The 72,089-nt window shown below is 34.0% G+C and overlaps 2 protein-coding genes across 2 annotated transcripts in view; one reads left to right on the top strand and one right to left on the bottom strand.

Annotated features, from left to right (window-relative positions):
• LOC145256214 (WD repeat-containing protein 81-like) overlaps positions 1-10,569 on the bottom strand; it is a 131,103-nt gene extending 120,534 nt beyond the window's left edge. The window contains exon 1 of the mRNA XM_080114830.1: positions 10,290-10,569. Coding sequence (XP_079970956.1) covers positions 10,290-10,382 — 93 coding nt within the window. The 5' untranslated portion in view covers positions 10,383-10,569. The remainder of the gene's footprint in view (positions 1-10,289) is intronic.
• Positions 10,570-23,965: 13,396 nt separating this feature from the next.
• Positions 23,966-59,846, top strand: LOC145256213 (eukaryotic translation initiation factor 3 subunit K-like). The gene is made up of 8 exons (XM_080114829.1): positions 23,966-24,117; positions 39,599-39,697; positions 46,950-47,070; positions 49,975-50,049; positions 56,695-56,761; positions 58,443-58,520; positions 58,812-58,937; positions 59,727-59,846. Exons 1-8 carry the CDS (start codon positions 24,065-24,067, stop codon positions 59,789-59,791), a joined length of 684 nt encoding a protein of 227 aa, XP_079970955.1. The 5' UTR covers positions 23,966-24,064; the 3' UTR covers positions 59,792-59,846.
• Positions 59,847-72,089: the final 12,243 nt, after the last annotated feature.

The following is a 72,089-nucleotide window of genomic DNA, read 5'->3' as shown; positions in this document are numbered from 1 at the left end:
ATTATTATTATTTTTTTTTTTTTTGTGTTTACAAAGAAAGAATACGCAGATATATAAGAGCATCACATCGGCAAAAAAAACGAATTTAAAGCCCAAATAAAAGTGGTTTGAATTTTTCTAGTTTTGCTCGGGTTGGGGGTTTGGTCATGATGTCTGCGAGCATGTCTGTTGTGGGGCAATATATAATTTTTATGTTGCCGTTGTTCAAAGCGTCCCTGATGAAATGGTATTTTATGTCTATGTGTTTGCATCTTTGTCGATGCACTGGGTCTCTAGAAAGTGCTATAGCGCTTTGACTGTCCTCGAATATTTTGATAGGTGTGTATTCCTTATACCAGTCCATTTCTTTTAATAATTGTGTGAGGTACATACTTTCTTGGGTTGTTTTTGCTAATGCCACAAATTCGGCTTCGCATGTGGATAACGCTATCGTGGGTTGTCTTTTTGACTTCCAGGAAATGAGTGGACCGCCTTTTGTTAGGCTGAAACAGTATCCAGATATACTGTGTCTGTCGTATTGGTTTGATGCCCAATCGGCATCGCTGTATGCGAATAACTGGAGCTGATTGTTTGATCTTGTATAGCATAGTTGGTGTTGCATAGTACCTTTTATGTACCTAAGTACATGTTTGGCTGCCGTCCAGTGCTGCTCATGCGGTTTTGATAAGTGTTGGGACAACTTGCCAACGATATAGCTTATATCTGGTCTGGTACAGATCATCAGATAGATTAGGCTGCCGACGACTTCACGGTACTTTCTGGGGTCGATGAGGTCAGAGTCATTTTCGGTTAGATCACACTTTAGTTCACATGGAGTTGTCCTGGGTTTGCAATTGGTCATACTAAATCTTTCCAGTATTTTTGTGACGTACCGTTCCTGGCTCATCAGTATACGACTTTGAGTTATGTCGAAGTCTATCCCTAAGAAGTGCCGGAGTTTTCCAAGGTCCTTCATCTGAAATTCGGACATCAACATCTGCTTGGTGGTGTTGAGCGAATCATTATTATTGGCTGCGATAATTAAATCGTCGACCCATGAGATGATGGTGATTCGTTTCTCACTGTTGTGTCGCATGTAGACACAATGATCCACTCTATTCTGAATGAAACCATTTTTGGTGAGGTGGTCGTGCAGGGTTTGATTCCAATTTCTGCCCGATTGTTTCAGTCCATATAGAGATTTGTTTAACATGCAGACTGGTTTCTCGCCCGTTTTCCATCTCACTTCAAATCCCTCTGGTTGCTCCATGTAAATCTCATGGTCAATTGGGGCATGGAGGTACGCCGTTTTGACGTCCATTTGGTGTACGATGAGATCGTATTGGATAGCTACTTGCATTAGTGTGCGGATTGATGTGATGTCAGCTGTTGGGGAGAAAGTCTCTGTATAATCTACCCCCTTGGTTTGGTTGTAACCCTTTGCAACAAATCTTGCTTTGTATTTCGGGGATCCGTCAGGGTTTTCTTTAATTTTGTATACCCATCTACCGCTAATTGTTGTTTTGCCTTTGGGTAGAAGTGTCAGCTTGTACACGTCATTTTCTTTCAAGGAATTGATTTCCTCCTGCATTGCTTTGATCCAATGGTGTGCTACTGGGGAGGTTGTAGCTGCTTTATATGTGTGTGGTACACCATGTGCGACTTTGTAGCAGTAGTCGAGATTGACAAGTGTGTGACCACTCTCGTCTTGAACTGTCGTTACATAGTCCTCTAAGTAGCTGGGCATCTTGTGTTCCCGCTCTGGGTATCTGCGTGTATAACTGCTTTCTTCTATGATATTGAGTGGTTCATTAACACTAGGCTGTTCTCTGTCTTCTTTCGGTTTTAGATTTTTTGTCAAATCTCTTTGGAGGAAGTCCTCATCATTATTGCTTAGTGGAGAAGTTTGGTTTTGTTGTACGTCAGAATTGTTGATGAATTTTACTTGTCTGTGTTTGTACACTTTCTCACTTTCGGGGGGGGGGGGGTAGATTAGGTATGCTGGGCTGTTTCTGTCGTATCCGATAAATATCCCTCTCTGGCATTTTGGGTCCAGTTTCCCTCTTGTGTTGGAGTAGGTGTAGCACACCGAACCGAAGATGTGCATTTTCGAGAGGTCGGGTTTCCTCCTGGTTATTTCGTAATATGGAGTCTGTTTCAGGCGGTTGTTGAAACACCTGTTTCGTATAACTGCGGATGTCATGACAGCATAGGTCCACAGGGTTTTGGGTAATCCACTCTCTATGATCATGCATCTCGCCATTTCGAACAGTGTCCGCCAATTTCTTTCGGCTGTTCCATTCTGGTGAGGTGAGTACGGTGCTGAGGTCTCATGTTTAATTTTGTTTTTGCGGACTAATTTCTGGAAATCGTTCGACTTAAATTCTGAGCCGTTATCTGTCCTCAGTATTTTTATTTCGCCGTAGGGTGAGATATCCGCAATGAATTTTTCGGCGGCAAGTGTGGTGTCACTTTTATTTTTAATAAAATATACAAATACAGCACCGGAGAAATCATCGGTGAACGAGACAGCGTATCGGTTTCCGTTTAGGCCTGCCGGGTTTATAGGGCCGGCTAAGTCCGAGTGAACTAGATGTAGTATGCTGGTTGCTCGTTCATCCGGGTGTTTGTTTCTGCTTTGAGGGAATTTTCCTTGAATGCAAATATTGCAATTTCTATTGTTTGCGTTTTTTGGTTTTATTTGCATTCCACGAACTACAGCGGGTAGTTTCGTTACGTCATCGTAGTTACAGTGGCCGAGTATTTTATGCCACGTGTCGACGTCATAGCATTGATGGCAGCTGTCTTCGGTGCTTTCATTCTGTGTGGTCGTTAAATAGTACAGTCTTTTATGTACATATATTTTGAACCTTTTGCCGTTTTTATGTATGAGTTCATTTTTATTTTCTTTAAAAATGACTGTTGCTCCGTTTTTAGTAGCAGTTTTTACGGAGAAAATGTCTTGTGGGTAGGAAGGTATCAATAACGCCATTTTTAAAGTAACTGTGACGCGGTTTCCATTTTCGTCTACTTAGTGTATTTCTGCGTCTCCTCTTTTTAATGCGACGCCGCTGGTTTTTGTTCCGTCCGCTAACTCCATGTAGTGGTTTTCTGGCTGGAATGTTTGGTCGAAATTTTTGAATTTCTTCTCTGCCTTTTTCATTGTGTCCCTACGTTTGTAGCGGCAAGACTCTCTTTTATGAATGGTGGCTTTGCAATAGTTGCACCACATTTTTCGTTTGTTGTTGGCACAGTCTGTAGATATATGCCCTTTTCCGCCGCACATGTAGCATGTAGTGTCTCGCTCGTCGCGGTCGTTGTTGCTTATAGCAGTTCTCGAAAAGGAGGAAGTTAGTTTCATCATGTCGTCGCTGCTAGACTCGTTTTTGTGCTTCAGAGTTTCTTCAAAGCTGTGAAGCTTGGTTTTAAATACCGGGAACGTTAGTTCTTTGTTGCTGTGAGTCACATATATAGAGAATGGGTCGAACTGGCTAGGTAATCCCTTTAATATCATCGCGATGATTAAAGCATCGTCCACTGTCTGTCCGGCATTTCTGAGGGCTGTTAGAACGGTTTCCGTTCTTATAACGTAGTCCGTGACACTTTCATCGCTATTCTTTTTGAGAGACGTTAGTTGGGTGTATAAAGAAATGACTCTAGGCTTCCCTTTTCCTGCGTAATGTTCGCGTAATATTTTTAGAGCTTTTCTTCCGTTGTCTGCAGCTTCTCTCATTATCAGGGATAAGCTTTTATCATCTAGAAACTGTACCAGTTCGGCATACGCTTCCTCATTTCTTTCATCGTCGTGTTCATTTGATGAGTTTACGCCTAAGATGGCGTCTTTTAGACCGAGCGTACGTAAATGGCCTAAGAATTTTACTTCCCAAATTTCGTATTTGGCTTCATCTCCGTCGAAAGATAATCTGCTCCATCTGTTTCCATTATCTTCTGGGCCCATAACCTGTTGAGTGGTGCATTTTAAGTGAAACAGAGACAAAAATGGACAGGAATTCAAAGGAGGAAAATAGATACACGTGTTGACTGATGAGGAGAACTCTTTATTGTAAAAAGGGGAAGAACAAAAGGGATTATGGGATATGTACAGGGAAAAGGGAGGTAATAGGGATACAAGAGTTATCGGACCTTCAACAATATATATATATATATATATATATATATATATGAGCAAACAGTTAATAAAACATGTTAAAAAAACACTTTGAAATGAGTTAAAAACATATTTAATCTGAAAAGGAAACACTAGATAAGTGGATAGTCCTTAATCTGCGGAGTTTCGAAGAAATACTTTCCTTCTCATCAGAGGGTAGGAATTAGCAAAATGCGGGATCGGATTTTGCATACAAAGTATTTGATGAAACAACAAGTAAGTCAAAGATCTTACTTGATAACAAAATAAGTGAAGCAGAGAGAATATGGTGAAGAAAAAGGTGATTACACATGAATCGATAGTCTGGTAGAAAATAAATAATCCAGTGACGGTAAAATCCAAATATATAACTTCAAGAAAGTTAATTGAATTTCCATTTGCACAAGTAAAATCCAAGGAAATCCCGTAATTGGAAGAAGATGGTCCATAATAATCCAAAGGCAGAAATCAATGGAATAATTCACAAAAATGTGTACAAGGAAAAAAGGAAAAAATTCCAATGATATTAATAAAAGAAAAATAAGATATGCTTTTCACTCTACTGCGGAGACATAAATATATATATATAAGAAAGATCAGGGAAGAAAAAAATATATATATATATATCCTTTTCTCCCATAAATTTTTTCTATCTTATTTATTTTTTTAAATGTGTTGAGGTCAATCATCAGTTTATAAAAAAAAAAGAAAAAAATGTGTTCATGTTACTCAAGTGTGTATATTCCAAAATTCATAATGATCAGTTCATTAATTTAGCAGATTACCCTCTGCACATTACACTATATATTTTTTTTTAAAAATGATCCTTTTTGTGTAAAAAAAAAAAAAATAGTGTGAGGGCATAATTAAGTAGAAAAATTTTGTTTGTTCAACAGTCTTTGCTTAAATGAAAGAATGTTGCTTATATACACACACACCTTTGGTCTACAGACTTGAAACTTGATATATAGGAGATTTGAACTTGTGGAACTTGTCTTTTTAGAGAGTAGAGATAACTTGAAAAGAAATATGACAACACTATTTTTTTTTAAGCACGTAAAGTCTTAGTTGGTGTAAATGCATTATATATTATTTCATGTATCCATATAAAATTTTTATAAGAGGATATATTTTATGTTACGACTAGCAGGGGTGGGGGGCTTTGCCCAGGCGTAAAATACGCTGAAATATGATATTTTAATTTGTCCAGATTTCATATATATTATCATAGCATTGTGATTTCAAAAGTAAAAAAAAAGTATTTAGATGCTATCAGCTACAATCGAAATCGAAACTAGCATTTAAAACTGGTGAAAAAAAAAAAAAGCTGCTATGGGGTAAAGTTACAAAATTGGAACTCGGCAGGCATAAATCAGTTTACGTAAGATCTTTACATTTATATGTTTAACTATGTTAATTTTTAAAGTTTTGACATGCATGTGCCCTTAGGTCATATGGTAGCGAATAGTGCTGGAGAGGTAAATGTTTTAGTTTCGATTCTAGCTGATGGCACCCAAATCATATTTTTTAAACCTTTGAAATCACTATCATATATTGGATACAATATAATAATCAGTAGAGAATTGGCTCTATAATAATAAAAACGAAATTTGCATAGATTAAAATATCAAATTTAAGCTTATTTTATGACTGGGCCATGCTGGGGGGGGACTGCTAGTATGTAAGTATGTATATATATTTCCTCTCCTTTTTTCTCCACATTTTTTTTTCTCCCTTCTTTTTTCAGATTTCACATGAATGGATAGTCCGGTGAAGTATATATATTATTCCTTAATTGGAATTCATTTTTGAGATGAGCACTATATATATTAATTTATTTTTATTTCGGACTATTAGTCTCATCTTTATTAGTTGTTGTTTTTCATCTTTTATTGGATTGTTTATTCACAACGTTTCGGCCAACTAATTCCTCTGGCCTTCGTCAGGTGGTAACCGCGACGGATAAGAACTTCGAATCTCCTAACTGCATTCTCAGCCATCACTGCCATCCGTAGTTGAATCTCTACGGTTCCAGATGAACATTGTCTGAAGATAGCGGTTTCAATCCCACCCAAAGCGTGCCAGAGGTTAACTGGCCAAAAATGTGGTGAGACGACAACTACGAATGGCAGTGATGGCTGAGAATGCAGTTAGGAGATTCAAAGTTCCTATCCGTCGCGGTTACCACCTGACGAAGGCCAGAGGAATTAGTTGGCCGAAACGTTGTGAATAAACAATCCAATAAAAGATGAAAAACAACAACTAATAAAGATGAGACTAATAGTCCGAAATAAAAATAAATTAATATAGTCCGGTGAAGGGTAAAAAATCCAAGAATGGTAAAATCCAAACACGGTCGAATTAAAAACTTTCCATTCATGTGAAATCTTTTTATCATTTTTTCTTTTACCTCCTATTCACCTTACCTCACCCTTTTTTAACCAAGTAAGATCTGTGACTTACTTGTGGTTTCATTAAATACTTTTACATGCAAAATCCGATCCCGCATTTTGCTAATTCCTGCCCTCTGATGAGAAGGAGAGTATTTCTTCAAAATCCGCGGATTAAGGACTATCCACTTATCTTGTGCTTCCTTTTTAAAATTAAATATGTTTTTAACTCTTTTTCAAAATGTTTTTTAACGTTTTATTAATCATTTGTTCATATTATAAGCTCTATTTCCTTTTCGGTTTTATTGAGCTTTTACATCTGGTTGAGATTACTTTACTTGTAAATATTAACTCTTTAATATTTATAATATATTTTAAGTTTACCATTTTGATTACCTTGGTAAACTTATTGTAACTTTTATTTTTATTTTTTATATATATATATATATATATATATATATATATATAAAAGAGAGAGAGGGATTAAAACAAGATTAAGACTTACAAATCAATAAAAACTAAAGTCAGAATTTAAAATAATAGGATTAACCAGAAAAAAAAAATGTTTCTAAACCGGCAATATTTACCTGGCATTGTCTGGGTGGACAGCTATTAGAAAAATAATTAAAAATTTAGTCATGTTTACATTTTTTTAATAGGATTTTTTTTAAATTTTAATTTGTTTGTTTACACAATTGCATTTTTGATTTCATAAATATTAAATAGTCAATAGAAACTAATTATTGAATGTGTATCAAAGTTACGTATTGGTGAAAAAAAATAGACACAATATCTTCTCTGGTATCGTTATTAATAGAGTAATACAGAGACTAGTTGTATTTACCTACTTGGAGTTATTCAGGAATCCTTATTTATTTGCCTCCTCACAAGGTCGGTTTTTAATGTGGAGAAACTCCAGCTTGCTCAAAAAGGGCATGCAGCATTAGGACAAAAAAAATTGCCTCTGTCTAGAAGGATTTCTACTCACTGACCAAGGACAGAAAAGATGAGATATAATAACTTTGCTCTTAACCAAACTTTTTTTTGTCAAATTATTATTTTAATAAGATTTTAAGTCAGATTGATAGAGACCCATATAAGCCTGCATGTTTCCAATTGTAATTTACAGAAACGACAGGAAATAGTCTAGCCATCATCCAACAATTAGATTTTTTTATTTGACAGTTTAAATGCTTTTAAATTCCTTTCAAATTTCAAAGAGTCACATAAAGTTTTTTTTTATTATTCCTTCAAGTATTAACAAAGAGATCATTTTGCAGTATACAGAACAAATAACGTTTATGTGACAGTGATATTTATTGGATCAGTTTTTGTTTTGAATTTAGAGCGATTATTGAGACTCCTCAGATGACGGTCCCATGTTAGCCATTTTTTCTTGTTCAAACTTAAGATCCGACACTACTTGTGTTTTAAAGTAAATAAACGATTTAAAATAAGTTAAAACGCTAAAAACTTATCCAGGTAACTGCGGCACTAATCCCAATGTGGGTTTAACAGGTTTCCTCCAAAGTAGGAAGTTACATGGGAGTATGAAATTCACAAGTGATCCCCAGTCGCATGTTTATCCCCATTAAGAGAGATGACTATGTTAAGTAAAACTCTTGCAAGTAGGTGTTGACGTCCTACATACAGCGCCTGGTATTCTCACATTGGTCACTCATCTGGTACTGACCAGGCTCACTCAATGTTGCTTAACTTTGATGTATCAACATGATTATGCCATATAATCTAGGTAGGTAGAAAGAATACCTTACCTTGCCTTTGGTAACATTTATTTGGTTTTTGACTTTTTTCGTTCTGTTGTTTATAATGCAAAATGCCTGAGCATTGTTTACTATAAACAACAAACCGAAAAATGTTAATATATAACAAACAAATGTCACCAAAGGCAAGATAAGTTACTACTCTGTCTACCTGGATAAGTTTTTGGTGTTTAACTTATTTTAAAATATTTTTTAAAGTTTTAAACTCATGTAGTGTCGAGTTGCTATATTAGAACAACAAGATGGCTGAGAGGAGACGGGTTTCTTTGGAGTTAACTTATCTTGTCTTTGGTATCATTTATTTGTTATATATTTGTTTTGTTTTTTTTTGTTTTTTCACATTTTCGGTTTGTTGCTTTTGGCTTTTTGGCCAAGATCAAAGTGTAATATCTGTTCTTCAGATGTGGCACTTCAATTTCTCGTTCTCTTTCAGTGGAGGAGAAATCCTTCACGACTGAGACAATTTTTATTTTTGTACCTTTTCTCCACGTTAAAAAACGACCCTGATGTCTAACTCTGTCCCTTGGGGAGGCATTGTGAATAGGTACGATAATAAATAACCAAATTCCCCAATTTTTGATTAATAGGATTCATAAAAAGTTAGTTTTCGTGCATATTTTTAATTTCAATAGATAATCGATTACATAAATACATTGAGTAAAGTCACGTAAAGACAAGAAACACACATGCACACACATAATGTCATCACACAATTTAATTGATATAACAAAAAGATAAAATAATGATTGACTAGGTTTTGGGGTAAAAGTATATTGAAGCGGTTAGCTTCTCAAATAGTTGCCAAATTTATTAGTTTATTTTGTTTGATTTTGCAAGCAGGAGCTATATTTATCCATTTCAGACATTTTTTTCTTTCGAATTAGTCCACCCTGCAAATTATCTGTCGTATAAAACATATTTTTTTGGCAATATTCTATATTGGATTAGATAGTGGATTGGGTTATTATGATGCTTAATTTGTAATATATTTCAATTTCATTTGCAATAAACACTGTTTGATGTTTTTTATTATTTGTTTCTTACAAAACAAACTCGCATAGCACTACCACTAAACCTAAGTCCGAGTGGCAACGCCCTCGCCCAATTAAATTTAAAAAGAAAATAAAAATAAAGAGTGCTTCTACGGAATTTGAATCGAACCGACTTTTACCGAACTAAACCTAAAACTTAGGTTAGGCCTATGTTTTGTTTGTTTTGTTTGTTTTGTTTTTTTGTTTTTTTAAGAAACAGCTACGTTCAAATTCGGTAGAAGTACCAAAACATTCGAACTGAATTGAGAAAAATGGCAGTTGCCACCCGGATTTAGGGTTAGTGGTCCAGTTAAGAAAGTTTTTTATATATATTTATTATTATTTATTTATGTATATTTTTTGCGTTTTTACACTACTCTCTCAATATAGTTCGGAATATTTACAAAATAAAAATGTCAAATCGACAAAAAAAAAAATCCGCAAAAATCAGAAAACAATTATTCGCAAAATAATCAGCAAAAATACAATTCAATGCTAAAAAGAAAAATAATAAATTAATATTTGCACAAAATAAATTTGAAAAATAACAAAAATCCGCAAAAATCTGACAATAAATTAATACGGTGGATTAATGAGTTCTTTCATCGCTTGCAAAATCAAACAAAACTAATCGATAAAATCCGACAGTAATTTGGCGAGCTAACTACTTTAATACAACCTCCTTTTTATCGTTATTATTAAAAATTTACAAAAATAATTTTTAAAAAGGAGGAAAAATGATTTAAAAATATTACAGCTGAAAAATTGAAATTTAATTTTAAATAACAATGAATTTCTAAAATGGCTCGATGAAATCGACATGATGCCGGTAAAATAATATAATGGGAAATTATACCTCAAGTATATATAAATAAAATGGTTAAAGAAAAGGAAAGTAGGTGTGTATCTACATTTGTATATAAATAAATAAAATGTTTGTTTTTATTTTTTTACTTACTAAGCAGACGGCACAATGGCCGGGAATGCCGAGCCATCGGACATGTTGAGGAGCCACACGAAGTTGGTCACAAATGATGGCCTTCGCCTCCATCGCTGGACAATTAAAAAATTAAAAAGACAAACTATTGGTACACACCAACCATCTTGGAATGGTTGGTTGGTACGGTCAGGGATTTAAGGTTAAATTTGTTTTGTTTTTTGTCTGTAGGGGAAACTCTAGGTTTCCTCTTTTTCAGACGAAAAATTTCATTGAGGAGATTCGTGAAAGAGTTCTAAACAAGGGGAGATAATTTGATAACGGGAGATAATTCGGCAATAATTTTTCTCATCATTATCTCAAAGTTTGTCAAATTGGCTTTTTTAAGGCCAAACTTTGTGAATTTAGCCTTTTCTGAAGCCACCTGGCCTTCAAAATTTCCTTTTTAAAAACAAATTTTTTTTATTAGTTTACAAAAATATTTTTTGCAGTAATTATTAAAGAAAACGTTCTAGCTCATTTTTTTTAAGCAGTTTTGATCTTCAAATATTACGCCGGTCTTTTTTATTTTTTGGCTTTTTCTTTACTATTCTAGAAATATATTTATTTGAAAGCAATTATTTAGCAAAAACATTACAAATAATTATTCTTGAAGCAGGTTGAGCTTCAAAAATTTTAATACCATTTAAAATCTTTGGGTTTTTTTTTGTTTTTTTCAACGATTTTACATAAAATTTTATTTGGTAGTGACTATTAAAGAAGACGTTATAATTAAGTATTTTTAAACTGTTGAGAGCGACAGTACAGTAAATGTTGTATTTGCGCAACAACTCTTCATTGATTATTATTTGAATTCTTTGAATTATTAGTCTCATTTTGAGTGTCATTTTCATGATGTTTCGGTCGATGTAATCTCTGGCCTTCTTCACGTGTGTCTTGTCCATCCAGATTTCCAAGTTTGACAGAAAGATTCCCGACTTTGACAAGATACACCTGAAGAAGGTTGGAGATTACATTGACCGGAACGTTATGAAAATGACACTGAAAATAAAAACAATAATACTGAAGAATCCAAATAATAGAAATAGCCAATCCTCATTAATTTATTTATTGCGGACTATTATCCTCACCTTTCAGTTGTTGGTTGTTTCACAACGTTTCAGTCAACTATTCCTCTGACCTTCGTCCGGTGGTAACCGCAATGCGATAGGAACTCCGAATCTCTTAACTGCATCCTCAGCAATTACTGCTTTCCAGAGTTGTTGTCGTCTCACCACGCTTTGGCCAAGTAAGCCTCTGGCCGGCTTTGGGTAGGATTGAAACAGCTATCTTCAGACAATGCTCACCTAGAACTGTAGAGATTCAACGTCTCTATTCATTGTGCCATGGGCCCTGAATCTCTATGGTTCCAGGTTTTTATTTTCTATATTCTTACTAATAAAGATAACCAATAAAGTTGCTTTTAAATGTTAGATTGAGACTTCTTTTCTGCGTCTTTATTCTATATTTTGGTGACCTCGGAATATGCAGCGTTTCGCAACGTTGTTTGGTTATCTTCATTTTTCTTAGCCACTTCAAAAAAAAATACTTTCAGTACTGCTAATCCTTCATGTTGCCATAGGATTTTTCCTTTCAAAATTTTTGTTTAACCACATGCTCATCACAAAAAAAAGGAATGTTTACACAAACAAACACACTTTTCACAGAAAAGCAAAAAAATTCTATTGAGCACTTGTCACAAAAAAAAGGATCATGTTTCAAAGAAAAAAAATGTACACATTTTCACTGAAAAGCGAAAACATCTTCAAACGTCACTTACTCATCACTGAGAAGTCTCTAGAATATTGTTCTACCACCGGATATTTTTTTCACCGAAAAGAAAAATAAAACACTAATACCAAACACCTTAAATTTATAGAGCTGAAACATTTTCAAATAGACACTTGTCACAAAAAAAGTCAAAAAACAGTTTAGCTGACACACATTTTCACTAAAAATGATAAAACCTTTCAACCAGATACGTTTCCCCAAAACAAACAAAAAAAAATCTTTTCTTTCACCAGGTGTTTTAACTAAACAACGGCTTCATAAAAAAAAACACCAGCTTAAAAAAAAGAGTGAACACTTTCTTTGTGTACAAAAATACTCTAATACCTGGCCTGGACTTTCACTATTTTCATGCTGCCTTTTTTCTCTTACAATCTCCCTGCTGTAAATGTGCACCTCAGATATTTAAACAAACAAACAAACAAAAAATGGGTTAACTTGACGCCATTATATGCACATGGTGTAAATATCTGTAACAAAAAAGCAATCTGTCTGCATAAACTTAACTCCAGAGAATATTTAATAAGTAAAATGTGTCAACTCGATGCCATTAAATATAAGTGGCATGTGTTGCGGGGCAGGATGTAATAATCCTAACTCGCTACAAAAGAAAATAATGAAATGAATGGAAAGAAGGAAACAAAACTCAATTGCTGAATAAAATAAACATGTCGTTTATTTTCTGTCGAAAATAAAGGGTTTAGGTGGAACACATGTTCATTCAGTCGTTGACGACTATGCGCGTGGAAAAAAGGAAAGAAGTAGAGGAACGAGAAATGGCTGTCCCGCATGTAGAAAAAGAAAGAGAGAGGGGTTGACCTCAATAAGGCCGTGCGTACATGGTAGTACTCGTCCACGTGGAAAAGTCTTCAAGCCAAGAGCTGTGGACTCGAACTCGTCTGGTTGATGAACCAAAGCAAAAGGGGAGAAAGAGGATGTTGAATGGTGTTGTTGACTTTTATACAGGGGTCAGTGTTCTGACTGCGCATGTCTGGATTTCCTTTCAGGGGAAGTGACGTTTCCCATATGTGTGTACATGTGTGTACGTTAGTGTGTGTGTGTATGCACATGAATGTGAGTGTATATACGTGAACGTGAATATATGTACATGTCTGTGCGTATGTGCGTGCGTACATGTGGGTGTATGTATGTGAGGAAAAAAACATGTTCAAACACATGTATATTCTCTGTGACAGGAAGCATCTCCTTTGCCAATTAACCAACAAAAAAATCTTTTCACTGAAAAGTAACAATTCTTTTTTTTTTTTCACAGAAAAAATAAATAACTGTTCACCAAACATTCGAGTCAAAGCACAAATTCGTTACTGGTGACTAGCCATTCAAAATAACTTTCAAGGACAACTCGAAACATTTATTTTTTCAAAACCTATACCAGAGGCAAATAAACATGTCAACAAAACAATTCATTACCGACAATAAGTAAAAGCAACTTAACGACTTCAAATCCCACTGAAATAGTTCAAATTTAAAGAAATTTTATACAATTCTACAAAACAAATTTGAACATGGTCACAAGCAACAAGCCTCATGTTGGCGAAAGCGGATTTTACAAGCAATTGTCACAGACAGACATATTTAAAATCCTTTCTACTTCATATTTTCTAATATACAACTTACCGTCACAGACAGACACACATAAAAGTACCTTTCTTTTATTTTTGATAAACACAGTCCAAACAAAGGGGCATTTGTAACACACAAAAATTGCAACAAGCACAGTACCAGGAGCAAATTCTTGCGGCTGGAGATTTTGAATTCACTTTATTCCTGGTTTATCCAATCAGAAACCAGCTCTCAGTCACATGACTGAGTGTGTAAAATGTGAAACTAGTAACAGACTCTCTCGCTCTCTTTCTTCCTGGTTCTGGCTGAGAACACACTCCTCTGTTGGAGTACGACCTCACCAAGGCCTTAGGCCCCGGGCTAGCATGAGTACATACAAACTAACATGGCTATCTCCAACATACGTACACACTAAACACTTTTCTTTTTCTTTCTTATTAAACTAGCCTGTCTAATCTACGTCTCCACATCAGAAACTACTATAGATACAAGCACGCATGAACACTGTTCTCCTTCAACACGCATGTCTAATATTTAATCTATGTTTCCACACAAGAACACTTTCAGCTACTAACCCGTTTCTCTTCTATATTCTTACTAATGGTTGGTTGGTTGTTTTTGTTTTACAGCATATCAACCCTTTTCGGGTTATTTAATGCCGATCTTACTAATGGATAACCAATAAAGTTGCTTTTAAATATTAGAATGAGACTTCTTTTCTTGTCTTCATTCCATAACTAAAAGAACATGGCTTTCTAACATATGTTGAGTCAGGGAAAACATACCGAATTCTGTCAGGAAATGCTAGTTTTTACACACAGAGCATAGATATACATGTGGCTAAATTTGAATACATTAACTAATAATAAGAATAATTAATAAATGATAACAAACCTAGTTATAATAATACTGGATAAGATTTTAATAGTTGCAAGTAAGTTTATGTCTTGGTAAAAGATTTTTTAATAAAAGCATTTACAGTATAACAAGGAAAAAATGGGCAGGTCAGAAACTCATTGTATCAATGCTGGCGTCCTTCAAGGTTCCATCGTGGGCTCAACTCTCTTTTGGTTAATTTCATTCAGTGCTTGTGTGGATTAATGATCTCTTAAACTATCACATTTCAGGTGAAAACATTATTATATACTTATGTGCCATATCGAAATTAGTATAACTCAATCTTATGCAATCAGGCCCACTTGCCTCCGAAATTTCCATATAAGACCGAAAATAATCTAAGTGACATCCATATATCTGTTCATAATGTTGCCACACTCAGCAAAGCAACTGATCTTGACAATATTCCAGTCATAGTATTCAAAAAGCTGCGCCCGGAACTAGCACCCATTCTTGCAAAGCTGTTCAATTGATGCCTACAGGAGAAATGATTCTAAACACCTTGAAAAATGTTATTGTTCTGCTCAGTATTTAAAAATATTGGAGATCAGTCTTCTGCATCTCAGTACAGATCAATTAGCGCCTGTATGTAATGAGTAAGTTCCTTGAATGCATGTTAAATAGAAAAATTGTCCATCACTTCAACAAGAACAACCTACTTAGTGACAAGCAATATGGTTTCCATCCTGTGAGATCTATAACTGACTGTAATTTCACATCAGATGAGTGTGTAGTGAAAACAGGACAAGAGATTCCATCTAGTAATCTTTTATTCAATTAAGAATCTTACTACTCGTCTACTTGACAAGCGGAAATGTACACCTTTTATAGTTTGGATTATCAAAGAGGAGATAATCCATATTCACAACAGAGTGAATCTATCATTAAGGGTTTCCGCTCAAGAGCAATAGCTCTTGACATATCAAAGACAGTTGATAGGGTTTGGCATAAAGGTCACAAGATTTTCAGCTATGGAATATCTGAAAATGTCTTCTTAATCATCACATCTTTTCTCTCTGATAGGTTTTTACGAGTAGTCGTCGATGGGCAGAAGTTTAAATATCAAGGTATCAATGCCAACGTGCCTCAAGGATCTTTAGGGGAATTTCCCTAATAAAATAAAATAACACAATTCTATGAACAATGACAAACAACTTCTTCAACTTAACAAGGGAAAGGTTTATTCGCAGAGCGTACTGAAGGAAGAAAGTAGAGTCGGGTCTCCACTGCCTTATGAGGTAGTTACAGCCGGCGGCTGTCGTCAATACCTTTAGTAGGAGCAGCGAAGAGAACAGGCGTCTAGCGCCAACGAAGGCTGGTAGCGTAAGAGAGAGTTTTCTTTTGGGACCGGAAGCTGTCTGGTCCCTAGGGGTTAATTTGTATTCGTGTGCAAGTCCTCAGATTGGACAGTTTAATGCCGCATCACTCACTCAGAGGAAGCGAATGCGCGAGAAGAAAAGGGGTCTATTTGTGTCTGCTACATAACCCCCTGCTTAGGCTGAAAGCCGACAGAGAGAAAGGTAGCATAACAAATAGCAGAAAGAAAAATACAATAAGTAATGTCCGTGTCTTTAGGTCATTTTCTTGCAGAAAAAAAAATGTTCTTACTTTTCTGTGAATAGTTGGAATATTTTCAGAAAACGTTCTGTTCTAAAAAGGAGAGAAGAAAAAATGTTCTTTTTCAACAGAAATACACTGTTTTGCAAAGTCTCTTCGGCCAATGTACCCGTCGACCACTACGTGTAGTGATCACATAATTGTTCTCACGTGGAACATTTACCTCAGGTGTATGATTATGCTGTGTGTATGTTGGAGGAATGTGTGGCTCAGGTGTTAATGTGTCCAGAAAGGCTCTTTTTACCCTATCTACCGATACCGTCTCTTTTTTACCACTAATGTCTAGGATAAAAGTTTTATCAGTGCGTGAAAGCACGCGATAAGGGCCAGTGTAAGGTGGAGTTAGGGGGGCTTTTACTGCGTCCTTTCTAAAGAACACGTGAGTCCATGTCGCTATGTCCTTCGGAACCAAAGATTTAATGGTCTGTTCCCTAGGGTGCATCGGCGGTAGCTTACTGAGATAAGCTCGTAGTCTGTTGACATATAGAGCTGTGTCAGTTGATATATCCTCTATCGGGGTCAGCATCTGACCTGGCAACGATAGAGGTGCTCCATAGACCAGTTCGGCTGCGGAATATCCCAGGTCCTCCTTGATTGATGCCCGACAGCCAAGAAGGATGACCGGTATGTACTCGCTCCATCGCTGTTGATCAGGGTAAGCGCGTAATGCAGCTTTCAATTGGCGATGGAAGCGTTCAATCATCCCATTCGAAGCAGGGTGATAGCTTGTTGTCCGAATGCGAGTGATCCCGAGGATCTTGGACAGTTCCCGGAATAGGTGGGATTCGAATTGTGCACCACGATCAGTGGTGATTGTAGTGGGAACTCCGTAGCGCGATATCCAGCCTGATATAAGGGCTCGCGCTACAGATTCAGCCGAAATGTCACTAAGTGGGATGGCTTCTGGCCACCGTGTGAAACGGTCTATGCAGGTCAGGAGATAAGTGAATCCCTGACTGACCGGCCATGGTCCAACCAAGTCAATGTGAACATGGCTAAACCGAGCGTCTGGGGTGCTGAATGTTCCAAGGGGTGCGCGGATATGCTCGTGCACCTTTGATTTTTGGCAGGATACACAGGAACGTGACCAAGCAATGATGTCACGCCTCATGTTAGGCCAGAAAAATCTAGCTGTAATCAGCTTTACTGTGGCTTTGCGTCCGGGGTGTGCCAGGTTGTGTAGAGTGTCGAAAACAACTCTACGGTGGGTCGTTGGAACGAATGGTCGAGGTGAATCCGTTGAGGTGTCACAGATGATCTACGTGTCAGAAGTAGGCACGGGCAGATATGCGAATTTGCAAGTCCCGAATTCAGGTGACGATGCATCCAACGTGTCCAGACTTGGCTGGTCTAAGGCCATCTGTTGCAAATCGATATCCGATGGTGAGGACAGAGAATTGATGGGCAGGCGAGACAATGCGTCTGCTGCTGCGTTCTGCTCACCCGCGATATGTCGGATATCACTAGTAAACTGCGAAACAAAGTCCAAATGACGTGTTTCGCGGGGAGAATATTTGTCCGGCTTAGCACGCAGTGCGTATGTAAGCGGACGGTGATCGGTGTAGATCACAAATTGTCGGCCCTCGAGTGAATGTTGGAAGTGTTTCACTGCGAGGTACATTGCCAGTAGTTCGCGTCCAAACGTGCTGTAACGTTGTTCGGCCGGTTTCAGCTGTCGCGAAAAGTATGCAAGAGGTTGTAACTGTTGTTGGTGCTGCTGTTGCAGCACTGCACCTACAGCTGTGCCCGATGCATCAACGACCAGTGAAAACTGGGCATCGGGTACAGGATGTGCCAGCAAAGATGTCGTCGCTAGTTTATTTTTCACTTCAGCAAATGCTCTAAGTTGGATCTCATTAAGTGAGATCTGCTCGTTTTTCTTCTTCCTGTTACGTAACAGGTCAGAAAGAGGAGCTAAGAGATCCGCACAGTGTGGGATAAAGCGTCTGTAGTAATTCAACAGACCAAGGAAATGCCTAAGTTGGCGAAATGAAGTGGGCGGTTGAAGGTCTTGTAGAGCCTTCACCTTTTCCGGCAACGGAGATATACCGTCTGGGCTGATAATGTGGCCCAGGAAAACTAGTGACGTAACACCGAAAACGCATTTACCAGGGTTAATCCTCACTTGGTATTGCTGAAACCGTTCAAAAAGTAGGCGGAGGTGAGTGACGTGTTCCTCAGGTGAGGCACTAGCCACGAGAATGTCATCTATATAGTTATAGACGAAATCTAAATCACGCACTACTTCATCCATAAAGCGCTGAAAAGTACTGGCAGCATTACGTAGGCCGAAAGGCATAGTAAGAAATTCAAACGCTCCAAATGGAGTTGTAACCGCAGTTTTGGGTATGTCGGCCGGATTCAGCGGGATCTGATGGTAAGCCTAAACCAGATCTAGCTTAGAGAAGGTCTTACAACCATGTAGAGAGGAAGCAAAGTCCTGAATATGCAGGATTGGGTAACGATCAGGTACCGTCATGGCATTGAGTCGTCTATAGTCCCCAGTCGGACGCCAATCTCCGTCTCGTTTTGGGACTATATGCAGAGGGGAAGCCCAAGGACTGGACGAGGGGCGTATAATTCCCAACTGTAGCATATGATTAAATTCTGCCTTCGCTGCTTTAAGTTTATCCACAGGGAGGCGACGAGGGCGTGAGAACACAGGAGCACCTGTGGTCTCAATGTGATGTTTTGTGGTGTGCGTGGGTTTGCTCACCACAAAATTTAAATTGGTTAACTCTGGGTAGGAGTTGTAGCACCTCGTGGTATGGGTCATTCGCAGCGGCAATGAAAAATACCAGGCTGATAGATGGGGCATTCGATAACGAGCCAGGGACGGAAAGTTCTGTGCTAGCGTCTATCAGCCGGCGTCTGCGCATGTCGACCATTAAATTAAAATTATGTAAGAAATCCGCGCCTAGTATGGGGTACGATAGATCTGCTACGGTGAAAACCCACGTAAAGTCTCTCAGTAAATTCAAGTCCAGAGAACGTGAAATTTGACCGTATGTGGGGATAGGCGAATGGTTCACTGCTTGCAGTGTTATCAATGACACTGGTGGCCTTTCTTTAAGTAGCCTAAGTGGCCATATGCTACAAGCAGTGCCAGTGTCTACCAAGCAACGTGCTTGAGATTTTACGTCAGTCACGAAATAGGCACGGTTATTTGCATTTTGTGGAAAGTTTGCCGTGCTCGTCTTTCCACAATTTAGTTTCCCTGGTTGTTAAAAGTGCAGGGCATTTTACAGTTCCGTGCTTCAGCGCCATAGCGACTATGATAAAAACATAGTCCCGGCATGTTTGCACGGCGACGGTGGTGCGGGGAAGATGAGCGGCTTTTGTAGCGGCGTCTAGGTGAGTGCGACCTGCCCATATTGAGCTTGCTCACCTCTCTAGTGAGGCGTTCGATGGCCGTTAGTATAGCCACCGATGTAGCTCCTGTCTTACATTTGCAGTGCCTGCGGGTACCTCAGCAGGCTGTTGTGGAATCGCCGCGGTGGTAGGCCCCCTCACAAAGTCCATGACCTTGTCCGCCGATGCTGCTATTACATCGACGGTGTGTTTTTCAAACATCGGCGCAAGTATGGCCTTTACCTGCGCCGGCAGCCTTGAGAAAAAGAGCTGCTTAATTAAGGCACTGTCAGGAGGGACGTCCTCTGCCAGTTCCCTCATTCTACGGAGTAGTTCCGTCAGCCTGCGGTCACCTAAGTGCTCGTCATGGACCAGCGTTTGAAAACGCTTTTCCGCCGACACGGACGTCTGTAGTAGCACCTCCCGTTTTATGCTATCGTAAGTGGAGTTTAACGGGGTGTCCGTTATTAAGTCCTTGACCGCAGGAGTCAATGACGTGGGGAAGGCACTGAATAAAATGTGCAGCTTCGTTTGCTCTGACACGTTGTTCGCCGCAAAATAAGACTCGAGTTGAGCAAACCAAACCCGAACATCACCGGTGAAGGCAGGCAACGTTTTCATCGTCACTACAGAAAGTAGATACAAAATATTTTAAAAAAATATATATAATCTATCCGAAATCTGAAAGGACACCGAATATGGACCACGTGGAGAAGAAAGGAGAAATATGGGGAAAATCTTTAAACAGAGACAATACAAAAAAAAATTTTAACAGGCTAATGAGGGAGGAGAAGAAAGAAACAAAATTACCATGAAATAAAGCTAAAAAAAAAATTATATCAGGAAGAGCCGTGAAGCAAAAAAAATGTGGACAATATGGGGTTTTTTTTTTCTTTTTTTTTTTTTTTTGTAAATGTGTGTGAACCTGAAGATAAATGAACTCTTTAAGTACTTACATTTTGGCCGAAGAGTGCTAATGCGGAAAAACTTCGTGAAAGTTCTTTTTTTTTTTTTTTTTTTTGAGTTTTTTCTTATGCGCGGTGCGCGTTAACACGGCAGAAATGTTCAAGGTAGAAAAAAGATAGTATTAGAAGTTCAAGTTTGGTATAAGAATTTTCGAACACCAAGAAAGTGTCACCTCTTTTTGTAGGTTGGCGTTTTTTTTATGTGTAGCCCGAGCCGTTGTGAAAGAAAAAGGTGTTTTTTCTTTGTTTTGTTTCAAGGAAACGTATCCGGTTGAAACGTTTTATTATTATCCGTGAAAATGTGGGATGTATTTGAAATTAAATGCGTTTCCGTTAAAATCTTTTCAGCTTTTTTTGTGTGTGACACGTGTCTTTGAAAATGTTTCGTTTACCGTGTTTGACGAGGATGATATGGGTTTTTTTTTTGTTTTTTTTTTTTGTACGCTCCTTAGTTTATAAAATATATATATATATATATATATATATATATATATATATATATATATATATATGCATATATATTTATAACGGAAAAAAAAAACCAATAAGGAAGAGAGGGAAATAACGTCTTTTTTTTTTGTTGTTGTTGTTTAAAGTTTTAAACGTGCTCTCCCGAATCCGTTGTCTGTTTATGTGGGTGGTCGGAAACCATGAGCTGGTTTTTAAAATGCGCGCCTTCCTTGCCCTGTTAAAACGCGAAAGAAGTGTCTGTTCGGAAATGTGTTATCACGACGGAGTCACCATTTTAGGGGAATTTCCCTAATAAAATAAAATAACACAATTCTATGAACAATGACAAACAACTTCTTCAACTTAACAAGGGAAAGGTTTATTCGCAGAGCGTACTGAAGGAAGAAAGTAGAGTCGGGTCTCCACTGCCTTATGAGGTAGTTACAGCCGGCGGCTGTCGTCAATACCTTTAGTAGGAGCAGCGAAGAGAACAGGCGTCTAGCGCCAACGAAGGCTGGTAGCGTAAGAGAGAGTTTTCTTTTGGGACCGGAAGCTGTCTGGTCCCTAGGGGTTAATTTGTATTCGTGTGCAAGTCCTCAGATTGGACAGTTTAATGCCGCATCACTCACTCAGAGGAAGCGAATGCACGAGAAGAAAAGGGGTCTATTTGTGTCTGCTACAGATCCATCCTGGCCCAAATTTTCTTCCTTATCTTCATCAATGATATAACAAATCACAATATAAGTTCATTCATTGACATATACACAAATAACACTACCATCTTTGACAATACTTCAAAGACCAACAATAACCAAGATCTCTTTGAATCTTTTCCTTCAACCTTGAGCATATGGTGTAATGGAACTGTGGTTAAAAAATGTTAACTCACTACGCCAAATCTCGACACTCTACTGTTAAAACTCAACTCTAGAATATGACGCACTGCTGACAGCACTTGCTACTTTGGCATCCAAATCCAAAATCAACCCTGTCTCTGAAAAATCAGGCTTTTTATATTCAACTGGAAGCATTTCATTTGCATGTTATGTGACAATATCACAAGCATACAAAAAGAAAAAGCAGCCATTTTTTTCTTTTTTCTTCATTCTTTTTGTCTACACAAAACTCTACAGACTGCACATAAACAGGTTTGTACTAAATTTTTAAGTTTCTAATTACAACTTATTTTGCCTTTGGTAGCATTTTAGACCACAAGGGCAAAAGGTGGCTGGTTAATTTTAATGTATCCAAAACCAAGCTTCTATTTTTTCACCATAAACTCTCTGACCTCCACTTGGCCTCACTTGATATTGTCTTAACAAGCTTCTGGGTCTGACCTTCATACTTCACCTAAAATGAAAGACTTACATCAAATCTGTTGCCAAGGTGACTGGAAAAATTATTGTGCCATTCTATCTCTCCAAAAGGCATCTCACTCCCAACATAATCCTCTAGAGCCAGATACATCCTAAAATGGAGTATTGTTGCCACACTTGGGTAGGAGCTGTTCAGAACACCCTATCCTGCCTTGATAGAGTTCAAAAGCATCTTCGCAACTTAGTAGGTGATGCCATTTTCTCCTCTATGTAACCTCTTTCCCACAGAAGATATGTTGCAAGCTTGTCTCTGCTCTATCGTTATTTTCATGGAAAGTGCTCGTCTAAACTTCAATCTATGGTTTCAAATCTTAAAAAAAAACACTTGTCTAGCTACAACTAATGTCAACAATTTCCCCTCACTCTCGATTTGTGCTTAAATCTAAATGCAAATTCCATAAACAAAGTTTTTTTCCAAGAACTGCTTGCTAGTGGAACTCTGTTCTGCTGGCCTGCTTTTTAACTGACAATATGGTCATCTTCAAGTCTAATGTAAACAAGTTGAACCGACTCCTTAAATGATCAAATTTGTAGAAATGGAAGACATGAAATCTCATTCTAATATTTAAAAACAACTTTATTGGTCATCTTCATGAGTAAAAATAAGGAAATGGGTTGTATAGAGAAAGGGTTAATTGTGGAGAGTGTTCTTGTGTGGAGGCATAGATTAAAGAATAGATTTGTTGAAGGAGAACACTGTTCATGTGCACTTGTGTCTATAATAGTCGTAGAAATGTGTGTCACAAAAGATTAGAGACAATACTGTAGGATGAGAAAGAAAATGTGTGTGCGTACCCGTGTGTAGAAGTAGCCATGTTGGCTTGTTTGGATTTACGTCTAAGTCGAACTCCAGGCCCAAAGGCAAAGTGAGTTCTATTGCGTCTCTAGTGAGAAGTTGGTAGGGGGGGGGGGACAGATCCGTTTCACATGGAGTTGTTGTCAGTCTAAGATCCAAAGAGAAAGAGAGAGAAAGTGTGTTACTGGTTTAACCTTTTATAAACATGGTCACGTGACTGAGATCTGGTTTCTGATTGGATAAGCCAGAAAAGAAGTGTATTTAAAATCTCCAGCTGCGAGAATTTGCTCCTGCTTGTGTTCGTTACAATTTTGTCTGCTACAAATTCTAGCCAATTTCCACCACTAATAACACTATCTCGGTGTCTCGGTGACCACTGTACACTTATTAATCCTTATCTTCGAGTAGCTTTCCGACCTTGATAAATGGTGACTCTCTTGAAAAAAAAAAAAATGGTGAAGGGAATAAATTTGAAAAACTTATAAAAACATGATCCCGGAGATATACATTTAACAAAAAAAAAAATCATCCACAATTAAAATATGAAATTTTTCGTTTAAAAACGGTGGAACACTAATTTAAGTCAATGTAAGTCAAGGGTTATCTCCCTTGCTTATCATACTGACTTGGTCGCAAAACATAAAATAAAAATCGATAATTCGATAAATTCTATTTTTGCTGACAATTATTTTTCTATTCAATCAGTTTTTCGTAATTTTTGGATTTTTTACTAATTTCGACATGACACTAAGTACGGAATAATTTTTGCACCTGATGCGTTCGTTTAAATCTTCACTAATCTCCACAAACATCTTTATTCAATTCATATAGAGAAGATTCGAATCTGCGGCTTTAAAATAACGTTGCTCTTTTCTTTTTTTTTTTTACGCTTCTGCGGCTTTCTTTGATATTTCTTCTCTTTTAGCAGGTAAAATGGCGGAGGCTATGCGATCCACCGTTGCTACACTTTTGAAAGGAATTGACAGGTAATGAATTTGGTTTATGCAATATATAATAGTTTTATTTGCTTAATAGATCACTCATTTTGCAAAGGCTGTGTACTTGAGTTGTAATATTTTTTGTATTGTCTTTAAAAACGTTAGGATTTCTCCTACCCATGGCCAGTTCCCCTCACATCACATGTGCTTTAAAAAAGAAAGCAGCCAGAATATTCGGAAATCAACCATATATAGTTTTGATTTTCTTTCCCTTTTTTTTTTTTTTATTAATTAATTACTTTATTTGTATTAATTATAAAGTTAGTATTTATGCAGAGTACGGGCCGTGCTGAAATAATAACGTTATTTAGAAACGTATTCTTAACATGGGGAGGGGGGGGCTTTTTTTCTTTTAACCAATAAACAAATGGTACCTTAAAATTGGATTTAATTTAGAAAATCCTATCTCAAAATATCATATTCTGTATCCTGCTAATTTTCGACAAGTTCATATACAAAAAAAAAAAAATCTTATTTTAATGCTTAAAAAGACCGGCTTTTTTAACATTACGCATGTTTCTTTTTGACATACGTGATAGGACGATAATTGTAAATTATTTTTTGAGCACAGATGAACTATGATACTTACTTGGCTTTTAAGTTTAACTGAAGAGAAGCCTTTCCAATTTTGATCGGGGGCCCCTCGAATCAATATGGATGGCCAGAAGTGTTATAAAGTTCTGGTTAAATGTAGAGTGGAATATCTCTCCATATGGTAATTTGCGCATTTTTGACAAAAATGCAGTAATTTTATACAATCCCTACTGTTTCATTTTGTTTATTTATATTTATGGTACTGGTCGCGATTAGAGTTCCCTGCCGAACACCCTAAAAAAACACTGACTTCTCCCTTAACACTGACTTCTCCCTTAGTTGCCATAGTAACTAAACGATCATGAATTTTTATCGACTTTGTTTTACTGTTTATGAATATTGAAATAAAAGACATTACTACACATTTATTAATAATATCTCACTTTTAATCACTTTTATCGACTTTTTTTTTTACTGTTTATGTGTCACTTTTATCGACTTTTTCTTTTCTTTTTTAAATAGCATTTTCTTTTTAAATGACTACGTTTTAACCTTACAATAATTGAATAAAAAAAACATTAAACTTTAATTAAGCTTAGAAATACGATTTAAAATATAGCGCGGATAAGTGCACTAGCACCCATTTTTTTAATTAATAAATGTTTAGTAATTATTTTTCTTTTAATATTCATAAACAGCAAAAACGTCGTCATTTAAAAAGAAAATCCTATTTAAAAAAGAAAAGAAAAAGTCGATAAAAGTGATACATAAACAGTAAGTCGATAAAAGTGATTAAAAGTGAAATATTAATAAATGTGTAGTAATGTCTTTTATTTCAATATTCATAAACAGTAAAACAAAGTCGATAAAAATTCATGAGCGTTTAGTTACTATGGCAACTAAGGGAGAAGTCAGTGTTTTTTTAGGGTGTTCGGCAGGGAACTCTAATCGCGACCAGTACGGTCCATATTTATTTTTTGTGTGTTGAAAAAAATATATACTTCATTAACCTTAAGTGGCGTAACGGATAATGGGCGACTCTACATCCGACCATACCAGTGTCGTGGAACAAATAAATAATAGTCCGATTACCAAACCGAATTTCCGTTTTTGTTGTAAAACAAACAAATTGGCACGAAAGAAAATGTCGGTGCTCATGCAGAGAGTGAAACCGTGCTGAAATAATGTTATTATTTTAAAAACCATTTTTAACATGGGGAGGGTGTTTTGTACCTATTCTGTACTTTAACCTTACAATTGAATAAAAAAACATATAAAAATTTAATTAAACGTGGAAATACGATTTTAAAAATAGCGCGGATCACTCTCTGCATTAGCACCAAAATGTAAAACTTTTGTAAACAATTTTAGTTGGTACTTTTCACGGGGATGTGGACCCTGTGTAAAGAGTTTTATTTTTTAATGACTGCCCCCTGAAATGTATGGGACAGAAGAGGCATCACCCCCCATGACAAAGATCAAAGTTTATAAAGCTGTCATACTCACCACCTTACTCTACGGATGTGAGTCGTGGACTGTCTACCAATGGCACGCGAGAAAATTAAATCACTTCCACATCACCAGACTGAAGAAACTGCTTGAAAGGATACCAGACACAGACGTCCTCGCTTGTGCTGGGCTCCCAAGCATTCCCACTATCCTGATGAAGGTTCAGCTTCGCTGGACTGGTCATGTAGCCTACATGCCAGACTATAGACTGCCTAAGAAGCTTCTGTTTACTGAGCTCCAACATGGCAAGTGCTCCCATGGCGGCCAGAGAAAATGACTTAAAGACACTCTGAAAGCATCACTGAAGTTTTAGTATTATAAAAAATATTAGAAAATAGAATACAATGTTTTGTTTTTTGACGCCCATAACAAAAAAATACAAGTAAAAACTAGTAAAATAAAATTAATTCATCAGTTTTTACTCTGTATTGAAGATGAAAGAATCAGGATTTAAATTGCATATAAACATTCCTTATTTTACACAGAATAAAATAGACGAAATTTGATTTGAACATCACAAAATGACCAAAACATTAAAAAAAAAAAAAAAAGAGAGAAATTAACATGGCATATGTAAAATTAATATGGCACATGAAAAAGACATCTATAGATATGTATATCCAGAAGAAAAAAAAATCTTATTTTAAGCAGACAACACCTAAAATAATTAACTTCCGGTTTGATATGGAACCTGTTAAGTGACAAATTTAATTTCAATATTGTAGGAAAATTATAGCTTACTTGACTAGCATAGGTGTCGTGTTCATTTGCTTAAGGAGAAAAATAAAAAGGTTAAAATGGTGACGTCATGTATTTGACGATCACATGTGAGTAACACAAACTCTATGCAAATTAGTTAATGCAAGATGCATAAAAGAAGGGGGTAAAAAGAATGACTAGCGAGTTGAAAGACAGCGTGTTATGCGAACGGACGTGTTATTGAAGTTGACACAAAAGATTGTAGGCGGGACAGAACACAACTTGACAAATCCACTGAAATCAATTTTCAAACTAGAAGCTATTTCGGCTTAATATTACCTTTCAGTGATGGAGGGCAAGATTTTTGATATCTGGTTTATTCCGGAGTTTAGTGATGCTGCAGCTGATATGCCCATTATCGAGTGGATCAAAAATGTGGAACTTGTGAGATTTGCACTAAGAAAAATGTCGAGCGTAACCTAACATTAAGATTGCAAGGTGAAGCTCTGACCATATGCAGGCAATTTAATATGGAGCAGAAAGCAGATGCAAAACAGATCAAGCAGGTCCTTTTAACCATATATGCTACCGATGTATTTAATGTATATGACCAGTTTGTCACTCAACAACTTTGCTTTGTGGTGTTTTTTTGCTGAATTGCAATGCCTGGCCCGGTTGGTTGGGGGACTGTTGCCTGAATGTTGGTTAACGTGCACATTCTTTTCTGGACTACCGCAATATGACAGACATATATTACATGCTTCATCCAAGATGGAAACGATGAGTGCAGAACAAATGTTGATCCGAACGAGAGCTGTTATGACTGACAATGAAGGCTTTGCAGAATTGGCTGTCGCCAGACGAATACCATCAGAATCAAAAGTGCGCAATGACAGTAGAAAATTTGCTTGCTACAGGTGTGGTGGTCTTGGCAAAGGACTTACAGAATCGCCAAGAGAGGCCGGACAGTTGGATGCGCAATGTTAGTCGTGAGATCTGTTGCTTTAGCTGCAGTGGCTTGGACATATAACATCACAGTACCAGATAAACGCCGAAGGGGATGAGGTATTAATTAGCATTAGTCTCCTCCCTTACCAACTGAACGCTAAGAAGCTCCCCTCCATGAAAGTATGTGTAGATAAGTAAGAGTGCATAGTATGGATCGATTTCAGGTGTTGGCAGATTCTGTGAGTAAAGCTGTGTGTCGCTTTTGGAAGTGGAAGTCAGCAGGAGTACTAACAGCTGACAGAAGGGCATTGAATTGCCGAGTTGACCAAGTTGCAGCTGTTGACATTGAAGCGTTGGTCATAGATAAACAGCAGTTGGGTTTTGATCTACTGTTGGGGATTGATACGATCAAGAAACTCTGGAGTTTATTTCACGGAATCAGGCGAAGTACGTTTTGGAGGCCTAAACAAATGTGCTGCCATCTCGATTGACAAGGCAGACTTCAGCGTGACTTATAGGCACGGTCAAAACAGGAGGAGGAAGTATTTTTCGATGACGTCTCTTTAAAAATCTACCAAAAATCAGGTAATTATTCAATCAATAGGAAATTTTCACCAATTATTAAGTGAAGAATGAACTTTATAACTGTACATTTTTTTTTTTTTTTTTTTTTTTTCAGAATTTATATATATATATTTTTTTTTTCAGAATTTATATATATATTTTTTGCCTACAAAACCCTCTTTTATTTGGTTACAAATATGCTTAAAATAATCAGTTGAAACTGAACAAAATACGTTGTATTGTGAGAAGTGTGAGGATTGTAGATAAAACAAAAAAAAAAAACAGTTGTGCACATGTCAGATTTTAAGGTTGAAAATCTGAATTTTGAATTTGTTTAATTTTTCATCTTTTGTGTTTTGAAATGTGAAATTTGTTTGATATGTTAATAATTATTATCTTTCAGATTAGCAAAAAAAATATATTTTCATTATTTTTATGAAAAACACTACATTTAAATCTTTGGAAAATGAATTTATAATTTTCTTTTAGTGAGCCCAATATTGCTAATATGCCATTTAATAGGAAATGCTTTAAAGAATCGATACCAAGAAGAAAAAAATCAATACATAATTGCGCATTTTGTTAAATACGATAATTTCTTTCAGCAATTTGTCGTTATGTGATATTACCTCAGCTATGGTAGACCATGAGGCCGGCAAACACTTGTTCGTATTACAAACAGTTGTTATTTCTCCCCCTTTCCAAAATTACGTCCTATGGTTTGGTTTTCAAGGATCTGATACAGTTGAGAGATGGAGCCAGAGTTCTTGGCTTGGAAATCTGGGAAAAAGATGGCAGTTCTTGATGAAAACGAGGAAGTCCAATTCTGGAAATCTGATGAATTCACCCGTCGGCATGTATTTTCTCACTGCAGGAAACTCGTTGGTAACTTCCCCGTCTGTAGATGGCTCCCAGTGGCAGTTGTATTTATCAAACGCCTAGCAACTGCAGTAATAAAGGGCTGGCATAACAGAATCAAAAATACGTCTCTGTCACATATTGGCAGAAACTTTGAGCAAAGTACGAGAAGCGGATCCCATTGAAGGAGACTCGTGTATGAACAGTAAAGAAATTTTTATAAAGGGTTGCTTAAATTTTTTCTGAGGGCTCACACGGATAATAACTAATATTAAATGTTTTGCTTTTATTTTTTAATGCAAATAGGTTACAAAGCAAAATAGAATTGTAATTTACTTCTGTGTATATGTATTGAAAAATATTTGTGTGTACTTTAAATATCTATAACTAATGTTAAATGTTTTGTTTTTATTTTTAAACGCAAATAGGTCACAAACCTTGTGTTGTGTTGTGGAACAACAGTGAAAATAAGATCAATCAAGTTGACGTTCGGTTAAGGAACAAGTGTATTAATAATATTGTACAAAGATAGGAAAGTGTGTATATCTGCTGGGCACTCGGCTAGCAGTTGAAGTGCAGTCGTATCTCTCACCGGTGTTGGAATTACTAGCGCTATTTAAAGTGCTAATCTGTGTAAATTCCTCTGTTCAAGGAAGGCCGGTATAACACCCCCTTTGAAAAAATCCCATCTGGGATTAATAACGTTTTTGTTTTGGGTTCACCCTAATCAATTCTGTTGATTTCCGTTTTCTGTTTGATCTTCTGTTCTCCGGAGCTGTCTCTGGTATGGGCACCTGAAAAGTATCAAACACTGTGTCCGTGATGTCCTCCTCGGGCGATCTGGTCACCTCACTGTTTGAGCATCTTTTCCGAATTTGGTTAGTGTGACGTTTGTGCACAAAGTCTGGTTCCTTAATCATGTGGACCGTGTTGCCTATTTGTTTCTCAACAATGTCGGACTCCCCGAAAGTCTTATTATTTTTGTGAATCTTGAAGAAGACTCTTTCGTCAACTTTATATTGTTTTTTTTTTTTGTTTTGTTTTTTGTTTTTTTTTTATCGGTTTTTTGAGGTTTGGCCTATCCTGGTTTGGTAAAAACTTGTGAAAAATCGATCTAAACTTGCGTCCGAACATAACCTCAGCAGGTGTCTTCAACATTTCTATGTTTGCATTCGAAGTGACTCTGTAGACTTGTAAAAACTGTTGGATTGACTTATCCGTCGGTGACCCATTAGCTTTTTTCAGAGCTCTCTTGAATGTGTCAACAAATTTCTCTGCTTGTCCATTACTTTTTGGGTGGTATGGCGGAATGGTTATATACTCGATTAGATGATCCTCGCAAAAATGTTTAAATTCGGTAGATATAAATTGCGTTCCATTGTCTGTAACAATGTAGTCTACTACTCCAAACCTAGCGAATAGTTCATACAGGAAGTTGATAGTTACCTCGGATGTGGGATTCTTACATTTTAATACTTCTGGCCATTTAGATAGGCTGTCTACAACAATGAGATAATAGAACCCATCTAGCAGTCCTGCAAAATCTAAATGAATCCTAGACCAAGGTTGGTCCGGTTTTGCCCACGATCCGATTTAAATCGGAAGAGCTTTCGTAGCTAATGCGCATCCTCTACACTCCCTGATTTTTCCTTCTACATCCTTATCCATGTTTGACTAATAAACGAAAGAGTGCATAAGGCTTTTCATTCTTGATATACTTGGATGTCCTACATGGAATTCCTTGAGCATTCTTTTCTGTAATGTCGCAGGAATTCTGACCCTGTCGCTATATAACAGGACGTTATCGCAAATTGAATAAATTTCTTCATCCATTGTTATTGTTGATCCTTTCTTTCGTGCGTATAATAAATTCGTCCACCTCTGCCTTACTCTTAATCTCATCAAGCGTTACTGGAAGTTCTCTTATTGTGTCACATAACAAATTTTTTCCTCAACTTCTGCTTGAATAGCTGCTATTACCATATCCTCCAATGATTCTGTCTGCTTAGGTATTAACCTCGATAACCCATTTGCATGGCCAAATTTTTTAGATGGTACATACTCCGTGCAGGAAACGATGAAATTTCTTTACCTCGAATATAATGCTTAGCGCCTCTTTGTCAATTTGTGAGTAGTTGTTTTCAACTGGTAGAAGTGATCGGGATGAATGTGCTATGGGTTACATTTTTGCATCATCCATTTTGTGTAAAATGCATGTTCCTATGCCATAGGAGCTGGCATCGCTTGCAACTATAATTTCACGCTTGGGATTATAATGTGCCAGAAATAAGTCAGACGTTAAAGCCTCTTTAATTTCCCAAAATGCTTTTTCACACTCTTGCGTCCAGACCCATTTTTGGTCTTTCCTTAACAGTTTATTTAAAGGCGACCTTAGTTTATGCATATTTGGCACAAATACGTTGTAGTAATTTGCCAAACCTAAGAAACTTTGTAAAGATGCAATATTTTCTGGAGCAGGCATATTCTTTATTGCACTCCATCTATCTGGATCCGGCCTTCTTCCATGTTTATCGATGATTTGACCCAAGTATTTTATTTTCTATATGAAAAATGTACATTTTTTCCTGTTTTACTTTAAATCCATAATCCTGGATCCTTTTGAATATTTGGTTTACATGAGGTTTGTGTTGTTCTTTGCTAGCGCTTTTTATTAATACATCGTCCAGGTACCTTATTGCGAAATCCAACCCATTTAACATAATGTTCATAATTTGCTGAAAAATCGCAGGGGTGACTTTGACCCCAAAAGGAAGTCTGTTAAACTTGTACAATCCTTATGGGTATTAATACAGCAGCTTTGAACACTCCTCATCAACTGGAATTTGTAAGTACGTGTCACTGATGTCGATTTTAGAAAAATATTTCCATCCACTCGGTTTCGCAAATATCTTTTCAGTACTCGGAAGAGGATGATGGTGATTTTGTAATGCCCTGTTTAAGCCTGTCGCGAAGTCGGCGTAAACCCGAATCTCCTTACTCTTCTTTTTGATGTAAACTGTTGGTGCAGCCCACTCACTGTGATCAATTTTTCCGATGACACCCATGTTTTCGAGTCTTTCTAATTCACCGTCTATCTGTTCTATAGTGGCGTATGGAACGTTTCTTTTCTTTCTGAACACTGGCTGTTCATTTACTTTTACGTCAAATTTTGCTACCGCTTTTGTACACCTTCCTAAACCTCTTGAAAATATGTCTGGGAAATTTTCTTTTAACTCCCCCTTAAGTTTTTCTGCCTCCACATTCGAATCCTCAACCTTTTGGCAAAATAAGCTTAAAGGCAGATCCCATAATCTAAACTTTTCGAACGGATCAGTTCCAAAGAGGTTGTTTGATTTTCGCATGACAAAAATTCTTGCTTTTTTGGGCCTGTTCTGGAAAAAAATATTCGTCAATAATTCTCCTTCGAAGGTAATTTTTTTGCCAGTGACCTTCTTGCCGTTTTATGTGATTTAATCATAGTGGGTCTCCCAAGCCTCTTCCATGTCTGTACATTAATAATGTAAATGTCAGACCACTATCAAGCTGTAGCCTTACTTTCTTTTTAAACATTTTGACCTGTACATATTTCCGGATATTTTGTTCCTCAGGTTCAATTTTCGTAAGTTTAATGGATGTCTTTCTACCAGATTTTTTTCTACAATGCGATGCTTTATGCCCTTTCTGGTGGCAGTTGTCACATTGTTTGAATTTGTAGGGACACTCATTGTACCAGTGTTTATTTCCACACCTCCAACATGGTCCAGGTGGATCTTTTCCCTGTTTCTTTCTCTGGTTATTTTTTGAAGTCGAATTTTCCTCTGTCACGACTGTCTTGTTTCAACGCAATAAACCATTCAGTCTTCCGCTAAGTTTTGTAATTTTAAATTTAGTTTGTGTTCGAGTTTATTTAAAACACGACGCCTGATTTCAGCGTCTTTATTTAAGACCAGCCCTTGCACAAATATTAAACATTTAAAATTATCTGGTGATAATTCCCCCAGTTTAAAATCGTCGCAAGGCTTGTTCACTATACTTGCATAAGTAGTGTAGTCGTCTTCCTCTCTTCTAGTAACATTCATACATTTATGTCGCCTATGGAAAAGAGACGTTTTTGCAGAAAACAGTTCTGTAAGTAGCGTAACTGTTTCTTGGAAGCTCAACTCATTGGTCTTTTTTGGGAGAATAAAATTCATGAACTTTGTATGCTCGGCTGTTCCCAATTTCTTTAACAAAAGCCTAACTTTTTTCGCGTCTGACCAGGTACTACAATCCAATATAAAAATATCCTCATATCGTCTATAGTACTGGACGAAAGTGACACTGTCTTCTGGATTATAATTGAAATTTTCAATAGCGGCCCACACAGCTGTTTGAGAAAATGCGTTATGATTATCGTCCGCTTTAGTAACTGTGTCGCCTCCAGAATTTTTCTTTGTTCCTCCTGTGTTTTCATCAATATTTCCTCGAAGCGTTTCTGTTGTTAAAGAATTTTTTCTTCAAATGCTTGTTTAAATCTCTCTTCTCTTTCTATTTGTTGTTGAATTTGCTGCTTTTGCAACGCGAGATTTTGCTCTTGTAACAGTGAATCTTTGAATTTTGCATCCATCATATGAATTTAGTTTGGAATTTACGCTTGTATTAAATAAATATTCCTTAGTAAAAAAACAAATCAACCAAGTTTTCTTTCCCAATTCTTTTGTTTGAAGAACAACAGTTTAGCAGTCCTTTTGTAACTTAATTTGTTGAACGTTACATTTCTAGTCTTACTAGAAACAATCCAGCGAAATAACATTTGTTTAACATTTTTTTTTATTTGCATGTGGTTTTAGGTAGCAAAAATAAAATCCCTCTCTTTAAATATCCAAAGAATTCGGATGGGAAACTTTTAGGTTTTTTTGGGTTTTTTTACTCTCTTTGCCTTTTGCAAAAAATAACTTGATTCTTTACGTGTTTGCTAAGCACAAATGACATATGCAAATAATTATTTTCCACAATCTGTCTCTTTTCCTCTTGACAAAGTCAAGCATGTTTTTTTTTTGTTTTTGTTTTTTTGCAAGTCCCAAATGTTATCAAAATAACGATAAGCTTACATGGTATTTGCTAGTTGGTTTTGGACATTTAACTTTGCAGAAGAAAATTCTTTCTGTAGGAAAAATGGCTTCTAGTGAAGAAAAAATGAACCCTTTTTCCCTTTCTAAAACACTTGTTAAGTATGTTCAATTATTAAATAATTGACAACATTCGCGTTTTTCGCTGTAGATTTTGGTAGCAAGTTTTTTCCTGTCGCCAAATTACTATTGTAGTGATTAATTCGCTGTTAATTCTTGTGTATCCAAATATCTGTTGAAATGACGAAGATGTTCTGCTGTAAAGATTTTACGAATCTTTATTTCAATCACTTTTAGTGATTTTCTGCAGTGATGGTCGTTTCGATTCCTTGTTGCCAATCTGTTGTCGTGGAACAACAGTGAAAATAAGAACAATCAAGTCTAGGTTCGGTTAAGGAACAAGTTTATTAACAATAATGTACAAAAATAGGAAGCGTGTATATCTGCTGGGCACTCGGCTAGCAGTTGAAGTGCAGTCGCATCTCTCTCACCGGTGTTGAAATTATTAGCGCTATTTATAGTGCTAATCGGTGTAAATTCCCCTGTTCAAGGAAGGCTGGTATAACACCTAATTAACTTGTTTTTGACTACTTGCCCACAATTTTATTTTCTTATAACTATTTTAAAATGTCTGAACAATTTTTTTTTTTTTTTTTTTTTTTCAGAAATAAAAATTTCCGTTTAACATTACAATTTATAAAGGTTTACATTGTTTCAAATTATAAACTGTTCTATTTATATTGTTTATAATACAAAATTCTGTATATATTGTTTAAAATAAATAATAATTGTTTATTATTTAAAGAAAATGTTCTGTTTATATTGTTTATTTTTTTTCAATACCGATTACATGTTTTCATGGTAATGTACAGGTGAAGTTTGTTTTAAGTGATACGGGGTTCAAGAGTATTTTACCACTTAAACTCCAGTCTTGCCAACATAAATACCATACCCTGCCCGCCAGATTAGTATGCACAGGCCAACCGACACTGCAGTCACCAAATGTTTTTGGTTCGTTCATAGTATTTGCGTGTGAGAATCCTGACAGCTATTATCAAAGTTACATTTCGGTCAAATCTTTTGACAACCACATCCCCTCACTCACAAAATGGGGTGTCTATTCCAAAAACTGTTTTTAACACAAGGAGGTTGGTGGTTGGGCTACAATAACAACAACAGCCATACTTTAATTTTTTTTTTTTTTTCCTTTGTTTTACAGACAAGTATTAAACCTTCAACATGCAGCATCTTTTCTAGACAATTGATATATAACTTCCTGGACAATGCTTCTAAAGCAAATGACTTCATGCATATGACTAATGTACTCTTTAACACCAAAGTTGTGACTAAATGTACTGTTAATTCTACAAAGGTTCTAAAAATAATGCCTCCATTTTTTTTTTTTTTTTTTTTTTTATTAACTGAAAAGGTTAAAGAGCGACTAAGACAGAAGTGGTACTATTAAAACGAGAAGTGTGCTCCTGAATTTATTTTTCTATACAATCACCACTATTCTCAAAGCACTTTTGCCAGGAATACAATGACTCATTTCTGACGCACTTCCATGACAGGTTACTTTCTTAGTTTCACATCATCAATATCTGCAATGGAGAGATGAAACTTTCAGATCATGAATGCATAAATTCAGTCATCATAACAATGCAATTTGTATTCCTTTTTGATTCATTCAAGCAGAATAAAAAAATAGGAGGCATTACTTTTGGAAGGCCCCTTGTAACACAACATTAATCATTTCTATACATTGGTTCTCAACAACCTCCACAAACAACTCGTTTGCCTTTAATTCGTGCAAAACTTCTCTAGACACTTTGTCAAAAGCTTTTTCTGTGATGTCTGTTATCAAAGTTACAATTCGGTCAAATCTTAGGTCAGCAGATTGAAATCTGCTGACCTAAAGGTGCAGAAGAAAGTGAGACAAAACCTCAAGTGGTTTGTGAGCTGCAGTAGGTGTATCAGAATTTTTGTGGGAATTTTTGACACCCCTAACACGAAACTGCGAATAAAATATAAAAATCTCGTAATTTCTCTGTTAAAACTGGGTTGTTTATTTTCTTTATAGATTATACTTCCAAAATAAACTATTAAAGTTGTTTTAAAAGTAATAGAAATATTTTTTTTTTTTTTTTTTTTAAACAGTAATGAATTTTCTGAACTCAAAATTTTTCTATTGATTCTATTTTTATGATATTTTCAGGGTCAATGTGAAATTTTATGTTCTTTCCAATAAACCGAATATAATATTTTAGACAAATGTTTTTTTTTTTTTTTTGTTTTTTTTAATTCACGCCCCACCCCCCATTTTCTAGTGTCTATTAAAAAGTAAATAATTAATTTACTCAGAAATTGAAGAGAAAAGGTCAATAAATAATATATTCAAATTTAAAACAAAAAAAGACGTAGTGTCTTTTAGAATTTTACCTGTAAAGTTTGAAGTTTAAAACCTTTTTTTTTAAACCACGTTATTCGTTTTTTCTTTTTTAATGGAACCTTGGTCCTTGTTCCTTTAATTGAAAAAAAAATTATGGCTTGAATTACATTTTTCGAGGAGTTATAAGCTTGGAAAGACAGGGGGTCGAATAATTCACGCCTCCCATTTTGAAATGTCTATTAAAAAGTAAATAATTAATTTATGTACCAAAGTCTTATATATCACAAATTGAAGAGAAAAGGTCAATAAATAATATATTCAAATTTAAAACCAAAAAAAAAAACTTTTTTTTTTTTAATGAAACCTTAGTCCTTGCTCCTTTAATTGAAAAAAAAATTAGGGCTTGAATTATATTTTTTGAGGAGTTATAAGCTTGGAAAGATGGGGTGGAATTATTCACTATTTTCACAAAATTTCTGACACACCTAGAGCTGCTGTAAAATTGAGCTTTAATTTTTTTCCATTGAAGTCGATGTGTAAACACTTTCCTGATTAAGTTTATACTTTTTTTCGAAACTTATTGATGACCTCAGTTTTATCTAAAATTGCATATTGTATCCGAAAAGAGGAAAGTTCCCCCTAGTGGGGCAGATTGCTGAAACAATCTTTCACTTGGTACTTGTATCACTAAGTGAAAGATTCTTATGGAATATTGGGATAAGTTCCCCACTACCCACCTCAGTTCAATATTTTGTGTTGATTAAGCAGATTAATATAAGTAATACCAAAATGAATAATTGTGACAGTTTGGTATTAACCGTAAAATCAAAAACGTCCTATTTCAAGTTAATTTAACTTTACACAATAAATGCACCATCTTTTTTATATTCTGCTGTTGTATAAATCACAACATCGACTAATTTGTCATACTGGTTTTGAAAACTGAAATTTTTTTGATTAACTATCATTTTTTTTTTATTTGATTTTAAGATTAGAAATAGTTATTTTGTAATACTTTTTTTTATTTCATGAACAAATATTTACATTTTACATTCCAATATTCTCTTCTCTTGGAGGGACGACTTGATTGTAAACAAGTTGCAATCTATTTCTAAATTGCAAGAGAAAAAGCAAATTGATTTCTTTATCAAACGCATCATTTTCTTTTATATATTACTTGTGTATATGAAATATCAGTTTGTATATTGGTTTTCGAAAAAGGCTTCGTATTAATTAGCAACCCTTGTTTTTTTTGGGGTTTTTTGCCTCGTGGTTTGTGTACTCTCATAGTACACATAAGTTGAGGGTCCATCCTTCACAATCAGTCCGACAGAAACTGTACCATTCCAATGTTTGACTTATTTTTGTAGAGTCAGTGCTCCTTTTCTTAGGGCATTGGCCCATTTTCCGACCATGTGTCACATCCTCTTGCAGTGGAAGAGTAGTAAATAAAGGCCTTTTGGCTAGGGGTGTAGTATCTGTTTTAATATGGCATCTGTCGTTGGTAAGTGAAAAAGTCCTTCTAGATTAAGAGAATTTTTATTTCTGTTCTAAACCAAAGTGTTCTCCTTGGCTGGATTTTTACCACATTAAAACCGACATTGTATTTAATTCTGCTCTTGAGGAGGGAGGAGGGGGGGGGCAATAAATAGAAATTTTTGTTATTATCTTTAATTTGCAATATTTTTATTTTCTGGACAAATATTTAACATTTATGTTGCACCTGTTCCTTTCTTTAGGGGAACCGACTTGATTTTCAACAAGTTGCAATCTATTTCTAGATGGCAATTGAAAAGCCAAATTGTTTTCTTCCATTTCTTTTTTTTATCACGTTTTAAAAGAAAGTAAATATGTATTAAAATTATCAAAATATTAATGTTTATCTATATAAATGAGAAAGTTTTTTTGTGTTTACAAAGTTATTAAATTTTTTAAATTAATGTTTCAATTATTTAAAGGAGCAAACTTTACAAAGTGAACCAGCTTGTGTAAGCATGATATCGAATGCAAATTGTGTAAGCATGATATCGAACGCAAATTGTTAGATAATAACATTGTAAAAAGTTAAATTAGTTATTATCGATCTGTCTATCTATTTATCCAATGATATTAAAATAGTCTATATTGGGAGTTATTTATTGTTTATAGAATAAAGTGTAGAAATGGGTTTTAGCTGAGGATGTTTACATAAATTAGCTAGATTAAATAAACAAAATGACCTTGGGCAGGCATACGTGGAAAGGTCACATTGCGATATGTGTGCTTTTTGAATGACGATGTAACGGAACTGAGGTCTGGAAGTTTAGTCAGTCGAGGAATTGAAGTTTGATCACGCAAGTGAACAGACATATTTCAAGCCAGGAAGCAAGGCTGTGAAGAATAAGCATATAGACACGAAATACAAATTCTTTGTGAAGACCATTTGAGACAGCTGAAATAAATTTATATTATAAAAATATAAAGTGTTGTTCTGTGGTTTCACAAAAGAAAGAAGAACAGAGGTCTCAATTGGTTATGGTGTTGGTCATTTCATGTACGGAGCTCAACAGTGAAAATAGAACTCTTGAAGAAAAGGTATGAAGCATATATTATTCTTCTTATAAAAAAATGATATCTTTAAGTAAATATGAACTGTAATATATATCCGTGTAATAACTCTCTAATACAGCATGACTCAGTTTATACATCGATATCATATCCTCTGGCTAAACAACAATACATACAATTTATACGTTTATAAGAACAATATCTCTCACCCACTATACAACATATGACACGTTTTATCCCTCACTTTGTAATATGACTGTTTTAACATCAATCCTTCTTCAATACATAAAAATTTATTTTTATTTTTGTTTAGGTACAACCCTGAAAATCTTCCAACATTAGAACGATATGTTGAAATGCAAGTCCGAGAAAATACCTATGATCTGGAAGCCAATTTGGCTGTATTAAAACTGTAAGTTCTCTCCTCACAATCGTGAGTTTTATTAGAACAGGGTTCGCACAGGCTTGAAAAAAGATCCTTGAATTTTGACTTTTGCCTTGAAAAATCCTTGAAAATATGGAAAATGTCTTGAAATTGTTGTAAAAAGGCCTTTAAAAAATTGTATTCTATAGGTCCAGTAACAGTTTGTGTCAAAATATTAAAAATGAAATAAATACTATTAAATTATTTTTAAATGTTGAAATACATTGTTCTGAAATTGCATCGTATTATTGTGGATACAAGTTACATTCCTTTATCACAAAACTACCTGATGTTTTCCACATAATAACATCGGGTAGTTTTGTAATAAATATACGTAACTCTTGTATCCACAATACTAGAAATGCAAAATTTAAAAGTAAAATGAACAGTAAAATGTAGACTAATTTATGATGGGGAAAATGACATTTAATCGTACTTGGTTGGTCAAATATAAGTGGATCAGGGAATGTAAATATGATTGTTGACAGACATATTGTTTAAAGGTATTTGTTTTCAGCAAAATGTGTGAAAGTGCCTTGATATCGCACATGGCTGACATTCAACACAAAATGGACGAAAGTTGTGAATAGTTGACTAGTTTTGTTGCACGTTAGAGAACTTCATGTGAATAACTGTGTGACCTTTTAAACTACTTCATGAAATAAAAGGATAAATCAAAAAGACTTTTCCTGTTGTCAATTAAGTTTTTTTTGGTTTATTATATCAAATTTTGTTTTGAAAGCTTATTTTGTCTGAAGAAGGCCTTGAAAAACTTTGAAAAGTCCGTAAAAATGGACAGAAAATCTGTACGAACCCCCATAGAAACATCATAAGAATATTAAAAAAAAAAAAAAAATCTTTACATCTGGGCATAAGTTTATTGTGCAAAAATAATGAATATCATCCTCCCATTCATTTTGTTTCTTATGACATATGAAGCATAATCGCGTTGACATACCTGTTCTGATTAGATCAGAAGATAAGCAACGTGGACTCTGGTCAGTAATAAAAATGAATGAAGACTTGGGAATACCAAATGCAGTATGTGCTCTCTGTTTATTTCTGTATTATTTCCAGTCGTTCTGGACTCCTTGTCAGTAGAATCAAGCAGTGACTACACAGGATAAGAGTGGTAATTGTCAGGGATTGCACAACCTTTACATCACCATTACATGCACAGCTATTTTTACAGAGAGTATCCATTGTCTCTAATGACTGGACAGAAACCATGATTGATACAATGATTTGCCACATTACTAATCGTAGCTGTTCTGTGTAAAGGTGGTCCAGCCACACTGTTTGGCAACCAAGTCTTCAGTATACTTGAGCCGGTTCCAGTGCCAACAAAGAACACCACAAACATGGAGTACAAATCACCATTTTAATCTGTATCTTCAGTTGGCTGCTCCTGCGCTTCATCAAGCCTGCAGGTACGATTTAACTACCAGCTTGTAGATGAATTCTTCCTCAGAGTATTGAAGAGCGTGACCAAACCAATGAAGTTTCCTTTTCAGAGAATTATCTGATATCAATGGTATTACATCTTGTACATCAACGTTTAGTGCAATTCTTACTCAAAAATATTGTATTGCCTTTGTTCAAACTGAAACATGCTTATCTGTTCTTGTATAAAATTCCCCTGATATTAAAACCAAAATTAAGGAAAAATCAGTATGATGTATATACCAGTGATGAAACAACAATATTGATAAAGTAATTTTATTTTGAAAACAATGTAAAAAAAAAAAAAGCAACAAAAAAACTTGTGAGATTTATGTTGTAATGCCTACAAATTCCCATTAATTGCTTCAAAACGATTTTCTTCATAAAAATAAAACTACTTGATCAATTTACATAATTTTTGGAATATGATATTTTTGTTTTGTTTTTTGTTTTTTATATAGGGGGAATTCTGGATAAGAACCTGCATATCTAAATACTTTGCTTAATGTAGTTTCAGAATATATCTGGTTGTGGGTGATTTCTTTCCAAAATCTTTATAGGACTTGTTGACTTATTTCCATTATATGGACATCTGCTGTGAACGCTGACCCTACAATGTTGTAAGATGTTTAGAGAACAGATGCTACACTTTGATTCTAATCCTAAAGAAAGTGTATTTTAGTTTGAGTTTTATGTTCAACCCAACAGTAACATGAGATGAAATTTTAAGATTGCTTTTTTTATATTGCATTTTCTGTGGTCAAGCGATCATCTCTTCTAAAAAATTAGATGGAGGGTGATTACATATCTACAAATGTGAAATTGCCTTAGCTTTTTCTTATTCAGATATTCCTATATTTTTTAATAAAATTTGCTAGAAAAATGGTAGATGGTTCACAAATTAAATTTTTATATGGATTTGGATGTTTGTTTAATGGCATTTCCATGCTTTGATTGGAATGTTCTTGTTTTGATGAGGGTAATGACCTTATTTTCTTTAATTTTTTTTCTTTGTGTGCAAAACTCAATCATGTTCTGCAAAAACAAATGTTCTTCTATAAAACAACCAAATATGAATAAATATTTGAAGATATAAAGAACTTCAAGCAAAAACTTTTTTCCCAAATTAGTGACTTCAGCATTAAGTAACCTAAAAAGGGTTGATATACCGTACAAAAAAACGATCCAATCACATAGAAATAAGCAATTAAGCAAGAAACCAGCAGAATTAAATCCAAAATAAATGGAGAAAGCAAAAATGTTTTTCTTATCATTTAAAAATACATTTTGTAAAGTTAAAATATAAAAAAAGTATGAAAAAAAAAAAAAAAATTCAAAACTTGTGTAAAGTTTTTTTATCCAAAATAATCTAAAAACTTTACACAGAAAGAATAAATGATAACATTCTTCCTGGCTGCGGCAACTTCTATACAACTGAAGTTGGAATTGCCCTAACAAATCATTCTTGCAATAGCAGCAAAGCTAGTAGTTCTCAAAATATGATAACTGGTAACACACAAAAACTAAATCTGGTGTGAACTTACTTTTCTCATTCCTCTTTAAAGAAGAAACAGTTTTAAATATTTCTGGCATTTTCTTCTTTTTTTTTTTTTTTTTTTTAACAACCAAACTGATGTTAATTTCGTGACAATTTTGTAAAGAAAAACAGCAACAACAACAGCGTAGAAAGTATCCTGGTTATAGTCAGCTAACGTACTTGTTAATTTCCAACATAGCACTACCAAAAGCAATGACGAGGTAAATCAGTTACTTCACTTTTATTGTTCTTCAGTATTTCTATTGTAAAGCGATTTATTGAAATCTATAATATAAATCTCACCTGTTTGTTTAAATGTATGTATGTTTGTATGCCTGCCTAAAACTTATGACAGAGGCGACGGATTTTCACAAGCTCGGTATCGTTTTGAAGCTCGACTCTTCGGACAACAAATATCGAAAAATTGACCAAAAACATTAATTCCTTCGCCTTCAACTGGGCACTTTTCTACAGAGAGGGATCGTTTTTTTTTTCGCTGATATTTTCGAAAGTCATCCCCACTTTTCAATTGTCTAGCCTTAATTTAAACTTACGTCATTTCCGGTTTGGTGATGGACGCAACAGCAAACATGTCACTTTTTTTTTTTTTCGTATTTTCTTCCTTTGTGATACGAGTTTGACCTGCCTGCCTACTACCACTTTTTTTTTTTTTTTTTTTTTTTGCTCAACACGCACCTCCAAACACCCGGGCAACGCTGGGAACCCAGGCTAGTAAAATATAAGAAAAAGACATTGAAAAGTATGCAATAAAATTTAACAAAATTATGCAGATAAAAATAACACAATCTTTATTTGCACCTGTAATAACAAAATTTAAAAAATAAGTTTTTATTTTATTCAAAATTTTATAAATGTTTATAAAAAAAATTTTTTTTTTTTTTTCTTAGAAATAAGTTTTTTTTTTTTTTTTTTTTTTTTTTTAATTTCAACATCAACATGTTCTGTCCTTTCTATATTGAATGTTCATTCTCCTTTGATCAGGATACTTTCAGCAGATTTATTTGTTGCCTATTAAGCCATGCCTTGCCAACCGTACAAAATATGTTCGAAGTTTTGTCTTATAGGTCTTTCATTATTGTTTTGATGATGCACAGTTCTGTGGCTAACATTACTTCATAAACTAAATCGTTGATTACTTAAAAAGTTTTAAAGTGTTTTTAATAACTCTTTAAAAAAAAAAAAAAAAAAAAAAAACTAATTTCATAAGGCCGAAATGATTAGTAAATAAAAAAAAAAGAAAGCTCAGAAAAACATTAAAAAAAAAAAAAAAAAAAACAGTATATGCACAGAGGAGATATAGGCGTGAGAAAAAAGTAAAGAAACTCGTTTGCTTTGGTAGTGCTACGTCAGAAATTAGGAAGTATGTTAGCTGACTGTAACCCACATTTTTTAAATTTTGCTCTTTTAAAGGAACAGGGGAAACTAATAAAAGGCTATGCATATGTTTGTCTCCATATTTTTTTATCTCCTTCGAAACTAAAAGTTGCAGAGCGATGCTAGGGGCCTCAAATAATTGGATTTTTTACAGACAGTTCTTTTATAGATCTTTAGCTAGTTAAAATAGTTTTTGAAGGGTCAAAATTGAAAAAAATCATTAAACATTTTGTACATTCATCTTAATTTATTTTTAATTTTTAATCAGTTCATACGTGTGTCACATTGGTACAGTGGTAACATCACCAGTTTTAAACGCTACAATTTTGGTTTTGGTTCTAGCTGATAGCACCAAAATCCTTTCTTTTTTTCTTTTTTTTTTTTTTTTTTTTTTTTTTTTTTTTTTTTTACTTTTGAAATCACAACTCTATATACAAAATCTGGTAAAATTAAAATATCATATTTAAACGTATTTTACACCCAGAAAAAGCCTGCTACAGTAAACCATGGTTTTGGGGGCCCAGGTTGAGTTCCAAGTCAGCTTTAACTGTCATCGACCAGGTTTTTTTCTTATACACTACATTTTCCATAATGTTTGGTGCACACGCATAGTTTTGCTTGGTACCTAAGTATATAAAAATTTTCCTGATATTTTATTTTGAACTGCCATATTTCTCTTGTGTATTAATCAAATCCTTTAATGTTCTTATTTTATCAGTTTGCACAGATGGTTGTGAACAATGTTTTAACCACTGTTTATATCCTTGTACTGCAATTAGCAAAGTTGTTTTTTTTTTTTGTTTTTTTATTTGGACTACTGTTCTTTATATTGAGTGTTATTTTTTTCACTATGTTTCAATGTAATCTGCAACTTTCTTCAGGTGTCTTGTTGAACTCTGGAATCTATAAAGAATTTCGTCTGGAACCTTTTATTTAATTCACTGGGGTAGCATGCTTTTATTTTGTCAGTTGGATCTTAAGTAATTCGCAATTGTATTCAATGTCGCCTGCATTGAGGATTGAACCTTTATTTCTTTATCTACTACTTGCCTGGGTGCCCAGCGTTGCCCAGGTGTTTGAGGGTGGGTGTTGAGAGAAAAAGAAAGAAAAAAAAAAGTGGTAGTAAGCAGGCAGACTCGAACCTGTTCTGCAAAGGAGGAAAAGAACATGAAAAAAAAAATGTGACGTCTTTGCCGTTGTGTCCATTACCAAACCGGAAGTGGCAAAGGTTTAAATTAAGGCTAGTCAATCGACAAGAGACAATGACTTTCGAAAATATTGGCGACAAAAGTGACCCCTCTTTGTAGAAAAGTGCCCAGTTGAGGGTGAAGAAATGAATGCTTTTAGTCAATTTTTCAATATTTGTCGTCCGAAAAGGGTCAAGCTTCAAAACGCTAGCGCTCTTGTGAAAATCCATCGCCTCTGTTGAAATTTTTAGGCAGACATACAAACATACATACTGTTATAAAAAAAAAAAACTATACCCCCCCCCGCCTTCTTCCTTTTATGTCGTAATAAATGTATGTATTAGTCAAGCAGACATCCCATTCCCAACCATCCACCCACGCAAAGGAACTCACAGAGACAAGATCACCCACTCCATCCCCATCGCTTTTCAAAAAGATAGCGAACATAACTGATGTAAACCAGACAGAAACCCCAACCCACCCATCTCAGAAGGGAACACATGGAAATAAAAACTTGAGCGGGAAATTCAGTTGAGCTGCGAACAGCCACGAGGACACTTGGTAAAAATCAGGGCCCCGGAGAAAATGGGGTTGAACACCAGTGTAGAAAGACGCATAGGTGACTGAAATACAGTCCACTCAACTCGCATCGGCGGATCCATTGGACCGAAAAGGGAAACCAGCTCAAAGCTTGGATCTACCTTGGTCGAATGTTATTCTTTGGAGATAAATATCCCTCCAATGGAGAATTCTATACTAAAAATTACGCGTCAGGAATAATGTTAAAAAAAAAAAAAGAATGGTGACAAAGGAGAGAAAAGACATTTACGTTAATGATGCACGCTCGTCAGGACCAGACAATCACCCAGAAGCTAAGTATTCATCAATTTTCATTCACCCCATCCGCCCAACCCACTCCCATGTCCCTATGCTCAAATATCATTCTTGTTATATATAAATTGACTTTTTGCCATGTGCAAAGAAAGAAGAAATACATTACTGTCTGATTCCAAACAATAACAATGACTCGATTTTCTTTTCATTCAAAAAAGAAAAGGAGGGGGAAGGAGACAATACGTCTCCATGAACAAACTTTATTATCCCACCCCCATCTCGACCCGTAATGTTGTCTGCACCCCATTTGCATTATTGTTTTATCTTTTTTTTTTTTTTGCATTCACCTGTATTACATTCATGTAAATAAGTTAATGTATCTTCAGTATGTTCATACTCGATTGTGTCATCGTCGTTCTTATTGCCTTATCCTAATAATTAAGCGTGAATGTCATTGGGGTGTTTCATGACAATAATGCTGGTTCAAACCTTGGCAAGTGCCATTTGGTTGTGATATCATTACAACCGGCACGCTGCATATCTTTTGTTTTTTTATCTTACAACGTGTGTTTGGGAGGAGAATTTGAAATTTCTAACCCCGGGCTACGACACACAGGATTTCCATCCGGGATCCCAATACACGTCAAACCCCTGGGCTAGACCCAAAACCGTTACAATACGTACATTTAAACAGGTTAAATTTATATAATAGATGCCACGAGTCCTTGTGTTGAAAATAATGCTCAAGATGAGAACTGTTGTCTGAATCGTTTAAATAATACAAATTATCATTCCTCATCTCAAAAATTAAGAAACAATGTTTTTTTTTTTTTTTTCGTTTCAGATACCAGTTTAACCCGACATATGTCAACAAAGTTGTTATAATGCAGATTCTTTTAAAAGCTCTTACAAATTTGCCACATACAGACTTTATTTTGTGCAAGTGTCTCATTGATAGTGCAAAAGTATCCTTTCAATAATTACTTCGGATCTTTGGGAGAGAGTTTAGATCATATGGCATTAAAACATTGCTATTTTTATTTTTATATTTTTTTTATTATTATTTTTTTTTTTTATAATAAGATATTGATTAAAACCTGTATTGATATGAACTAATTCTCAATATTTAGAAACTAGAATATGATTTTATATATATATATATATATATATATATATATAAAAGAGCAAATAGTTAATAAAACATGTTAAAAAGACACTTTGAAAAAGAGTTAAAAACATATTTAATCTGAAAAGGAAACACTTAATAAGTAGATACTCCTTAATCTGCGGAGTTTCGAAGAAATACTTTCCTTCTTATCAGAAGGTAGGAATTAGCAAAATGCGGGATCGGATTTTGCATACAAAAGTATTTGATAAAACTGCAAGTAAGTCAAAGATCTTACTTGATAACAAAAAGTGAAGCAGAGGGAATATGGTGAAGAAAAAGGTGATTTCACGTGAATGGATAGTCTGGTGAAAGGTAAAGTATCCAATGACGGTAAAATCCAAAAATGTAAATCCATAAAAATAGTGTAAGAAATGTTACATAGCAAGTCACAATCTATAGTATAAAGCAATAAACACTGGCAAACAAACAAAAAAAAATTGTTATGGTGCTTAAGCTGTTTCAACTGTTTTTACCTAATTTGAGGGTGCTGATTCCAGAAATGCTGTCACTTTTTTCTATCAGGTCTAGTTTTTCTGCTATGGGATAGTACTCTCTGTAGGAAGCCAATAGCTGCAATAAAAGTAGGCAAATCAAAGAAACAATATTTTTATGTAACTTTAAGACACATATTCATGAAATCACACCAAAATATTCACAATTAAAGTTTGAAGTTGTAAAAAATGCTAAGCATAGACATTATCATCCATAAATTGAAGTTTTATTGATTTTCTAGAATGTCGAGCTCTGGCATCATCGCGCTTAATAGACCAGCAGTAGTCTGCAAGCATGGTGGCATCCCAACGACCTTGATAGCGAACTTTTATATCACTGGGATGTTGATGGAAATGCTTCATTTGCATGTCACTCATATCACTTTGATTTTCTGGAAAACGTGCAACATGGCTGTGCAAAATATGTAACTTGATGCTAATGTTTGTACCCCGTTGATCCAGACTCATGAGTAATGCTTCAACAAGCTCTTTGTAGTTGGGCATCTTTATTTTTTCTCAAGAAGAATTTTACTACTTTTGTAAACACTGTCCAGGCACTCAATTCTGCAGGATTCATAAAATTACAGAAATTTGCGTCGTTCATTAAATTTCAAATCTAGGGTCCATCAAAAATTCTAGCTTTTAATTTTTCTATGATTAGGCCTGGAAATTTCATGCAAATATATTTGAAACAATCGCCATTTTTCTCAAGAGCCTTCACAAACTTGCATGATGTTAAGCTTTGTGTGAAGAAAAGGAAACACGAATTTGGAACGCTCCACCAAAGGAGAAGCCAGAAAATCGAAAGAGCCAGGAATCAGTTCTCTTTGCACAATTTTTTTTTATCCAGTTCTTGCCCTGCTATCCCACAACCACAAGAAGTAAAGAAATTTTGTGTAGCCACTTTGTAGCCCGAGGAGAAACCCAACCATTTTCAAATCGACACATAATCTACTGGTGTTGTCTGTATGAAATCTTTTTGTTAAGGTTAGGTTATTAGTTTAGGCAAGTTGTCAGTTTCTCGCATTGTCGCAGAGTGATATTTTTCTAATTTTCTTTTATTGTTTCCTAGAGTGACTTTTTGATTGCAATGTGATAATTTGTGTGGTTTACAACAAAAATTTTAGTTTGTATAGTTCATTTTATTTCAATTATTAAATTATGTATATCTGTGTTTCTTGTCTATACACACAAACACATTGTTCACATATGTTAAGATACACAAGAGCTAAAAAAAATGTTTATGTAAGGTAGAAATGTATTTCCAAAGAAATTAAATCAAATTATCTTTTATTTTCTTTTATCAACATGGACCAATTATTAAGAAATGGTAATGACTATTGAAAATGCAGTGTTGATACAAGGTGCTTTAAATAAGTTTCCATGCGTTTTTATAGGCATTTAAAATTGTCATAGACTTTTGAAAATTCAGTATGTTAATGCTATATACCTTATGAGATGACTGGCCAATTTTTATGATTTTAGGTTCAAATGAACAGCTACAGAAGGAATTGGAATACAATAAAGCCTGATTGTCACAAATGGTGAATTTCAAAAAATGCAATCTGGACATGACACTTTTTAGCATCAGTTTTTGAATAGTTTAATAGATTCAAGGAAAGCAGGGAGTCTGTGACGGATGATGAGAGGTGTGGGAAGAGTAAAGAAGTCAAAACACCAGAGTTTATTGGCCAAATAGAGAATTTCAGTGATGAGGACCATCATGTGGCAATAGACGACAAGTGCACAGTTTGATGTCAGTGTGGGAGCTGTACACACGATTATTCATGAGGAACTGAAGATGCGGAAGATTTACGCAAAGTTTGTCCCAAGGGTGCAGTCCACAACTTCATCCTTGTCACAGACTATTTGACTATTCCCCACCCTCATCCTATAGTCCAGACTGTGCTCCCTGTGACTTTTAGTTATTCCCTAAGCTCAAGGAAGACCTTAGAGGCTGTCGTTATGAGACAATTGAGAAGATGAAAGAGGCTTTGATGAGGGTCATTGACATGTTCTACTCGGGTGTAAAGTTGAAAATACAGCTGTGATACAAAATTGAACAGATCAAACATTTTAAAAGGGTTGCAAACTTGAAAAGCTATGCAAGTCAAGCTATTAAATTTGTGCGTTTGGTAAAAATTTGTTTTTGTTATGATTTTTTCTTGCATATTTTTTTATTATCATTATTGCCCTTAACTTGTTCTCAGCAAGAAAGTGATGATCTGAAGAAGATTTTCAATTTAGCTAACATCTTGGAGACTTGTGAATTCAAGGAATTCTGGGTAAGTTTAAAATTTGTATATTACTTAGAAGAAAAAAAATGTGACTTGTTGGGTCACTCATTTAGCTTGGGGTTGCTTGAAACTGGAAAAAGTGTTTTATATATATATATATATATCTGTGAAAGTGTCTGCCTGTGTGTGTGTCTGTCTGTGTACATTTCCCTACGCAATAACTCTGTCAATTTTCAGTCTACAGACTCGAAATTTGATATACAGGGTATTGAGATTTGGGAAAATCTTTGTAATCCGTTTTCGGCTGAAATTTGGCTGTTAAGGGGTCAACGTTCAACGATTTGACCTTTGAGAACTCTACCAAACTCCTCCGCCAATTTTGGGTATAAACAATTGATAGTTTAGATATAGGTTCCTTGGACATGGATCTAACTTAATAACTTGATTTGAGCCCAAAACAATAAATGTTAAGGGGTCATAATAGGGGTCAAAGTTAAAAAAAAAAATTTGACTGCTTCGGTTTCTACTAAATTACTTAGACAATTTCTGGTCTAAACATTTGAAATTTTACATAAAGGGTATTCAGAGATGGGCAAGCTTTTTAATCGGTTTGGGTCGAAAATTTGAGTTCCCAATATATGAATGTATGTATGTTTGCGTGTCTACCTAAAACTTTCGACAGAGGCGACTGATTTTTTACAAGATCAGTATTGTTTTTTCGCCAATATTTTCGAAAGTCATCCTATCTTTTCAATTGTCTAGCCTTAATTTAAACCTACGTCACTTCCGGTTTGCCGGTGGTCGTAACAGCAAAGACGTCAGGGTTTTTTTTTTCCAGTTCTTTTCCTCGTTTGCGGTACGGGTTCGAGCCTGCCTTCCTACTACCACTTTTTTTTTTTTTCCTCAACATACACCTCCAAACACCTGGGCAATGCCAGGCTGAAATGATAGTATATATATATTTTACCAAAAAAAATTTTTATATATTAAAATTTGGTAATGTTCATATACCAATAAAATCAAAGTCAATATTAATTGAATCAATTAAGCTTCATGATTATCGGTTTTCATAATCGAGTCTAACATTCTTGCAAAATCAAGACAACAAAATATAAAATAACATCATATGTTGTATTTCCTTATGTGTTACGATTGTTTTGTAACCATTTGGACAAATTTAAACATTATGTTAGCTATTTTTGGAATATATTTAAATAGTGTTTAAATTTGTCCAAACGGTTATGAAACGATCATAACACAAAGAAATACACCATATTATGTTATTATTTTATATTTTTTGTCTTAATTTTGCAAATATATATATATCATTCAAACACTACCGTGTTTGAGTATATGGTAAAGTGGCAGTTTTAGTCATTTAGAACTGCTTTAAAGCTTCACTGCTCACTCATTTTTCGACTAAATTCCAAACAATTATTACAGTTTATAGATCACCTTCTCAGTTATATTGTGAAAAAATTTCAATTTTCATTTAGTAAAATAGTTGAGATGAATTTACTGGTGTTCAAAATCGTAAAAAAACGTAAGGAGGTGAGCAACATATTTTTTTTTCTGACTGGTTTCCATAGCAACCACATTGCTTCAGCAATTAGTGTTGCTACTAATTCACCGCTCTCACGAAACGAGAAGTAACAAGTGAAACAGAATGAAAGCAAATGAGTGTTGTACATTGTTTTGCATATGTGTATGTTATGTTTATGGGGGTAAAAAAATAAGACTGAATTTAAACAAAGAACAAGTGAATTTACTGGAAGCCTGCAAAAATCATGGATTGCAATAGAATTAATTATATAATGTTAAATTGAATTTTTTTTTTTTAATTCTTAATGCTGCAATATTTTAAGTTATAAATTTATGTTTTACTAGAATATCTTGTCCTTTTCTTTTTCATGTTTAAGCTTAACCATATTACTTTTCATGCTCGCATTTTTCTATTGTAATATATATATATATATATATATATATAAATATAAAATATCCTAAAAGTTTTCTTTCTGCTAACTACGTTTCCTTCTAGACCTGAAATGGAAAACTTACATCAAAAAAATATTTTTCATTACCTTAGAGAATGGCTGTGGTAATTTTATGAGGGTAGTCCAAACGTGCATGTATTTTCTTCTCTTAGAGAGAAAGAACAATTTTCCGTTTGGATAATTACATAATTGCAATTATTATAATTTCACATTGGGATAATTTTAATCTAACAAAATATAGCAGTAAGTGAACTTGTTTTTGAACTTTTCTTATATGCCTATCGAAGAAAGTCGAATATTTCAATTTATTTTTTTAAACTGCAAAATAAATAATTTTTATATAAGAAAATTTTTCAGTCCATTCTTTTAATAATAAATAAAACTTTTTATTGAGTATTTCCAAATATTTTAAATTTAGAAGCATTTTTCACAAGTTTTTTTTGTTTCATGAATTCAATATTTTAGCCCGGGCGTAATTCATTTCTTTGAAATATATTTAAAACTTAAAAGTATTTGTTTGTTTTATAACATTTTAACTGTAAATAATTTACATGACTGAAATGGGAAATGAAATAGGAAATTCTCTATTCTCTCCCAAGATATACGAACACAAATTCATCTTAAAAATTCATTAACTCATCATTTTTAATTAAAGTTTTGATATGAACTAAAAATAAAGAGTACATTAATTTTTAGTTAACATATTTTCTTGTTTTATCTTCTAATTAAATGTTGTTTGGTATTTGTGCCGTTTATACACTGTATTGAAATAACATTATTTAGAAAGGCATTCTTAACTATTCTGCACTTTCACCTAACAATTTAATGAAAAAAAAGATACCATAAAAATTTCATTGAACTTGGAAATACTAGTTAAAATATAACACTGTGTACACTGCACAAGCACCATTATTATTATTATACTAACAATAATAATAAAAAAAAACTGGTGTAGATAACATCGACTGGCATCACACCAACGAGTTGTGAAGTGTCAGAGAGGATGGAAAGATTGAGTTGGGAGAGTATTAACCAGATCTCCACTGGAAGTGTGAAGTTCAAATCTGGTACCTTGGGGAGGCATTTTGTCGCCCAAACCCCAGGAAACACCAATGACCAATGCCAACAAGAAATCAGTGGCAAACAGCTGTTGTGATAACATGCAATCATCTGCACAAGTGGTCAAGAGGTGACGAACACTGGAAATCTGGGAAGACTTGTTGTCACTTGGTCTTCAGGGAAAACCACAGGTTACTGCCAGTGAGCGATCGCTGATGATGGCCTGTGAGACAACTCCTAGTGAGTGAAATAATAATAATAATAATGTCCTCTCCCAAATTCACGACCACCCTGATTTGATATTGTAGATGTTTACTATATTTTCTTAGTTTTTAACCAGTGTTCACATTATGGTATGATTGTCTTTGAGTAGTTATGTGAAATTCATTTTCGTATTCATGTATTCTGCACTGATATGAAAATGAAGACTATAGCAGAATATACGATTCCTAACCATGTAGCTGATGAAAATATGCTACACATTTTGATGAAAAACATGGGAAAAAATGGACATAGAAGAACAGAAAACCAAAACTTTAAATGTAATTTCTGTATTAAAAGTAATAGTTATTTAAATATTTCAACATATAATCTTGTGGAGAAAATTCAGCTCCCCAATAAGGGGCACTCTGGATAGGAACAAAAATAAAAATTGTCTTAGTCATGAAAGATTTCTCCTCCACTGACCAAGGACAGAAAAAGTGAAGTATAGCATCAGAACATCTTGTCCTAAAGGCCAGTAATTGTTTGTTTAATGTTTCTTTAATTTGTTCCCTAAATTCATAAATCAGTTTTCTCAGTATTAGATTATATATTGCTTTAAAATTATGTAATTTTACATATACAATATTTATATTTTTTATTGACTAAAGTTCAGTTTCATTATTAATCGAATTGGGTTCCTTTTTTTTTTTTTTTTTTTTTTTTTTTTTTTTTTACATGTTTTAATGCTCTTTTAAAAAATACCCTCATATAGTATCGACAATGACAGTTTGACAAATCTTACCTACATTGCCTGCAGGCATTTTTCAGTTAACAGGCTTTCTATATCTTGGTGACCATGGTGAAATTCGGGGGGGGGGGGGGGTATCAAAGAATATAAAATGAATAATAGAAGCTTGGTAAGAGACAGGTCACTTGGTAAGTTAAATGCAAATTGTGTCTGAATAGGTCAATTTAAATGGAAGTTTTTTTTTGTTTTATTTTTTTTCCAATATAACTCAATCCCAAAATTGATAAAGATTTTAGTATGAATAAGAAACAAATGCTAATTAATTCAGCTTCAGTATAATAATTATTGAAAGTTTTGTTTGGTGGGCAGGGGGCTAATGATTTCACATAATCACCACTTCAAATATCAATACAAAATATTTTTTATCTTAATTATCATTTTTATCTATGAATAATAGATCGGTGCTGTAGTGACTACCTACAAACAGCTCTAAGCATATTATCATTCAAACACAATAAATGAATAAAATTAACACTTAACCATATATTCAAACACAGTAGTGTTTGAATATATGGTTAAGTGTTAATTTTATTCATTTACAACTGCTTTACAACTTCACCGCTCAATCATTTTGCGACTAAATTTCAAGGTCCTGGATATGACCTAAAACTATATCCGATGGTGAAGCCCCACCTTGCAGGCCTTGGGGAGTGTGGAGCCACCCTTTAATTGTCATTGCTCCCAGGTCCATTCTGACCCGGAGTGGTAGTACCTGTTAGGGTCCCAACTATGGGTTAAATAGAATCTGACTTATAAAAAAAATATACTCCATTAAAAATCGTTCCTCAAAATAACTAGATTTGGCATTAAATAACCTGAAAAAGGTTGATATGCCGTAAAACAAAAACAACCAACCAACCAACCAAATTTCAAACAATTTTTACAGTTCATAGGTTACCTTCTCAGCTATATTTTGAAATAAAAATTTTCAATTTTCGTTCATTAAAACAAAAGTTATAATAAAATTAGTGTTCAAAAGTCCTCAGAATTAGTAAAAAAACGTGAGAGACAGTTCCTTCTGATTGGCTGTTGGTTACCATAGCAACTTTTTCAGCATCAACACCTTCATAAATCACATTGGGAATGTCACTCGCATAAATCTTATTTGGGTTATATAGAGAGAGTTAACAAAAGTGATGCTCTTTGCCATACTAGGGCTAATAATATTTTGCTTATGACGTTGCCTGTTAATTCTGTTTCTCTTTTCTTTTTCTTTTTTTTTTTTTGTCCTTTCCTTCTGTTTATTCACTTAATTATGTCTTTTATATGATTATTTTATTTAGTCAATTCAAGAAGTTGGTAATAATTTTGGGGGAGTTCTTGAGAATGCATATGATATTGAACACAAAAAAGAAAATACTATTTCAAGGCAAAGTCTGGAAAAATCATGGATTACATAGAAAAATGTGAGCATGAAAAGTAATATGGTTAAAATTAAGCTTAGAAAAGTAAAAGGACTAGTTAAAACTGGAAAAGTAAAAGACAAGATATTCTAGTAAAAAAATATGAATTTATAACTTAAAATATTGCAGCATTAAGAATTTATATATAATGCTAAATTGAATTTTTTAAAAAAAATTCTTAATGCTACAATATTTTAAGTTATAAATTTTTTATATTTTTTACTAGAATATCTTGTCTTTTTCTTTTCCAGTTTTAACAACTAGTCTTTTTACTTTTCTAAACTTAATCTTAACCATATGACTTTTCATGCTCATATTTTTCTGTTTAATTATGAATATGCATCTAATATTGGAATCAAGTAAGGATTTTGGACCAGCACAATGAGTAGATGATCACAGCCTGTGCAGTGAACATACACAAAACACGGTTGCAGTGTCAATTGCTTTGTCTCAGTCAGTGGTGCAACATAAGTATTCTTCCTCAAAGTAAAATTACAACTCCAGTTTTAAAACGAGTAAAAAGGTCTTCTTTTTTTGAGTCTTTTTTTTATGCTTTGTTTTATTCTACTGAACAACAGACTTGCAAATGAGAATTCTTAGTCTGACCAAATCAAAATACAAACTGACCATCTGTTTCTCAGGGCCACCAACAACCAACTGTTAGACCTCCGAAAACCAAGCTGACCATTGAACACAGAGACAGCAAACTTGCTCTGCTAAAATCAAAGTAGTGACTAGAAATAATGAAATGCTTATCTTTTGCGATTGTATATCTTTCACTGACAAAGCTCACTACTGAGTGAAAAATATCTTTTCAACTTTTTTTTTATATATATAAAATGAACAAAGTTAAATTATTTAAATGTTTAATAGAATAATGTACTTTCTTTTTTTTTTTTTTTTTTCAACGAAGGCTGTTTAAAAAAATATTTGAAGAAATTAGAATGTTTATACCTTCATGTATCAACATAAAATTTGTTGTATATTTAGAATTACTTATTAAAAAAAAACGGAAAAATCTTTATGATGTACATATTTGTCACAGAACGAACGTCATATTTTCAAAATAATGTGGGTTTGGCAAGTAACTTTTCTATTTGGCTAGTAAACAAAAATATTTAGTTGTCAAAGGTCAACTAAAGATAAGTTTGTCCGCAGAGCCCTGTCTTTGTTAAATATTTCACATTCGCAGCAAATATGTCATTTTTTTGTTTTTTGTTTTCAGGCTGTGATTATGAATGATCCTAACATGATTTATGGTATCACTGGATTTGAAGATTCAATCAGAAAATGTAAGTTTCTTTTGTTTTTTTTTATATTTATCCAAAGTCTGAAAAACAAAATTGTTTTGTTTTACAAAGATTTTTAGTGAAAAAAGAGAACAGCAGAAACAGTTGTGCCGTGTCGTACATAGTAAAACCGCCATGTGGACTGATGTTCGGGCTTTCCAGTGTTGAGCAGATTTAATTACAGTCTATTTATTCCAATCCTTGTGTGTGTCTTGGTTTTCTGCTGCTGATTTATGCATGGAAAATTGGTTTATTGAAATGTGAATAAGCATGTTAGTAAAAATCCATACACAAAAATATCATTAATACTGCACCAAAATGTGTTTGAGCATAATTCAATAATAGTAAAACAAGCTTTATTAAAAAGAACTCCACATTTAATACATTGAACTAGAAAAAAAAAAAAATTGTGCTTAAGATAAAGTGAGCAGATGGATTTTTTTTTTTTTTTGTGGTTTTTAGCAAAAACAACAGTACTTATTTGTCATGTTAAAAATAGTGATATATCCAAAAATTAGGAAAATTCATTGAGTAGAAAAACTGCTATTGTGTTTTTATAGCATTCAACAACTGATTATCATATTTTACCAATCGCTTTGTTCCAAATTACAGAAGTTCTAGATGAGCTTTTTATTTTTTGTTTTTCCATGCAAATTAATTTTGGATGGAAATGCTCCCATCTTTAGGTATGAAAACTTCGGAATTCGATTAATAAAATGTGAGTTGAAATTAGTTGATTAGTCAAAAAATCCTAGACATACTCGTAGAAATGTGACACTATGTTAAACTGAGGGCGTTGAGTGCTGGAGAGATAGGAACAGAACAAAAGATAGATGACAAAAAAAAAAAAAAATGAAGTAGGTTTAGCGAATAATAAAAGAACTTATCAATAGACAATGGATAGGAATTTGTTCTTAACGCAAAGAGAATAAAAGGTAGCGTTTAAATTTGGGTGTGGCGAATGACAATGAACTAAGAATCAAACAATAGAAATGGCACTTAGTTAAGGCTTGAACTCCTCCAAAATGGACAGTTGGAGTTTACATGCGACTGAAGGCGGATCATGGTTTGTACTAGATTGAGAACCCTTGAACAACCTGTATTTGTTTTATTTTTTCTCCTTGTGGACCCATGTGCGTCCTCATTGAGAAAATGACAATACCGCCATAAGACGATGAACAAAAAATCCATAACATACGCAATGTCTGGGGTTGGCAGCCTGTTAGTGTGGCCACGTGGAGTCACAGAGGAAATTCTTTGCATTTTAATTTATATTGACATCACATAATTTTGAGTTGCCTACATCCTTTTTAAACAGTGTTTATTTTTGCAGGAGAGTAGAAAATAAACCTTGGCTTTACCTTCAGCTGCCCTGTAACTCTCCCGTCTCTTTTGTTTTTTAGTCCTCGTATTCCATGATCGATATTTCTGACAAAGGAGGAGGAATTGCTGTTGGAATCTATCCATCTCGCAATTATCATTGGTTGGGTTTGATCTTAAAGTAGTTTTTTTTTCTTAGCTCCTTATATCAAGTGGCTTTATGTCTGGTCTGGAGTGGCGATTTAAAAAAAGTTTAACTCTAAATAATTTAAGTGACAAATAGGAATTTAGCAAAATAAAAACGCTGAACATTTTGGTTTCTTCATTTATAAGTCAGTTTAATTTTCTGTTTTTTATTTGGTAGATATTTGTCATGTCATTGGGATTTGCTATGACACAATCCACAAAGATGTCTTTGCGGAACTGTTGGGAGATCTTTCAGGTATGACTTTTTTTATTTGAGTTTTCATTTATGTTTAGAATGTCAATTATTAATTTTTGATTTTAATGACAAATATAGGGAGTCCCAAAATTAACCATCTACTTTTGATGCTGCTTTATATTTCAAAATAGATGGTTAATTTTGTGGCATTTTTGATTTGAAGTAGATTTTTTTTTTTTACTAAAAGTAAATGGAATGAATGCATCTACAGAATATGACTGTATTATCTGCTGTTTTGATGGGATCCGTTTGAAATGCTAATTTTTTATTTTATTTTTGGCTTACTTTTAGACAAGCAAGCGAGTCTCTGGATTGCCAAATATGGATGGAGAATGGTTGATAGCCAAAATATTTTCATCACAAACCAAGAAGAAAACATTAAAACCAAGAACATCACAGAAAAGATTACACTTGAAAGTAAGATTTTTTTTTTAATTTCATTTTATATTTTACTTATTTTTCAGCTTTTTTTTTTTTTCATGTTTTTTTTTCTTTTTATTTTTTTATTTATTTATTTCTTTTTTTATTTTTCTATATTTTTAAAAAAAATTTCTTTATTTTTTTGTTTTTATTCTCTTTCTATTTTTCTTTTTTCTTTGCTTTTTTCTTTTCCTCATCTTTCTTTTTTATATCTTTTGAAAATGATTTTGCTCATTTCAAAAGAATTGTGGTTGGCTCCGGTTTTGTCAATGTAAATTCAAGCAAACTGAACCCATTTAAATTACAATTTATTATTACAATTATTTCCCTTTGAATTCCACTTTCCTTTTCTTTACTTCATCAAATTGATCATGGGTAGATCAAGTACAAATTAGACATCTTTTTTCTCTCTCTTTAAAAATAAGACTAAAATATAAACATTTTAGCTACAAATTTACTTAAATTTATTCTTTGCATCAATACAATTAGAAATTGTACCTATGACTGCCAACTTAGATCCCCAAAGAAGCAAAGCAAATCTCACGCTGAAGAACACGAGCAATTTTAGCTCATTTTGTTGTACTAAAAACTCATTCAAGTAAATCATCTTCACACACAAAAAAAAAATTAGTTTTTTTTCGTTTTATGATTTTTTTTTTTTTTTTTCACTTTTTACATTTTCTTTCTCTTTTTTTTTGTTTAAAAATTTTTTTATCCTCTTCCTGCTGCCGTCATATTAACTTTCTCCTGCCTTGACTCATATTTTCTGCTTCCTTTTCTTTTCAGATGTTGCCGCCATTATGACAATGGCTGCCCATCCAAAGGTGCAGCAACCTGTCATCCCTTTGTAGTAATTCCATCTGGATTGGATCACATCATTTATCACAAATAAAACACAAAAGAATATTTTTGTTCTTGTATTTTTGCTTCTTCACTCCATAGTAACTGGAGTTTCTTCTGTGTGGTTGGAATGCAATGGGTTAAGAAGAGATAGATGTAGTAAATTCCGGTTTCTAAGAAAGAAACTGGTCATCTAGAATTTCTGGTCAACAGTGGATATATTGAGGAGACGGGAATGTCAAAGATTGGGTGGACTCGAGGAGTAAAGGGAGTCAGTTCATTAAGACGTTGCAGATGATAAGATGACAAGTAGATGCCTTTTAACCAAATAATGACTTGCCTTAACGAATGATCTCAATTAGGTTTTACGAATTTGAAAGACTGGAACTTGACTATTATGTAAATGCTGGCAGTGGAGCCCAACGACACACACACACACGTCCAAAAAAAAAAAAAACCTTCAATCTAAGAGGTCCCACATTGTCTATTAAGCTTTAGCTTCTGTCTCATCACTACAATGTTATAATCTGATGCTTGTTTTACAAGTATTTTAATGAAGTATCCTCTGATAATAAACTTACCACACTGGTGTCCCTTTGACATAAATAATCCCAGCCAACCCGAAAATCGACAAAATCCCATCCCTTTACCATAGAGATCCCCAGATACCGAAGGACTTTTTACTACTCTAATAACTTATTTCCTCAAACTATTTGCCTTTGGAATTACCTTCCTGCTTTCCTTACCGTACTGACATGCAGAAGTTTAAATGTAATGTGAATATATTCCTTGCACAAATCTTTACTTAGGATAGCCCTAATTCACAGTAGTCATTTTCATCTTAGTTGCAATGAAGCTTATTTAGGTTGAATAAATTTTAAAAAGAAGAAAAGGTTCTCATTGGTCGCAGCTATTCGTTAACATGCAAGATTGCACCACCACTGGCATGAGAGCAGCAAAGCTCAGCAGTTGCATGCAAAGTTGGGAAAGGTTTAACTCGGAACTGACAACCTGGGTGTTAAAAGTTCAAATCCCGTTCGTTCAACAAAAATCACTTCCACTCAGGATTCATTCGACATGATGAAAAGAAGCATACCTATGGCAACTTAATGATTTTATTCATTCTCTGATCTTCCATGGTCGGGTTCGTACTGAATGGTATAGATATTATTTAATTGGAATTCATTAAAACGTGGATTAACCAAAAAATCCAACCTTGATCGCCGTTCGGGGCCTGTGGCGCAGTGGATAGACGTTGAATCTCTACAGCTCCAGGTGAGAATTGTCTGAAGATAGTGGTTTCAATCCTACCCAAAGCTGGCCAGAGGCTTACTTGGCCAAAACGTGGTGAGACGACAACAACTATGGAAGGCAGTAATTGCTGAGAATGCAGTCAGGAGATTCGGAGTTCCTATCCCGTCACGGTTACCACCTGACGAAGGCCAGAGGAATAGTTGGCTCAAACGTCGGAAAAACAATAACTAAGAAAGATGAGGATAATAGTCCACAATTAATAAATAATACTCATCTCGATAATGAATTCCAATTAAATAATATGTATTTCTCTTCTTGTAAGTAAAAAAAAAATACTGAAACCGAAACTTATACAGTGAGTCAAATATGATAACCATTAGGCCAGCGTCCATTAAAAAGTGTATTCAAACCTACTTATTCTTAACATAATGAAGCTGTTATGTAAACAATTTGCATATGCGCAGTTGTGAAACAGTTGACAAACAGATAAAAATCCAATAATTCCCACGTATCAATTTTTCAATTTTGACCCCTTAGCAGCTCTTTTTTCCGGATGAAAACAAGTTTTCCAGATGTCTGAATACCCTATATACCAAATTTCAAGTCCATAGATTAAAAATTCGTTGAGTATATCAGTTGACTTTATTTTATGCTTATGTATCTGAGATTATTCCCCCCCACACATACACACACACACTCACTCACAATATCTGACAGATTCCTCTTACATTCTGAACCAGTTTTCTTGTCCTTCGGAACTACTACATGATAGCTCTGATTTCACGTCTGGAAAAAGTTATAATCTTATAGGTTTATTTTTCTGTTTAATCGTAAAGAGAATACGCACCACAAATTAATTTGTAAACTCCTGTTTAATTATTTTTAAAATAAAAACCAAAATCTTTAAAAAAATAAGTAAACTTTTGTTTATTTGTAAATAAAAAAAAAATTATAAAGTAGGAGGAGGTATTCCTCTATAAAAATAAATAGTTGTTACGTAGCGGGGTGGTTATAAGGTCTATATATATGTAAGGCACTGTATACAAAGTGCATTGGGTATATGATGAGTTGTGTATATAGTAAAGCTTCTTTGTGTCGTCTAATGATCATAAATCCTTGTGGATGTGTGCGTGTGAGTTAAAATACAGATAACACGAAGGGGACGGAACAAAATTCTGGGTGGTTATACATCTTGCCAATTAAAAAATCATACCTGTCCATCCAGATCTTAGTTGTTGAATCTGCTAAAAGCTGAAATGAACATTTCTTCCAAAGAAACGACTATGATTCTTCGGTTATATTTTAGACTGCATTTTTTGGTTCCATGGCAGAAACATTATCTTCATCATGTGAGGTTATTGTCAGTTGGGAAGAGCATGGAAAAAAAATACGACGGCTGCTTGAGGAAGAAGTGAGTGCTTTGTAAGCCTCTTAAGTACAATGTTAAGAGTTCCGATCTTTCTTTGCTTTGAAAATAATGTTTTGTTGTGGGCAAAACACAAACACAACTTTGACATTAAAATAATTTACATGACTAAAGTAGGAATTTATTTCTGGAAGAAATATTGCTTCGTAACATAAACAAACTATACACAATCTTTCACCTATACAATGGAACCTCTGTTTTTTTTTGGGGGGGGGGCACTTTCTTTAGCAGGAAATGGCTTGTCTCGGCAATATGTACTTTCAGATCTGCTGCCACTACTAGAACGTATACTATAAATATTTCTGTGTTATTTTTTATTGCATACTTAAGTAACGATTCAGTGTTTAATCATGTAAAAAACATAAATAGAATATTTGTTATGTTGTGGGTTTTTTTTAATCTTTTTTAGTCCCCTGACAAAAGGAGGGTGGACCTGTAAATTCACCCTTGTCCGTTTGTCAATCCGCACTCTTCTCAATAACTACGCCTTGGAATTTTTTGAAATTTTGCACAAACATTAAAGATGATATGAGTAAAAAAAAGTAACAGAACGGATTTTCTGGGAAAACTCTGGAATGAATGACTTATAAAATCTAAAATTTTGTTGTAGTTCTTTGAGAATGAAAACTTCTGATTTCCTGTATTTATGACCAATGTAAAAAGATATTGATCTGGACTAAATATTTAAATAAAAAAAAATAAAAAAAGTGACCCTAAAATTTTAGTAATATAGAGTAAGGACCCTATTCCAGTAAATAGCGATTAAGTTAGCTTGTGTAAATTTTGATGAGGGTCACGCTAAATACATGTCAGGATAACCTAGCTGCAACCAGAATTGTACCCAGAGACGTGACGTGAGCAAAAAGTCAAACTCTCTACACAAAACATAGCCAAACGATGTGTGGATATGATGACAAGATTTTTCAAGTGAGAGAGAAAGAGCTTCAGTCAGTCTCTCCGTTTGAAGTCAAACAAATAGACACAAAAATGATGTAGAAATATTCTAAGCTAAATATTTTATTTAATTTTTGGACACACTCAAACTTTTGTTAACAAATATTTATGCTAAATAAACATCCACTTGAGTAAAATAAAACATTTCAAGACGTTTCTAAAATAAAAATACTAAATTTCTGGTAAAAAAATGAGCATTCATATTTTTGGCCAAATACACATTTCCTTTAATAAATATGCCAAAAAGCACATTTGAGTATTTGCTAAAAGGAAAACCTTCCATGGCGAATTTAATTCGTAAATATATTTTTTAAATGAAATACTGAAATGCCCTAAGATTACAGGTTGTATAATACTGTAAACATAAAATCCAAATAAATATTAGTATCAATAATTATAAGACGATCTCAAGCAGATAAAAAAAGTTCAATATATAAGATAGAGCAATAATATAAATAGACATTTTGAGTTAAATTATGTATAATTACAACAAAATTTATTGTTTTACAAAGGAGTACAGATAATTATTAAAGTCTTTTCTTTAACCCATGGATTTTCAATGAATGTCTCATCTCATCGAAGGAAATGTTAGCAAAATAGATGCGGGTAATTATGGATTTTTATTATTAGACTGAAAATTAATTTTATTATTAGCTTAACTTTATTAACTTAGCACATAGATTGAAAATTAAAATTTTCATATATATATATATATAAATTATTTTCACTGTTAGTTACCTATGTGTGTCAGTCAACCATTTTGTTAGATAGAAAGTAAGTTTAAGAAGTTAAGCATCAGTCTCTCCCTCTCTCTCCATAAGTAAATTCTCTCCAATAAAACCTTGAAGAACTCGGCAATGTCTCCTTGTGTTTTTCATGCACGAGTAGTTTATTTGTCTAGTTAAACAGGCGAGACGATCATAGTCACACATGAAAGGACAATGAGAAGAAGCACTTGTGGAAATGAGACCTTCTACAGACACCTACACACCTATGTAATTCTTTACATTTGGCTTTTTGTTTGCTCATGAGTGAAAACATAACATTAGTTTAATCGCTATATAAACAGAAAATATTAAAAAACATGATGCAAGTAGGAACCGAACTGACCGACTCTTGACTTTCTTGCATCTTACAAATAATTTTTAGATAAAAAAAATCATCTTATAATAGAATAAAGCCAGTCCCCCTCCTACATGAGTGCTCGGAAGCTTCAGTAACGGAAGCCATATAAATCTTCTCAGTTTGTGATTTTTGCCACTTATTTATCTACTAGCGGGGATGCTTGGCATTGCCCAGGTGTTTGTAGGTGTAAAAGAAAAAAAAAATGTTTTGGTAGGGAGGTAGGCTCGAGCTCGAAGCCTTGAGGTGAATAGCCTGATAACTTACCACAACGCTATGAGGGCAGAGAAGGGATAATGGTTGAAATTAAACATTTAAAAAGGCAGGTGGTTAAACGAACGTCAGCATGCAGTTTTCTAGGTGAAACATTACGCCATAGAGAAATGAAATCACAGCGTAAATTTTGTAACATAAGGTTGCTGAAATAAAAGATAGATGCGACCTTGTTTCATAAATCAAGGATATTATAATCTAGGGAGTATATAAAAAGTAAGAATGAGTAACCTCCCCCCCTCGAAAAAAAAAAAACCTTTGGCGGACATACAAAAAAAATGCACACAAACACATTTTAGCTTTTATATTATAGATGTTGTTAGAGTTTGCTTTCTTTGATTTCAATATTTGTCATAACTACAGGAAGATGGAATAATTTTCACTCTCACACACAGATGAACTATCACTGCCACCCACATATTTTCTTGCATCTTACAAATACTTTTCAGATTAAAAATCATGCTTATAATGTGAAGCCAGTTTCGAAGCAGTTTAGTAACTGTTAGGATGATAAAGGGAACTAAATCATTTTTTTTATTGTTTCATGCAGAGTTACCCCCCCTCTCTTTTGACTGATGTGACATTTTTGCTTTTGTATAGAGACATGAGAATGGCACAAGACAGACGTTAGCAAGTGCCAACAAAAAAAAAAAAAAAAAAAAAAATTTACTTTGAATCCGAGAAAATGGAACTGGAAAAGTATTACTTCTATCCATGATAGTTGTGACACACAAACTCGAGTAATATAGAACTAAGATTGACAGATATAATTTCTATCATTCTATGTGTTGACTCCTTGTAAATAAAATGGCTACATCAAGTCAAGTATGAATATCCTCATTTCTTCCACTACTTTTTGTCATTTATGTGCTACACACGTATATTTGTCTTTCAGTATAGTTTTCTGCAAAGCATTAATTATGATATGTTGACACCCCATTTATGAGAGTAATAAAACTACATACATCTTATTTAATTAATTAAAATGTTTATTGAGATGAGTATTTATTGCAGACTATTATCCTCATTTTTTTTTTTTTCTAGTTTTTTTTTATGGCGTTTCGACAAACTATTCTTCTGGCCTTCGTCAGGTGGTAACCACAACGGGATAGGAACTCCGAATTTCTTAACTGCATTTGCAGCAATTACCGCCTTCCATAGTTGTTTGGGGCCCGTCGCGCAGTGGATAGAGACGTTGAATCTCTATAGTTCCAGGTGAGCATTGTCTGAAGATAGTGGTTTCAATCCTACTCAAAGCTAGTCAGAGACTTAGTTGGCCAAAACGTGCTGAGACGAAAAACAACTATGGAAGGCAGTAATTGCTAAGAATGCAGTTGGGAGATTCGGAGTTCCTATCCCGTTGTGGTTACCACCTGACGAAGGCCAGAGATATAGTTGGCCGAAATGTGAAACAACAAAAAAAAAAAAAAAAAAAAAAAGATAACAGTCCGCAATAAATAAATGACTACATACATTTTTTCAGTTAGTGATTTTTGTTACATATTCGTTTAAGTTGTTAGAAAATCAAATTTTAGTTTTGATCTTAATTTTTATTTTAATATTTAGTCCTGATTTATTTTGATGTTTTTATTCAGTTTACTCTCCAATTTCAGTAAAAAAAAAAAAAAAAAAAAGCATATGTGCATCTTATCAGTTTTTTTAGGTCTCATTTCTTCTGCCACATATCTGTTAGAAAAACTTTTTTTTCATTTTCCTCAATTTATTAAAATTGAGGAAAATTAACAAATTTTCTAACAATTTTTTTTCTACCATAGATATGTGGCAGAAGAAATGAAACCTAAAAAAACTGATAAAATGCACATATGCTATTTTCTTTTTAATTAATTTAATCCTGATTGCTTTTTTATTTTAAAATCTGTCATAAGTACAGAAAGTCAGAGTAATTTTCACTTTAACACACAGGTATACTACTATAATAGAGTACACATGCACATATGGCAGCTGTATGCAAACGACCAAGCCATGTGTGAGGTGATGTTATGGCAAGGAAGCAAAAACAGATTATAAAAAGAACGTGTGCGCAGACTGATGATCACATTAGAGAGAGAGAGAGAGAGAGAGGACAGAGATACACATGGGCCGAGAGACAAAGGCTGGAAAGTACTTGGAAATAAATGTCTGTTGTCTTAACGGAAAAAAAGTGAGTCGAGTGATTCCTTGTTTTGGTTCCCTTGTGGCTGTCTATACACGTGTGGGTTCCGAATATGGATATGTCACATGTAATAACTAGATTGCACTACAACTGCAATCCACGTGCACCGTTAAATATACTGGTTTTATGCAATAAGTTGTATTGAAATAGAGTCCACTGAAATTTTGTATGATTTAAGTTTATAACTCATTCTTTGTACCCCTTCTTACTTGCCTTTCTACAAGGACAAAGTTAGAAGCAAGATTAGTTTTTCACAGGGTTCGTACAGATTGTCAATGTCCACTATCAAGGATTTTTCAAGGCTTTTCAAAGCTTTTTAAGGTCTTCTCCAGACAAAATTCAAGTTTCAAAACAAATTTTGATAAATAAACAACGATGTAATAAACCAAAAAAACTTAATTGACAACAGGAATAGTCATTTTCATTTGCATACAAAACAATACGCCTGTTGACAATTATGTTTAAATTCCATAATCCACTTATATATGGCCAAACAAGTGTGATTAAATGTTATTTTTCCCCATTGTAGATTGGTCTACACTGTGTTTGTTATACTTTTAAATCTTGAAATTTCGGTATTGTGGATAGAAGAGTTGCGTTCCTTTATCACGAAACTACTCAATGTTATTATATGGAAAATAGTTTTGTGATAAAGAGACGTAACTTTTGTATGCTGTAATTTCAGAACCATATTATATTCTGATTAATGCAGACTTCGTATTCATTATTATATTGGACCCAATGTATAGTAATGATTTAAAATATTGAAAACAGAAATCACTTGTGTGCCACCACCGCAAATTAAAACCAAAACATTTAGCTTATGATTCACTTTTTCCTTTGATCTTAATAACTGTATTATGAAGGCATGTTTACTTCAAAGCTAAAAATTAAAACCTGAACCAATAGCTATTACATCATGCATGCATATTCGTAATGCGGTCATTTGACCATCACCTGGCAAATTTCATTTTTTTTTTTAATTTTCACACTTTTGCACCAATTTTCCCCAGCCAAAACTCAAATATAAAGTTTTGCATGGGTTCAAATACGCTATATATGAAGTTTCATGTCTGTAGATCAAAAACTGTAGGAGGAATTTGGTAAGCAAAATTTTTTAAACAAAAGTATATATGGATACATAAATATATATAGAAAGAGGTTTGTGATTACTATAATCTTTTTACGCAAATATTACATAAGTATAAATCATGTAGAATATCTGCATGAATATAATTACATGTAATAGTTAACTGACGATGATCATCCCATAAGAAAACCGAAAAAACTAAATTAAAATGAATGTTTAAAAGAATATGCAAATTAGCTAGATCTTTTGCAGATAAATACAATTCAATGACGCATACATAACAAAGTTGTATTTTTTTTTTAAATAAATAGAAAAAAGGGTTTTAATATGAATATCAATACACAAAAAAAAAAACAAATTTATAGAGGAGTATAGTATAGATTTGCAATACTTAAAAAATAGTTTAATGATATTTTTTATTAATACTTAACAAATAATTTAATCGTATTTATTTTGATTTGATTTTTAATATTGCAACAGAAATTTTTACCAGATATATAGAGAACGATTTTCAAGGCCTTTTGAAGACATTTTTCATATTTTCAAGGATTTTTCAAGGTAAAATAGAAATAAGACATTTTCAAGGCAAAAGTCTAAATTCAAGGACTTTTCAAGCCTGTGCAAACCCGGTTTCATATGGGGAAAATCCAGCTTCCCTCATTCCCTGGATTAAGACAAAAAATTTTGATACTTGTACATTTTAATCAAGACATTAAAAAATGAAAATATCAAAAAATAGTTATACGTATCTGTTTTGGACTGAAGATCTCTGAACAAAAAATTTCACTTAATTTGATCAAGTAATTTTTTTTTTTTTTTTTTTTTTTTTTTTTTTTTACAGCAGAAAAACATGTTTTTATGACAGCACGCTGAAGGCAGCCATGTTTGGGTTTTTAGAGCATACCACGGGGAGATAACTCAGTTTAAAGCGCCGACACTCCCTCTCCACCTTAAATACTACCTATTCTTCCTAAAAATCGAACCATGACCACCTTTTGATCAGTATCATAACAAATTGTTTTTTTCGATGTAAAAAAAAAAAAAAAAAAAAAAAAAAAAAAACACTTGATCAAATTAAGTGAAATCGTTTTTTGGAGAACTTCATTCCATAACAGATACATACAATTTAACTTTTTTTTCGATATTTTAATTTTTAAATGTCTTGATTAAACTATACAATTACCAAAATTTTTTAAATACTTCAGTCTAGAATGATTTTTCTTTCACTGACAAAGAACAGAAAAGATGAAGTGTAGTATCAAAACCGATGCTACACCTTGCTCCATACTAAAAGGCCAGGGAAATATTCATTCTTTGCCCTTTAAGACAAGGTTTTCCAAAATGGGCTCCACAGAGCCCTGGGGTTCCGTAAGTGAGGCTGAGGGGTTCTGGAAGCACTTTCTTAAAGACGACCAAATGTTTTATACGGAAAAATTAAATGGCTGCAGACATTTAATTCTTGATCCTTTTTACTGGAAAGAGATAATACATAACTACAGATATAAAGAGTTTCAGAATGGTTCATGGAAAATAAAATAAAAATAAATTAACAAAAAAATGCAACAATTTTTGATTAATCAAAAACAAAAAATGTTTGTAAACATTATCATTAGTTTGTGTTAAAATTTGAAATTAATATTTTCCATATTTATTTTAGAAATTATCTTGTTAGTGTTCTGTGAAAAAATTTGTCCTGCTCAGGGATTACATAGTGTTCTGAAGTTTGGGAAACCCTGCTTTAAGATAATAAACTCTTGTAAATTCTCTAATTATATATATTTAAAAAAAAAAAATGGCCACAAAAGATGTAATAACATTAAAAAAGACTTGAAAGTTTAAAAAAAAAAAAAAAAAAAAGAAAGAAATTGACAGCATAATGGATAATATATATTTTTTTAATTAGTGAAAAATAAAAATAAAATGTGATTCGTAAGTGAGCAATAGACAATGTGTGACCCATCAGGCTAACACTGGTATGTTGTACATTAGAAAAATAAATAAAAAAGTAAAATAAAAGATGAGACAAGTTCAATGTATCAGTGTTTTAAACGACTAACAAAATCAATAGACAAAGCACCCATTTTTTGACATGTCCGATTTTCAAAAAGTGAAAGGATTTCCAAATACATTGTGATGTCATAGTAGATCCCTCCTCAATCTTCCTTTCTTTCTCTCTCTTGCTCTTTCACAAATTTGAATGATTTCAGAATCCATTGTGATGTCATAATAGATATTTCTTTTCTTCTTTTTCTCCTCTTGTTTCTTTCTCTCCTTACCTTTCTCGAAATCAAATGATTTCAAAATACATTGTAATATCATAATAGACCCCCCCTTCTTTCTTTCTCTCTCTCCATTTCACAAAGTCAAAGGATTTCAAAAGCTATTTTGGTGTCAGACTAAACCTTCCTTTGTCTTCCATATTCTCTCTCTCTTTCACAAAGGATTTTAGAATACACTGTGAGATCATAATTTCCCCCTTTTATATCACACACACACACAACCAAAGGATTTCAAAATACATTATATTACTCCTTTATTTCTTTTATATACACACAAAAAGAAAAGGATTTTATACACACACAAAAATCAAAGGATTTCACAATAAACTGTGATATCATATATCTCATTTCTTTCATTCACACACAAATCAAAGGATTTCACAATACACTGTGATATCATATATCCCATTTCTCTCATTCATACACACAAATTTAAGGATTTCACAATACACTGTGATATCATATATCCCTTTTCTCTCATTCACACACAAATTAAAGGATTTCACAATACACTGTGATATCATATATCTCATTTCTTTCATTCATACACAAAAATCAAAGGATTTCACAATACACTGTGATATCATATATCCCCTTTCTCTCATTCATACACACAAATTAAAGGATTTCACAATACACTGTGATATCATATATCCCCTTACACACAAATCAAAGGATTTCACAATGCACTGTGATATCATATATCCCCTTTCTTTCATTCACACACAAAAATCAAAGGATTTCACAATACACTGTGATATCATATATCCCCTTTCTCTCATTCACACACAAAAATCAAAGAATTTCACAATACACTGTGATATCATATATTCTCCTTTTCTTTCATGCACACACCAAGGTCAAAGGATTTCAGAACACACATTGTGACATCATACTATAATAGATGCACTCTTGTATCCATTTCTGTTTCTTACTATCCTTCAATTATTTACATCATTCGATTCTTCTTAACACTTCTCTTATCATTCACTCTTTATTTATGCCATTCATTTTTCCTCGCACCACCTAAAATATTCATGTACAAATGATGTGTGCACAGTGACAAACAAGATAAACATAACAACATTCTCTGGGTTTTATATATATATATATATATATATATATGGCGCTTCTACATTATTGGGACCAAATTTCAGAAATCATAATACTGAATTTCATATGAAAACAATGGCATCTACGTATTCCTCATATTTTAAGATGATTATATCCAAAAATAACGAAAATCGATACTGTAGAAAATTATTTATTAAAGAAAATAAAAAATAGAATTTGATGAAAACGATCGTAAGTAAAACACAGGAGAATTCAAAAGGGAGGTAATTTTTCCGTTTTGATTTAAACAAGATGGCGGCAATTTTTCATCTGCTAACACAAAGTTTTTTTTTTTTAATAATTCAGTAATATTCAGGTAATTTCAACTGCGTAATTTGGAAGCTACCATTGTAATTTATTAGAATTGACAAAAAAAAAAAAATCAGTTGAATCCATTGTTTTTTTATCTGAAAACTCCATTTATCGACTACAAAATCTAGTCCCAATTCTGTAGAAGCGCCATATATATATATATATATATATATATATATATATATATATAATTCAATAAATGTTCCAAATTTCTTTTAAAAAAACATTTTAATTCATGCAATTGTTTCTGCTTATTTTAAAACATGTATTATTTTGATAACAAAAGGCTTTATCAGTAAATTTTTACCATCAA

The sequence above is a fragment of the Euprymna scolopes genome, chromosome 32 (genome assembly GCF_053919585.1).
Source record: "Euprymna scolopes isolate OS-2025 chromosome 32, ASM5391958v1, whole genome shotgun sequence".
Classification (NCBI taxonomy): Eukaryota; Metazoa; Mollusca; class Cephalopoda; order Sepiida; family Sepiolidae; genus Euprymna; species Euprymna scolopes.
The sequence above is the reverse complement of the archived record's forward strand: the minus strand, read 5'-3'. Positions and strand labels throughout refer to the sequence as shown.

What these genes read in the sequence shown, in the direction of transcription:
- LOC145256213 (XM_080114829.1), top strand. Translation starts at nt 24,065, where the DNA reads ATGGCGGAGGCTATGCGATCCACCGTTGCTACACTTTTGAAAGGAATT. An exon ending in AATTTGGCTGTATTAAAACT is followed by an intron (nt 39,698 to 46,949) that starts GTAAGTTCTCTC and finishes TTTTCGTTTCAG; the next exon opens with ATACCAGTTTAACCCGACAT. An exon ending in GTGAATTCAAGGAATTCTGG is followed by an intron (nt 50,050 to 56,694) that starts GTAAGTTTAAAA and finishes TTTTGTTTTCAG; the next exon opens with GCTGTGATTATGAATGATCC.